Consider the following 72,089-nt stretch of genomic DNA (forward strand, 5'->3'; position numbering starts at 1 on the left):
CTGCATGTTCAGATTCTGCCAGTACAGTCTGCATCTTTGTCCGCAGAATGATGACGAGGGTGGACATGAAGTGAATACCCAGGTACAGAAGAATAAAGGAGAATCATAAAGCGGATGAGCAAGCCAGGGCCCTGAGAGAACCCAATTAGGGTTGAGACTTCTGAGTCATCAGAAGGATAGCCAGAGAGGAGACGAACACATTGTGTGAATGGACATAACCAATTCTAGAATCCATGTCCTGGTTATCAAAGGGCAATGCCTCACCTGTTACTTACTTTAGAGTGAGATGCCAGAGCCTGTCATTGGGAGTACAGTTTCTACAAAATTTACTTACAAGACACATTGAGTGCTTTCTCCAGCTCTTAAATATCCTGAGAACCTAAAACCCTGCTTCGGCATTCCTAGCAGTGTCACAGTTTCGTTGAGCAAGAAAAAGGCGAACAGTAGAATAATTCCCACAGTTTAAATACAGCAGAAAGAACAAATGAAACCAGGCAGGGCAATTAATAGGCAAATGGTTCAGACCATGCTAGAGCAGGCAGAGGGGGATGGGAGGAACTTTGTTTTGAATGAGATCTTCAAGGATGACCCTGGATGGGGAGGATTTTAGCAGCCTAGGAGGGATGACTCTACTTTTCCCCATATCTGACTTTGGATAGTCTCACTGGGCTTTAGTATCCTCCAAAAATTACTGACATCAGACTTGATAGCACCCAGGTTTCTTTTTAAATCTGATATCCTATGACTTTCACTTGTATCAAAACTACCAAAAATGTTTTATCAATGTTTAAAACTAGATTTGTCATTGAAATTCCCTGGATATCAGTGATAGAAATTATGTGGCTGATTTATGTTAAATATCCTACAGCGGGTTCTCCTATTCACAAATTTCACAGGACGATTACCCATATTTCAAGTTGTGCCACTGAGATTTTGGATCAAACCTGTATAATTTCTTTAAATATGTTTTCCCAAATATTTAGAGCTCAACGAGTCTAAACTTGGATATAATGTTTTTATAGATTAAAATAATAACAGCTTCATTTGGATTTGCTTTCCATCATGCCCACCTCTTTTCCAGTCAGCTTATTTATAATTGAGCAAAGTGTGTTATCAATTAAGTTTTCCTCCTTAATACGCTGTTAGGCTGCTTGGTTAAAAAAAAAAAAAAAAAAAGAATACCACCCATGGTGGTGTTTTACCCAAGTAACTTGAATCACGTTTGATTTCAAGTGGTGATGGTTTCGTTTGGCATTTCCATTGTGTGATATGTATCACTGTGACAACTTTCACTCTCAGAGTTGTATCTCCTTTATGTTACAAAAGCCAATTTCTTTAGAAAACAATGCCTCTGTTTTCTCAGGATTGTCTCTGTAGTGCCGAATTAATATCTACTTCCACTTGATTTCCTTTCTGGAAGACTGCAACATTCTTTTATCTCTTTAGAAATACTATTTGGGGTTCCCAAGACTTTCCTTTGACAGGTGTTTATTTTGATCTCAAAGATGTCTCATGTTTTCCAAAGAAGTATTTTCCAGGAAAAACAATGGCAATGTCTCTGAGATATTCATCAGTTTTGGCAATCCTGCTACATTTCATCATTGCATATGCATTTGAAGCGTTATATTTAAAGAATATTACATACATTTTGAGATATGATTTATAAAGGGAAAAATAACAAATAATATTGATATATTATGCATTGTTTGTTGTTAGTTCCTTTGATACAGTGTTATATTGAGCCAGCAAAAAAGACATTTACTGTCATATAGTGCTAATGTCAATGGGGTGAGATGGTGAAAATAAAATCCATTTTAATACACAGCATCTGTTTATGCTATGTGTTTGCTTTTAACATACAGATATATTTCACATAAATATGTAATTATTTGATTTTAATATTACGTATCAATTATTTTTGAAAATAGTAACATGTAGCTTGGATAAGGTCTTGTTGGAAGCCAATTGAAATTAGCACTCTTTTGTATTTGATTTCTATAGCTCAGATTTTGTCTGAATAAAGAGCGGAATCCGATGAGCCCAAACACCAAATTCTCCATGCTACATTGCAGTCTTTCTAAACCTACTTAAAGATTACCAATAAAATGTGACCTTGCTTCCATTTTGAAATCACAAATTTTTCACAGTACACTTGACTTCATTTTGCTCTGTTTCAAGTTCCACTTTAACTTTTAAAAGCTAAATTCAGTTCTCCCATGCATGATGTAGGTAATGAATGCCCTGGAGGATTTGTTGTTGTTGTTGCTAGCATTTCATTTTTAGTAGATCCAAAATAAAACAATTAAAATCTTTTTCTTGATGCTCCGAATTAGCAGGGATGACACTGAAATTAAAAGAATCTTTGACCTTTGTGGCAGCTATATTTGAAAACTTTGTTGGAAAATGCTTTTTTGAGCTCTTGGCTACTCTACACTAACTGGGAACCACTCTGGCAATTATCAAAATTGTGAATTAGAAGTTATGCAAAGCTCTCTCAGAAAATCCAGAACACCCATGCACTTTATTTTTAACAAATGCCACTTATGGGTAAAATATTTATGTTAATATTTCACATTATACTAGTGGATGTGTCATGTACATTTGTTGGGACATTTTAGTACGGTGAAATCTCTTTTTAGCTGGTAATATTTAAGTCTGCTGACAACTGAGTTGAGAATGTCTGCTTTTGTCATAATTATTAGGCATGAGATCAACTAACCAGAAAGAGTTTAGACAAGTGATGCGGTACATGTTTTAAGTGGTTTAGGGAGTTGGTAGGTTACTTCTAAAATGTTTTCTTAATAAAGTTGCTATAACTGAAAATAATTGTAAAATACTAAAAAATAATAAAAGCAGAGTTCATTTTGGAAAGTACACCAATTGATGGAGAATAATATAGTCTTCTTTAATAAATTATCTATCATCTCTTCATACTATATGATTATTTTTATAATGACTATCACTGCTGGGTCTGGCATTTTGACCACTTTCTATTTTGGCACAAAGCAATAATTGGGAAGGGTGAATATCTTACTTAAGAATCATTCTATTCTGGGATCTTACCTATTGGAATTCTAATGTTTCCATTTTTATTTGCTCTATAATAATGATGACATTTTATTTCACAATTGCTGACATATTGATCTTTCTTTTAAAGCTCTGACTATGCCCCTTTCTTGCTAAAGGACCTACTTTCAATGTCCCTCATTGCCTGCAGAATAAAGTACATTCTTGTCTGATATTCAAAATCCTCTAACGATTTGGTTCCTATTTCCTGCTCAGATTGTTCCTCCTGTTTGGAGTGCTTTTGCCCAACTCAGTATGTTCACATTTTATCTATCCCTTCAGGGCTCAATTTAAAAGTTAGACCTTCCATCATGTTTTCTTCAAACCTTAGCACTGGACCCAAGCGTCCACTTGCTATGAGCTGGATAGTGTTCTAGGCACCTTATATATATGACATAGATATTATGTTAGACATATTATACTGATAAATTTCCATTTTCCTCTTCAGTCATATCAGATTGTAGCCTTCTGTTTTAAGACTGAGCTCAGAGGCTCAGGGTCCTGGGAGTGAGGAATAGAGGTATTGGTCAACTTTGAGCCTTTGGGGTGGTCTCTTGATCTGTGTACTGAGACACTGATCTTTAAAAGCAAGATTTGTGGAGATTTCTCAATTCTGAATGTCTCTATCTAGTCACGAGCCATATCTGAGTCCCTAAGTCATGGAGCATTTTTATACACTGGGGTTGAGAGAACCCTTGATATGCTATAGAGGGACAGGAAAGCTCATCTTATCCGACTGGGATCACAGAGACAAAAAGTAGGAGAGACGTAGGGCCGAAGCAAGAGATAGGAGTCCAGGTTTTTCTGCCTTTCAGAGTAGAACCCGGATGGGATGTCCGATGGTAGAAATATCCAGATAATTATGGAGGAGCATGAAAACATTTGGGGAATTGTCTAATAGTATGCTTCCTTAATAAGCCTCTAGGAGAGTCTCCATGCTCACTCAGTACGTCCAACATTCCACAATTAAATTAAAATGGCATTGACGTAGAAAAAAGACTTCTTGAATGCAACAGTGGAAACCCTTCTGACTTACTGTGACCTGTGGAGAGTGCACATGAGATTCATACATTTACTGCACCCCAGCGGAGAGACTGGTCATAAAGAGACTGCTGTAGACAGGAACTTCATGAGCAGACAATAATGGCTGGGATAAGGATTTCAGTCAAAGGTAATGTCACAGTTTCCCAAAGCTTCAAATGGGGCCAGTGCATGGCAGTGTCATTCACAAGGGAGCAGAATCATTAAACTGCTTTACAAAAGAACCACTGAAGTTTTAGAGGCTCCCAACTCTACATCTTCTACAGAGACATAGTAAACACATCCTACCCAATATAAGCTGAGGCCATCTTGTTAAATGGTAAAAATATTAAAAATGGAAAAAATGGACATTGTTTGAATTTGAAGGATTGTTTTTCTTGTGTCAACAAAGAAAGCAAGGAAGACTCATTGTTCATTGGGATTTTTAAAAAAAGGTTTCTAGATTCTCCTTCTGCCTTTACCTAGCAAGTTAAAGGTTATGAGAAGATTAGAATAGTTATTGAATAGACTTAGTGTGGTGGCTCCTGTAATACCAGCATTTTGGGAGGCTGAGGTGGGAGTAATGCTTGAGTCCAAGAGTTCGAGTTCATCCTGGGCAACATAGTGAGGCCCAGTCTCTATTAAAAATTTTTTAAAAATAGTCAGGTGAGGTGGTACATGCCTGTGGTCCCAGCTACTTGGGAGGCTGAGGTGGGAGGATCAGTTGAGCCCAGAAGATGGAGGCTGCAGTGAGCCATGATCCCACTGCACTCTAGCCTGGATGTGAGACCATCAAAAAAAAAAAAAAAAAAAAAAAGTTATAAAATATACAGCAGTGACATTTTGTTTCATTTTACTTTGGCCAATCTGAGTTTACTTAGAGTGAAATTTTGATTTTGTTATACATTTAATTGTCACAATAACCCTATATCTCTCATAAGTAGATTCCAGGATAAGGATTTTAATGTAAGTTGTTTATCTGGGAGGTGATTCCAGGAACACCACGATGACAGTGAGACAGGGAAGGGCAATACACCAATTAAGACTGTGTAATTTAATAAGTTACCATTGTGGGTAGCTGTTAGGTTGATGGTTGCACACCTGTCAAACAGCCAGTGAATAAGCCTATAGCTGACTGCTGCTGTTTGCGAATAAGTCGGTTGCAACTACTTATCCACACCAACTATGGGCTTGCCATCATGTAAGAGACCTATTGTTTACCTTAAAAGCTTTTTCCTATTGTGAATAGTGCTGCAATAAACATACGTGTGCATGTGTCTTTATAGCAGCATAATTTATAATCCTTTGGGTATATACCCAGTAATGGGATGGCTGGGTCATATGGTACATCTAGTTCTAGATCCTTGAGGAATCGCCATACTGTTTTCCATAATGGTTGAACTAGTTTACAATCCCACCAACAGTGTAAAAGCGTTCCTATTTCTCCACATCCTCTCCAGCACCTGTTGTTTCCTGACTTTTTAATGATCGCCATTCTAACTGGTGTGAGATGGTATCTCATTGTGGTTTTGATTTGCATTTCTCTGATGGCCAGTGATGATGAGCATTTTTTCATGTGTCTGTTGGCTGTATGAATGTCTTCTTTTGAGAAATGTCTGTTCACTCATAGGTTGGAACTGAACAATGAGATCACTTGGACTCGGGAAGGGGAACATCACACACCGGGGCCTATCATGGGGAGGGGGGAGGGGGGAGGGGGGAGGGATTGCATTGGGAGTTATACCTGATGTAAATGACGAGTTGATGGGTGCAGCACACCAACATGGCACAAGTATACATATGTAACAAACCTGCACGTTATGCACATGTACCCTACAACTTAAAGTATAATAATAATAAATAAATTAAAAAAAAAAAAAAAAAGCTTTTTCCCTGTCAACCTGGAGATACAGTGTAGTAATCATTAGGGATTAGGTAGAAAATGTGGAGGTAATGTCGCTACTTGATTTAGGGGAAGGGGACAGGCAAGAGTTATTCTAGGTATTCTAAACTCCAGTTCTAAACCAGTTAGATGAGCAGAGCCTTCATATTTGCAACACATTTTCTCAGCTCTTCTTAGGAAGAAGACCTTCTTCTTTTCCTGACCTGTGTTTCTTTATTTATTGTACCTTTAAGATTATTGAAAAATATCTGTACAATTACAAAAGTGGTAGCACTTATAAAGATCTTATGTTTTAGGTACTTTGTTTAATATGTTAAATTGAATTCTACCAAATCTATCTCCATAAACTGTGGTCAATAAAACTAATTTTTTTGTATTACAAAGCTTAAAGAAACTCACGCATGCGAAGTGCTTAGCACTAAGAGGTCGAGTAAGCTGGGTGTGGTGGCCTCTCTGTGGTAATAGTGGTGGTTATTGCTATTATTATTTCTTATAGTCTCTGTTGATGTGACTAGTTAAAAACTGTAGTTGGAAGTCACAGCACTTCAAAAGACAAGACTATGAATTCTTCTTGCTAAACAAAATCAAATATTGCATGTCAATTTTCTTTTAAATAAACAGTTTTGGAGAGTAAAGACAAAAATATACTTAGCTAAATAAATGTGAAATTAACTTTATCTAGTCAAACCAGGTGTATTAGTTCATTCTCGCGCTGTAATGAAGTACCCAAGACTGGGTAATTTATAAAGAAAAGAGGTTTAATTGGCTCACAGTTATGCATGGCTGAGGAGGCCTCAGGAAACTTACTATCATGGAAGAAGGCACCTTTTCACATGGAGACAGGAGGCATGAGAGCCGAGTGAAGGGGGAAGTCTCTTATAAAACCATCAGATCTCATGAAAACTCACTCACTATGACGAGAACAGCATGGGGGAAACTGCCCCGATAATTCAATCATCTCTCCCTGGTCCTGCCCTTGACACGTGGGGATTACTACAATTCAAGATGAGATTTGTGTAGGAACACAGCCAAACCATATCACCAGGCTTGCAGAAAAATCAAGTATAAAAGAAACCCTACTTTTTATGACCTTCCCTGGAGATTCTTAAAGTGCCTAGTGTTTGTTGATAGGCCTTTTAATGGTGGTAATATATCTACATGTTTTACAGTGCTAAACTCATTGATTTATGGTAGTGCCTATAATGAGAAGGAGGAAATGGCCAGAGCAGTTATTTTTCTGGTTATTCATGGTGTTTAATCTTAGTGTCTCCTTTGGAGGTAAAGGAAGTAAAAAGAACTAATTGGATGTTTCCAATCAAAGAATTTCCCCTCCTTTCAGTGACTACATGTAGCTTTCTTCTTGAAAAACAGTGAGTGGAGTTAGCAAATTTGCTCCTGAATGTGAAATGATGAGAGTAAATACAGTGTTTAAAAATGGCAATTAGTGTTTTCGTTAAGAAATATAGGGACTTTGGTAAATTTGTAATTCAGGAGGTTAGAAGTAATCCTAGGTTTCTCTCATAAATGAAGATAATGAGGGATTTGTATATTCATAAGTAGCTAGGGATTTTCATTAATCTGTAATTATAAATAAAATATACTGATTTTATTTATAGGATTGAATATAGGTCAGGAACTCAGGGGAATTAGATTTTTTTTTAAAGTCTCACTTTGATTTCTCCTTCCCTGAAATACCACATTTAGCATTATAAGAAAGCCGTTAATAAGCCAAGCTCATCACTTTATGTCTATTTCTTCTCTTCTCTTCTCTTCCCTTTTTCATAAAGGTATCTCAGAGGTACTTATAGTAGAACACTATAAGTGGCCTTTGTTTTAAAAATAAATCTTATTTACATGATGGATCTAGGAATGTCATCCTTACTTCCATGTCTGAGGGTGATGACTCTGTGACCTCCACAGGGAAGGGGTTTAGATTTGGGGAAATAAAAATGGAGTCACTAAGCACACACATACAGATCTTTTGCTGACTCCATGGGAATCTTGTGGAAGAGTGGTAGTGGAGTAGGGAAAGCTCATCACATGATTCACCTCTTTAATTCCCTCTTTCATCTATTCATGTGCTTTAACAAATATTTGATCCAATCCCACTGGAAACAATAAAAGAAAACAAAAGTAATAATAAACAAATATTTTAGTACCTACTAAGTACCTGGCTCATAGGATTCTAAGTTTATGGTAGTGACCAAGAAAGGCACCATCTCTGCCATCAAAGATTCTTCTAGGATTGATTTTTATTTCTCTCGTAATAATTTATGTATTCATTTTTCGTTTAAATACACTTAATAAGTGCTTATTGTAAGAGTTAAAGAGGAAAGAAACATGAAATGCAGCTTAATAGTCAAAGACAGGTTTATTTTGGAAAAATAAATCTGAGAAGGACTTCTGGCCGATTTGGGTCCGGAGCGCTCTCTCTTACAGACTAAGAGTCTTTATTGGTGAGAGAGCTTGGAACTTTTCTGTGTTGGGGGGAAGTTTATGGCAGGGTTGGAATGTCTCTGGTCAGAGGGGAGGTTATATTGGGGCTGACATTTCTCTGGCCAGAGGGGAGGTTTTCTCCGGGCTGGCATGTCTCTGATCCGGGAGGAGTTTGGAAAGTTGCTGGTCAGAGATGTTATTTGTGGTTTATTGTCATGCTGACCTTAGCCATTAGACTGATGCCGTTTGGATTTCAGCAGCTTTTGATCAAGGCGAATTTTAGAATGACAATGCTTGTCCAAGATGGTGATACTCCTGCTCTGTCACTTATTACATGCCAGAATGGAGGTATTTGTAATTCTTGATGAGACAAAGGCAAATTATGTAACAACACTACCCTTGTGGAGATGAACAAGCAAATCAGTTATTTTGGCCAAAATGAGAAAAATGCAATGAAAGAGAAATTCAAAGTGCTATGAGACTGAAGACTGGAGAATTAATTCTGCTTTAGTAGATCCAAAATATTTTTAGAGTGGGGGTATCATTTCACTATTATCAAAATTGATGCTTCATAAGAAACTATCTCAAAATTCAGTGCTTAAACAGCCACTCTTTATTATTGCTCATGAATGTAAGGGTTGGCTGGGTGGTTCTGCTAGTTTCAGCTCAACTTAGTTATATGTCCACCATAGATGAGGGTTAGATATGTGGCTGGGTTTATCTTGGCTGTGGGATTGTTCATGTTTGAGGGACAGCTGGATGTTGGCTGCTCTGGATGGCTTTGACTCTTTGCCTTACTTCTGTCTCATCCTTCCATCTGGCTTCCTGTACATGATCTTATAGTGGAGGAAGAATAAGTGAGAGAACAGGTTCCAATGTGTAGGTGCGTTTCAAACCTTTGCCTGTATCACATTTGCCCACATTCCACAGAATATCACCTGGGTGAACCTACAGTCAAATTCAGTGTGAGTTGAGCATGTTTTCCACAATAAGAGTGAAGAATTGGGGCCATCAACATCATCAGTCTACTAAAGAAGGTAATGATTCAGCTGAGATTTGAAAGATGATATGGTTTGAATGTTTTGTCGCCTCCAAATCTCATGTTGAAATGTGACTTCCAATGTTGGAGGTGTGCCTAATGGAGGTAGGTCCCTTATGAATGGTTTGGTGCCCTCCTAGCAGTAATAAGCTCATGCAAGATCTGGCTGCTGAAAAGAGTCTGGGACTTCCTGTCTGCTGTCCCCACCTCTCTCTCTTGCCCCAGCTCTCACCATGTGATATTCAACAGCTCCCTCTTCACCTTCCACCATGAAAATAAGCTTCCTGAGGCTCTCAGCAGAAGCAGATGCTGGTACCACACTTCCTGTACAGCCTACAGAACTGTGGCCCAAAATAAACCTCCTTTCTTTATAAATTACCCAGTCTCAAGGTATTCCTTTATAGCAATACAAACAGACTAACACAAAAGATAAATAGGAATCCCAGGAACATTCCAAGGAGAGATCTGAGCACACATGATGACGCTGAATCCTGAAAGATTTCTAGCTCAAGAATTCCAAGGAGGTTGATATGATTGGAGAAAATCCCCATGGGAAATGATATTTTGGAAATACCAAGTTCTTTTGCCTTTCAAAGTCTGCTCCTCTGGCGCCTCTTTGTCTTGCTCTCCATGTAATACCTTACTGGACTCTTCACCTTACTAACTCACTCCTGGTCATCATTTAGGTCTTGACTCAAATGTCACTTCTGAAGACTGACAAACTCTGAACATTCTGTAATTGGCATATGTTTCCCCCCAACCAGGTTATTTCAGCTCATAGTACCCTGTCTTCACCATTTAATGCTTTTATTATAATTTGGAATAACGTAAATGTAGGCATCTATTTATTTAATATCTGTCTTCTCCACTAGATCAGAAGCTCCATCAGGGCACATATTTTTTGTTTATGATTGCCTTTTCAGTGTTCATTTTGACACACAGTAGGTATTTAATAAAAAACGAAAGAATGCAAGTAGAGTGTTAAGCAATTCATTAGTCATGAATGGACTTTGGTGCTCAGTAGAGAAATTTGAACTTTGTCCTGGAAGGTAAAGGGAGTCTTTAGAAGATTTTAAACAAGAGCCTAATTTGACAATTCAGACCTTTAAATAAACTACTTTGGCATTATTGAGAGAAAGGTTGGTAAAAGCCATAATTGTAGGCAGGGAGACCAGTTAAGAGGCACTACAAACTCCGTTGAGAAGTGAAGAGTCTGGATTAAAGATATAGGAATAGAAAGCAGATACCCTAGATAGAGAGAAGATGAAATCTACTGGACATGTTTTCCTGTTGTTTGTTGATCTAGTATTCTGAATTTCTCACTTTTCTTTCAGAAAACATCATAAAGCAACAAAGAATAAAAGCGTAAATATGCCACTATATATTTAATGGAAGTAAAAGTCTTGGTAACCACAAACTATGATATGTAAACAAAGGTTGCCAAACGATATAAAATTAAAGGAGAAAAAAGGTGTCAGAATGTACTAGAGAGGATGGCTGTGGCTGTAGACCTCAGACAACACCGACATATATCTGTTCTCTTAAGTAATGGGATAATCTGAGGCTTAAAACCAATAATCCCCTGTTGGTTAAATATGAAATAGATGGAAAGGATAATGCAAGACCTTCCCTGGATTCAGTTTTGCTTAAGTTGCAAGAGGCAGAGAAGGCAGGGTTAAGAGAAAATGCAAACCACAAGTCATATTTGCAGCAAACTATTAGTATGAATGACAGGAGGAGAAAGAGTCCACCTTGTGGTCACCTCTGTGGTGTTCATCTCTATTGGCTGCAAACATAAATATTAAAAGCACTCACATCTAAAGCTTCATCATAAGAAAAATTATTGCTAAGAAGGAATATTGACCCTAGCCCCTGTTTGACAAGAACCTCCGTCCAATGGTCCAGGAGGAATTCACCTCATCAAAGATGAATAATAACAACAACCGAAAAATAGCACCGAATGTATGCAATGATGCTACAAGGCAAAAGGAAGAAAAATAACAAATGAAATTATAAGAGCTTTTATCAGAAAATTGTTGCATCAGAGTAGATTGTGACTAAACATATCATCATGAATTAAAAAATAGTAAAGCAATCACCTTTATAGAATAAAGGATCAAAGTAGAGGTATAAAAGCTCAGAACACAAATGTATGTGAAAAAGGTCTTTGTTTACATTAATCTCTCCTTCTGTGGTCATTTTAAAGCATAATTATTTGTTCAGCTTAATATTTTATTTTAGTTTTTATTTTTACTTTTTGAGACAGAGTTTCGCTCTGTCACCCAGGCGGGAGTGCAATGGTGTGATCTCAGCTCACTGCAACCTCTGCCCCATGGGTTCAAGTGATTCTCCTGCCTCAGCCTCCCAAGTAGCTGGGATTACAGGCACTCGCCACCATGCCTAGCTAATTGTTCAGCTTAATTTTAAAGTTATGTCTGCACATGAAACTTTATTTGATTCCTCTAGACTAGGAGTTCTCAATGAGTCACAGAACCAGTTTCTGACTCAGTAGGTCTAGGATAGAAGCTGGGGATTTGCATTTCTAACACGTTCCCAAGTGGTAAATGGTCAGACTCTTGGTCTAGGGATTACACTTTGGAAATGACTGAACTAGCTTATCTTTCTGTCTGCTTCGTGCCTTGCTACTTTATATAAGCATTTCTTTTACTCTGGCTTGGTCTCCAGTCTTTAAACACTGTTATCAGTGACACCTCTGATCTCCCTGGAATGGTAGCCCACCTGGTCTTTCTGAAACTCATATAGATGGGTGGAGGGACAGGAATCAACAACAAATTATTCTGTAGGTACTGGCTATAATTTTCTTGTTTCTGAGCCACTTATAAAAGGATCTAACAATTGAAGCACATCAAGGCTTCTCTTCCTTTAATTTCTAAAAGGGTGAGAAATTATTATGGCTAGATGCTATCTGTTATGTAGTCTTGCTTTAAGAAAAGATATGATTCCAATTCTAAAATTGGCCAAGATATAATTTTTAGAATGATAGGTTTTCACTTTTAGGCAATGACTGTGTTATTATGCTAACTTTAAGTGGAAACAACACAGGTGATTTATTTTCGGAACCCTAGAAAGAGATAGGGGAAAAAAAAGGCATAGTGTTATACTTTTTGCTGCTGCTAGATTTATCTTTTTCTCTGCCTTCTTGTCCAATGTGTCTACCACATATCATTTGAAATGAAAATGGGTGCCAGAGAGAGAAAAGGATTGAAGGAAAGCAATGACAGGGAGGAAGAAATAGAGGATTAGTAGAAGAGGAAGCTAAAAGGCAGCTAAGTGGAGGCTTGAGGGAAGGAGAGAACAGCTGGTGGGAGAAGTAATGAGGGGAGAAGCCAGAGAGGCAGTGGACTGCAAATGAAGCAGTCAGCTCCTTTATGAGAGCTGGAGCTTACTGCTCAATCAGCTTCTCTCCTTCATTGCCTGTCACTGCTTTGGTCAAGATCATAGTTGGTTGATAGGCAAATATAGTCAGCATGGAGGACCAGGCTGTGAAAGAGGAGGGAAGCTGGTAATGCCAGGATGGAATGGGAAGGAATGGGGTAAATGAAAATACAAAGGACTAGAGTACTCAGTGATGGCAGAATTAGCATCCATGTCACATGATGAATTTCTACCATCACTGACTCTTCATTGTTTCCCTTTCCCCTCATCCCGATGGCATTCCAATGGGTGCTACAACTGTACCAGGAGCTTTTCCAGGGTCCCTGCCATTCACACCAGGAAGGTCTACCCCTACTTTGGTAACTTCATGAAAAACATCTGGCAAAGTCTAATCCCCAGGTAGACAGAAACAGATGTGTATCCACTGTGCTGTGCTGCAAGGGTGAAGAGGCTACCTGTCTTGATGTTAAACTGATCGCCTGCCACGATACCTCAATTCTGTCCAGTGAATTAAGGCTTTGTGTTTCCAAAAGGGAATATATCAATTTAAAATACATTATTGTAAAGGGAATAATAAATTTGACTTATGGTAGCCGCAAATACATGTGGGTACATGAATTAATGATATTTATTGAGCCATTGCTATTTGCTAGACAAAACTGCATAGCTATTTTGTACTAGGCCCTGCACTTGGAATATTTAAATATAAAATGAATTAAATATAAAATGAATTAATCTCTACAACAACTCTGTAGAGTTTATAGGTGAATGAATACAGTCTCCCTCTGGCATTTTTATCCAGTTAACATGTATTGACTACTTATTCTGGCATGGCACCAAGCCCTAGGGAACACAACTGTGAATAAGATGTTCATCTCTTTTGCCCCCTCGGAGTGGAGGGCTATGGAGGGAATGTGAATTTTAAAGAAGGTAATTATCATGTGTGGTAAGTGCCCTAATAAGGGACGTGGAGAATGCCAAGAGCGTACAAGGGCAGCCAACATAGACTTAGGGGTTAAGAGAAGAACTCCTTAGGGAGTGATCATCAAAAGTAAGAAAATCAGATAAGAGTAGAGCAGGCAAAAGGGACAATGGAACAATGTTACTGGCAGGAAAAACAACATGGGTTGGATTGTGCAGATTAGAATAAACCTCTAACTTCTAATCAACAATAAGTATGTACCTTTTGATACAGAGGATCATTTTTGTGCTACTTTGAATCCTTGCAATTTTTTCCCCCACTAGAATGAAGTTTCTGAGCTGTTAATAAAGGCCAAGGCCTAGACTCTTGTACCTTTTACACTTCACTTAGCGAGACTTTCATTTTTCATTTATCTTCTTTCTGTGACAAGAACAGGAGTATGAGTAACATCAGCCAGTAGACTAATAGGATGCCAGAGAATTAACACTGATGTGTGACTTACAATAGTGACATTTTAATTCTAGATTCAGGAATTATTTATATTTTATTTTATTTAAAGTAGGAGAAACAAAACTTTCAAATGATGTACCCTTGACTTGTGGCAGTTCTCTGGTTTCCCTGACAGTCCAACATTTGTAGCAGTAAATGGGTCAGATGTCACTTTAGACCAATTTTCCAAATTATCCTTGAGTTCTCTAACTCTGCTAGAAAAAATAAATAGAAAATGTCAAACTGAATTTGCTCTCTTAACAAATGCAAAATACTGCTGACCAAGAATTAATGACTTTCTTTGTTTCTGGAAAGCCTTCTAACCCCTTGAAAGGCGGGACAGGCGGACTTTTGTACACTCTGGGCCCCAGATGTAAACTGCTTTATTCTGACTCCTGCTCATTCTTGTTAAGGGGTAGGTTAAGTTCTTGTATTAACCTGAAGTTTTCCCATATAAGATAAAGCATAATAGATAGCATAACCATTCATTGGAGTAATTATTTTTCCATAAATCTATTATATATATTCTTTACTTTTATACCAATAATTCATATGAGATAGATGTAGAAAATAATCAGCATCATTGAAGAGATAAAACTAGTAAAAATATTTTGATGTTATTTGAAAATTTGGAAAGTACTTTCATGTGTATAACCTCACTTTATCCTTTCAATAAAGCTAAGAAAAGTCGGTGCTAACAATTTAGCTCAACAATTCAATTGAGCTAATAATTTAATTCCAGTTTGTTAAACCCCAAACCCATGCTTTTCTGATGTTGCCTCATTACTATAGTTTCAGAGAATTATGAAGTTCAATGGTGACCGAAGTGTTTTCATAAATATTTCTGGTATGGAGAAATATTTCTCAAACAGCCCATCTGATTATGGGACACTATTTCTTAGAAAGTAGAAGAGTTAAGGCACAGGTTAAATAAATGATTTGCTCACAGTTTCAGATGAGCATCTCTGCTTCTTTCCACATCTAGGCAGCACTAGCAGACATTGGTGAAGCATCTGCCAATTACCAGGTTTTTACAATTTTATGGTATGTGCTTTATACACATTAGCTTATTTCTATTCTTTCAACAACTGATCATACTCCCATGTTATAACCATAAATACTGAAGCTCTGTGAGAGTACATAATTTTCCTAAGGTCATGCAGATTCTTGGAACTCAGAGTTGATGTCCTTTGCCCTGTACTCCACATTGATAGCAGTACTTTTTCAATGCCTCTGTGCCCCAGCTTCCATTGCTAATACAATTTGTGAATTAACTGAGTTTGTGTCTAGCATTCCTATCACTTTATATCTATGAGTGACTGGTAGACTCAATAAGGACAACAGGCTGAGGTGATCTATTTTGGCAGAGGCAGTAAAAATGACCAGTTCATGAGAGATACTTAATGGGCAATTGTCTTTCTGATGTAATTCCTGTAATTGCCTGAATCCAGAGGGCTCATTGCTTATATTCAGTCATTTGGGTTATTGAGCTAGGATAGAGATCTAGTTTTGCAACTGCATTCCATAGGAGCTTCAGACTTTTGCTAGACTTGTTATCACTTTAGGGTAGTGCTGCACAATAGAACTCTATGTAATGATAGAAATGTTCTACACCAGCGCTGTTCAAAAGGGTAATCTCCAGCTGCATATGACTATTGAGCACTTGAAATGTGGCCAGTATGACTGAGGAGCTGATTTTTACATTTGAATTAATGAAAGTTTATATCGAAATAGCCATTTGGGTCTGGTTGTTATATAGGAAGGTGCAACTTTAGAAAAAACAACCATAAAACTAATGCCAAGTGTCTGGCTTTATACTTCATAATCATAGCAACCCAGAAAGAAAATATGATCTTTTCTCCTTATTCTTTGAAACATCATGGAATGAAGTAGGCTACCCTATATTCTCATCTCTCAGTGAAAGACTAGAATTCTTCACAGTTGTAGTATCAATGGACTCCAGAACGTGTAGATGAGGGAAATCCCGTTCCTTACAGAGGTAACAAAATTCAGGAGAACAATAAAATAAAAAATCTTTTGATGGCAGAGGCCATGTCTTTGTTCCCATTGTATCTTCCACAAATATTTCTGTGTCTGATGAGAATTAATATCAATGCAAAAAGTAGTACATCTTGAGTGCTTATTTTGTGCCAGGCATTGTTACAGGTGGTTACATATAATAACTCATTTAGTCCTCACACCACCCTGGAAGTAGTTAAACTTATTGTTACTTCCCAAAGTAGGCTCACAGATTATTAAATAATTTTTTTAACTTCTTTCCGTTTGTATTACAGCATCAGCCAGCAGTAGCAGTCAATAGTTGTCAAATAGCTAGTAAGTTCTAATTTCTGGCTTAAGGCAGAATCATCACATGATCCTTGTCAGTAATATCCCTTGGAGTAGTGCAGTGGACAAACTATGCTGTTCAAAAAGGTTTGCTAAAGAAAAGATAGTTCTCTTCCTTCTTCACAGAGTCTCTATACTCTATGGACACTGGAGCACACCCAAATGAAGAAGGGTGCCATTCCCTATAAGATTTGTTGTAAGCAACTACCTTTTAAGAAATAGTTTCCCATAACCAAATAGGCTGCTTGAGAGATATTTCTCCATTACCATAGATATTTATGAAAACATTTTGGTCATCATTCAACTCCGTAATTTTCTGACATCACAGTAATGAGGCAAAATCAGAAAAGCATGGGTTTTGGTTTGGACAAACTGGAGTTAAACTGTTAGCTCAACTATGTCACTAAGTGGTGCCTCTCTTGGGTCTTCTTTCTGATTATAAAAGGCAATGACTTTTTATAGGATTGTCATAGGTATCTAAAGAGTGAGTAAATGAAAGAAGCTAGTGCTTGGTGACTGGTGGTGATTTAATAGTTGATATTACTATTCTTACAAGTAATTTTTTCCAACAGGTATATGGGGCTATAGATGCTGTCTTCAATGATCTTAATAGAGGAAATAACATTAAAACACAAATAAATGCAATACAATAGGACAGTTATGTGTGATGGGTGTTCAGTAGTGAGAAGGAGATTACCTCTAGCAAATTATCAGAAAGAATTTCTCAGAAAACAATGATGGGCTGTACAACAGAAGGCTTTTAAAATGATCATTTTTGTCAAATAATTTGAAAAAGTGGATGCAAATAATGTTCTGGATTTGGGCTACTGGCAAATAATACTACACCTGCTCTTCTAAGCTTTCTGCCTGAAATTCCTGTAGTGCGGATAAGTATTTACGCTCTTTGCTCTACCACCTCTTCCAAAAGTTTCATAAGCAGTCTTATTGACCCCCTTCCTATCTGAGTGAATTTTGTTTTTCTGACAGAGATGCTGAGGTGTGGGAGAGTAGAGCCTTAGGGATCCCTACATCAATGTTCTATGGGTGAACCAGGAATTTTCTTGATTCTTCCCAAGGTCCAGAGTTTTATGTGTCAAGGATCTCTTTCTAACTTTCAGAATCTTCACACAGGATTTTGAAGTGCTGTGGGTCATGGCTCCTAAAGAGTCTCATGTTGTGCTAGTAAGATATTCTTATTAGTTTTTATTTTAAAGTCACTCAATGTTCTTGAATCAGTTTCCTACACTCAAACCCAAACCTGACTCATGCTTACTTGGGGCTGAGATATTTGCCATGTCATAAATGGTACATTTATGTTTATTGAGTACCACTAATGTATTCAATAGAGAGACCAAAAGATGTACCAAAAAACCCTCAATGTTTCCATCCAGGAAGCACAGGAACAGCTTTTCAGTTTTTCTGCTTAGATACGTCACAAAATACGGTCATAAGAAATGATGATGGATTCGCTGGATAACAATGGAGCTGGTATTGACGTTAGGTTATGCAGTCCTCTATGCTTACAGCAATGGCAATGAATTTAATGGTCTCTTCTTCTAAAAGCAGTTCAATACAATAACTGCTGAAATGCCTGCTACCTGTTTATTATAGCCTCTTTTATCTCTTAGGACATTTGCCAGCATATTTTTAAAGCCAAATTCGAGGTCACTATGTAATACTCACTACTAACAATATGTGTACCTTTTCAGGCAATGATTAATAAACATAAAGAATTGTTCACTGGGGAAAAGTTGTATATCCTTTATAGATTTTTAGAAAGCATTGTCCCAAGCCTAGTAGATCAGCCATAAATGTAATTTCTGGGAAAAGCCAAATCTGGAAATAAATCACTACATCAATCTACCAAATACTTTATAAAGAGACTGTAGGTATCAAGGCAAACAAATAACAAAGGCAAACAAATAACAAAGGCAAGTGGTAATCTCTCTTGCTTTTTAAAATGAATACAACAAAAGTTATTTATCTACTGTAATAACATGAAGATCTAGATCTTTCAGTCTAGAATTTTTTCTCCATTACTTAGATCACACTCACTTATCACAAAATGACTTTGAGGAGTCAGTGCAGAGTTACTACGTTATTGCTACAAAAGATTAATCCTAATTTAAAATAATTAAGACAAATTAAACTCCACCCCACAATAAAACACACACGTCTCTATAGCTCTTGAATGTTTTTTAAAAAAATTGATACTCTCCTTATATATCTGGTTTATTTCACTTAGAATAATGTCCTCCAAGTTCATTCATGTTGTCACAAATAACAACAATAACAATAAAGAAAGAAAGTGGGAGGAAACTTTTGGATGGATAGGTTTTTGACATAGATCGTGGTCATGGTTTCACAGGTGTATACTTATCTCCAAACTCATCAAGTTGTATACATTAAATATGTACCTTAAAAATGTCAATCATAACTTAATAAAATGGTTAAAAATGTGTATGCTCTTCAGGTTGTCACAGATGTTAAACTATTTTCAAAATGAGCAGGTCCCTTAGGAGGGTGCTGACAACTCCAGATGAAGGTGATTGTCAAACCTGGGAAGGTTGCCAACCTAGGAGCCTTATAGTAGAAGAGGTCTCCAGACACAACTCTGGGATGTTCAGACCTAGATTTGTGGGTCTCTCGGTCTGTGAACAGCCAACAAAATGGACAACTCTTGAAAACTGTACAGAATTGAGGCTCATTCAATCACCAGATATTCATTAATGCCCTCCCAGTGGGTCTATCATAATTGTACTAGGTTATAAAGCCCGGAACGTTCCATGACCTATATACCCCATACCTCTGCAATAAAAATAAGCCTGGAACAAGTCCATAAGTTTTCTTTCAATAAATACTAGAAAATGTTCTTTCTGTTAATTATTTTACAAAGATGAATTTTAGAACCTGTCATATAAAGCATCTTAATTCCATTTTATCACAGGATGGTGAAAAACCCAAGCCAGAATATACAGAGACACATGCATAGATATGTATGCTACTGAATACAGAGGACCCACTATTGAGTGTTCTCTAGTTGACTCCAGATATTCCCTTTTATTTTTGTTCTTTCTTTCAAGGACTCAGACTTTCCTTCCAAGTTATAATTTAAAAGTATTTTTCTTCCCTAAAGTCTGAGTTTAGAATGAGACACAATAAGTTTGTGTACATTCACCGTCTCTTTGCAGCTTCCAATAGTGTGCACTGTTTTTCTGCTGATTGCTTTTGAGAGGTGGCCTTGATTTTACTACTAGATTACAAAGTCACAAGAAAAAGACTTACCCATGAATATTCTACTCAGGCAAGCTGATATTCTCATATAAAGGAAATAGGCAGACATTTCTCAAAAAAAAAAAGACATTTCCAAACATACATGCACTCAGGTAATAAATCTCCCATGAACCTTTCTTCAAACACATGCACATGTGCACACACACACACACTTGATAATGGAGTAACTCCAAAACAGGCATAAATTGAGAAGGTAAAATAAAGTATCTGGTATTGAGAACTGAACTCATATAAAAATTTAAGTCTGTCTGTTTTATTTCACTCTTTATAGTTGGCATGATTTTTACTCCACAAACTTAGCTGTGCAAAACCTATCACCTTACTTTTTTTAAGTAATTAAATCTAACTACAAGAAGTTATGTTACCTAGACATAGCTGGGAAATTCATTGCCCATAATTTTATTTTAATTTTGTGTATTGGACCCAGGCATACCAGAAGATTACAAGGTGCTCAGGGAAATGCTTCTTGATGTAAATCCCTGTCTTGTCCAAGCCCACTTAGTTTTTTGAACAAGGATTCCTGCTAAGCTCAGCAATAGGAATCTCTGTGAGGGCTGTGAGCTCATTCCCACATTGCTTCTAAGAGCCTACCAATTACCTTCAATTCTAAACTCTATGAGGGTGTGGATTTCTATCTGTTTTGTTCATTGGTGTATTGTCAGCACGTAGACCAGTGTTTGGCACACAGTAAACCAGAATCCTTCATGTATGAATGAATGCTACCAGGGAAAAAGAGGAGCATTTTTGCTACTCAGTTCCCAGAAGCTGGAAAAAATTTCCTATGGATGGCATTCTTTTTCCCCCTTCCAACTCACCTCTTCTCTCCTAGCACTCCTTCAGACTTTCATCCCTCTGTATTTTCAAAAATGTTTTCAAAGAATATATATTACTTTTATAATTGGAAATAGCTAGATAGATGTGGAAATATCTACATAATAATAAAGGTAATCTTTGGCTTGTTTTTTTCTTTTCTTAAGGAAGAGGGACAAAGAACTATATTTCTATTTCCTGTTACTATCAACTAGTCAAGGGCAGATAATTTAGATGTGTCTCATGAAGACTATGATCAACACCATAGATTATAGATGAGTATAATCCACTTAAGCTTTGTTGATCTTGAGATCTCACTTTTACCCATCCTCATTCTCCTGGCTTGTTGATCTATTCAAAGAGTATATTGATTTTTAACTTTTTGTAAATCTAGTGATATCTTCCATTTTAACAACTAGAAGACAGCTAAGAAAAAAATCATTTTTCAAAGACAACATTTTGTATTACTTGTTTTTCAAATTGCAGGTCATAATTTAATATTGGATTGTATAATCCATTTAATGAGTTTTGACTAGCATGAAAAAGTGATAGAGACAAAAATAAGGGACATTCATGGTACATGGCACATATAAGGCTAAGTACTGTTTTGTAAATTTTTTGTTTCAGGTGTACATATAGTTTATATATATTCATATGCATGTATAGACTAGGTCATTTAAAAATTTTCATTTACATGGATTGTGATCAAGCAAATTTGAAAGCCAGTGTTTTACATAATTATCTGTTGCTTTATAAAAATACTAGTTAATAAATTCTTAACTCTTCCTTACTATCACTGATATTGTTGGTAATTTGGAATTGCATCTATGTCTATATATTTAAGTTATGTCATGGTAATCAAACAAGTATCTGAAATATAATTTTCATAATTTTCATAAACAGCGTTTAGAAAGAAACAAAACTCTTGAATTCTTTTGTTTTAGTAGGTGGCTAGCTGCCAAAAATCTACATACCTCCCATTAACTTTGTTTTACTTTGTATAACTATTTAGAAAATAATTTGATAATTTAAAAAATTTTTCTCATCTTCATTGATACTAATTTCAGGCACTCATCTAATTTTAATTTTAGGCCCAAATTAACATTGTAGAACTAAAAAGTGTTTCTGGTATTGTCTTCTTAGTTTGGAGACCAAAAGCCATGTTGCTGCTGATTTATTTAATATGAAAAAAATGTCTTCCTATGTCTTGGAAATTTGAATACTCCTGTGTGTATAGATTTTAATTTTTAATTAATGTTCTTAATTTTATTTTTCAAATAGAAATTTCCAAGAATTCCTATTGTAGTGGCTTCAGATACATTAACTATGTGGATAGAGAAAATATGACCTAGAGGAGACTCTGCTCTGTGCATCTTTGTCTCACTAAGCTGTAGAAGGAGACTCTGCCCTGTATACAAAGAAACTCTATATATTGATCCGTCTATGATTGATAGACTTATCTGTATATCCATATATTTATGTATATATCTATAAGCTGTAGAAGGAAGCTGGAATCTGGGATAATTCAAAATTCTCATTCGAAGAGTGGGCTATGGAGAGTAAGGCAATGAAGTCATAACTTCTCCTAGGTCACAGATTATACAAATTGGAGTATTTATGCTAGTTGTGTTAAAAAACAAACACAAAACCCAAGGATCCTGACAAAGTAAAGCTTGTTCCCACTCAAATTATATTCCAATAACCTTGATGGCATGCTCTTCTCTACTCAATTACTTAGGCTCCTAATTTTACCCTCTTCAAGGACCAGATGAAGCTGGATGAGTTATAAGGAAGGAGGAGGTATCAAAGATGACCATCATGGCTGAATAGTACATCTGAAGAGATGTCATTTGTTGAAATGGGTACATTTGAGGATCCAAGTGGAATTGTCAAGGAACAGCTAGTAGGATCTTCAGCTATAGCTGTGTTCCCAGAAAACTGATGTCTGGAACCAGCTTGCCCAGCTTACTCCAGTCCAACACTGAGGGTGGCTCCAGGAGTCATACAGTAGGCTTGCCAGTTTCTCAGCTTTTTCTCCTGTTTTTGGTGTGAAAATAAAGAACGAGGGGCATATTTTATATTTTATTATATATTTTATATCTGGGGGCATATTACATATTTTATATCTGGGGGCCTGGGAAGTCAAGCTTGTGATATAAATCTAGCTTTAGAGTAGTGGTTCACAAAGTGCACTCATGAAGCCAGCAGAAGCAGCATCTCCTGGGACCTTGTTAGGAATGCAAATTCATGGGCTCTACCCCAGACCTGCTCAATTAGAAACTCTGGGAGAGGGGCCCAGGAACCTGTGTTCTAACGAGACTCCAGGTGTTTCTCAGGAAGTTAGAGTTTAAAACCACTGCCCTAGATAATCCAAGAGGAGGCTATTTTGAACCCCTTTGTGGTTTCTCTTGTGTTCATTCATTTCAGCATAGTTGCTGAGTGCCTACTGAGTACCAGCTACTGCTGGATTCTTCACGGACAGGAGAAGCACTGTTTACTCATAGTCTCCTCGGTATCCTCCAGGCACAATTTTCATAATCATCCAAGGAGATGCCCCTGTAGAATGTAAATCAGGTTTAATGCTTGCTGAAACTTAATAGGTTTAGGAAAATAAATCTGCTATAAAATGTGGATGTAATGCAGTCTGAATAAAATATAATGAATTTTGCATAACTCACTATTTATTTTTCTTATTATCTTCACTAAAGCTCTCCCACATTTGCACAAGTAACTAATGCTGCCTAAAAATCAAATGTTTAGATTTCAAGTTCTGTGAAAGCAGATAATGTCTCCTCTAATTTTTTCAAATTTAGAACAGTTATGTATGTTAAATGGATATTACCTACAAAACAAAAATAAATGGAAAAAAATTGACTATAGTGGTCTCCCCTCATCCATGGGGATAAATTACAAGACCCCCAGTGGATGCCTGAAACCATGGATAGACCTGAACCCTGCATATACAATGTCTTTTTCCTATACATATATATTTATGATAAAGTTTAATTTATAAATTAGGCACAGTAAGAGATTCACTACAACAATAATGAAATAAAACAATTAAAACAATATTCCAGCATCACTACTCTTGTGCTGTGGGGCCATTATTATGTAAAATAAGGGTTACTGGAACACAAGCACTGTTATTCTGCAATAGTCACTTAGTGGCTGTCTCAGTGATGAGATGAAGTGATGTATGGCAGGTAGTGTAGACATCATGGATACTCTGGACAAAGGAATAATTCATATTCCTGGCAGGAGGAAGTAGTGGGGAGTGAGATTTCATCACACTACTCAGAATGACATGCAACTTAAAACTTGCGAATTGTTTATTTCTGAAATTTCCCATTTTATATGTTCAGACCTCACAAAGCAAAGCCACAGATAAGAGGGGACTACTGTATTCTTGTAAGTTTTTCCATCTTCTCCTCTAGCTATATAGTTAACAAAACAATAAATACGTAACAGAATGAGTTCCTGAGAAACATATAGGTGCCTTGCTTTGTAATGGAATTTTGCTTTCCCTTCCTCACAGAAAAGGCAGCTAGAATGTTGTCTTGATTTCTGGCCTATTTGGTACAAAGGTAGTTAGAAGTTTTTAGTGTTTCAGAAGATAAAAGAAGTTACTGTGCTTTGGAGACATCCCCAAACTATATATTTTTTGTTAACTATTTTTGCAAAATGTGCTCTGTGAGACCCCTGTTTCCCAAACACCTGAAGAACCTACATTAACACAGCTCTTGGAAGTTACATCTCCACACCCATCAGTCACTGGAGGTGGACCACCCTGAAAATGGGGCATGAACTTGGATGAGGCAGCTCTCTTAGCTGAGCCCATCTCTCAAAGAGGCTGGTAGCTGAAGGTAGTCTTTGGGCAGCACTCCTAGAAACTGGGAGAGAAAGAACCATTTCTGAAAAGGGGAAGGAAGTGTGTATCACTCAGTGATATCAACTGCAGAATGAGTGGACACAGCTGTTTGATATAAGGAAATTCATTACTGATATTCACTGTGATTTGAAGATTGGAGTTGTCTTCAGATTCCAAGCTCTTCAATATGGCCTTACACCATTTGGTATTTCTGGAGCAACATCTGGGGCCAGACCTGTAATATGTATCAACTGCTTATACCTGCTTTCTCCTCTACTAGCCCTGTTTAGAAACAACATATTGCCATCTGGCTCCATTTTGGGGTTAGTGGGAGTAAAAATTGAGAATCTGACATATGGAATTTTTAAAAATTATGTTTTAGACATGATGTCCTTGCCCACGCCTATGTTCTGAATGGTATTGCCTAAGTTTTCTTCCAGGGTTTTTATGGTTTTAGGCCTAACATTTAAGTCTCTAAACCATCTTGAATTAATTTTTGTATAAGGTGTAAGGAAGGGATCCAGTTTCAGCCTTCTACTTATGGCTAGCTAATTTTCCCAGCACCATTTATTAAATAGGGAATCCTTTCCCCATTTCTTGTTTCTCTCAGGTTTGTCAAAGATCAGATGGTTGTAGATGTGTGGTATTATTTCTGAGGACTCTGTTCTGTTCCATTGGTCTATATCTCTGTTTTGGTACCAGTATCATGCTGTTTTGGTTACTGTAGCCTTGTAGTATAGTTTGAAGTCAGGTAGCATGGTGCCTCCAGCTTTGTTCTTTTTGCTTAGGATTGTCTTGGCAATGCGGGGTCTTTTTTGGTTCCATATAAACTTTAAAGCAGTTTTTTCTAATTCTGTGAAGAAACTCATTGGTAGCTTAATGGGGATAGCATTGAATCTGTAAATTACCTTGGGCAGTATGGCCATTTTCATGATATTGATTCTTCCTATCCATGAGCATGGAATGTTCTTCCATTTGTTTGTGTCCTCTTTTATTTCATTGAGCAGAGGTTTGTAGTTTTCCTTGAAGAGGTACTTCACTTTCTTTGTAAGTTGGATTCCTAGGTATTTTATTCTGTTTGAAGCCATTGTGAATAGGAGTTCATTCATGATTTGGCTCTCTGTTTGTCTGTTATTGGTGTATAAGAATGCTTGTGACTTTTGCACATTGATTTTATATCCTGAGGCTTTGCCGAAGTTCCTTATCAGCTTAAGGAGATTTTGGGATGAGATGATGGGGTTTTCTAAATATACAATCATGCCATCTGCAAATAGGGACAATTTGACTTCCTCTTTTCCTAGCTGAATACCCTTGGTTTCTTTCTCCTGCCTGATTGCCCTAGCCAGAACTTCTAACACTATGTTGAATAGGATTGGTGAGAGAGGGCATCCCTGTCTTGTGCCAGTTTTCAAGGGGAATGCTTCCAGTTTTTGCCCATTCAGTATGATATTGGCTGTGGGTTTGTCATAAATAGCTCTTATTATTTTGAGATACGTTCCATCAATACCGAATTTATTGAGCGTTTTTAGCATGAAGGGCTGTTGAGTTTTGTCAAAGGCCTTTTCTGCATCTATTGAAATAATCAAGTGGTTTTCATCTTTTGTTCTGTTTATATGCTGGATTATGTTTATTGATTTGCATATATTGAACCAGCCTTGCATCCCAGGGATGAAGCCCACTTGATCATGGTGGATAATCTTTTTGATGTGCTGCTGGATTCGGTTTGCCAGTATTTTATTGAGGATTTTTGCATCGATGTTCATCAGGGATATTTCTCTGAAATTCTCTTGTTTTTTTGTCGTGTCTCTGCCAGGCTTTCATATCAGGATGATGATGGCCTCATAAAATGAGTTAGGGATGATTCCCTCTTTTTCTATTGATTGGAGTAGTTTCAGAAGGAATGGTACCAGCTCCTCCTTGTACCTCTAGTAGAATTCGACTGTGAATTCATCTGGTCCTGGACTTTTTTTGTTTGGTAGGCTATTAATTATTGCCTCAATTTCAGAGCCTGTTATTGGTCTATTCAGGGATTCAATTTCTTCCTGGTTTAGTCTTGGGAGAGTGTATGCATCCAGGAATTTATCCATTTCTTCTAGGTTTTCTAGTTTATTTGCATAGAGGTGTTTATAGTATTCTGTGATGGTAGTTTGTATTTCTGTGGGATCAGTGGTGATATCCCCTTTGTGATATCCCCATTATCATTTTTATTGTGTCTATTTGATTCTTCTCTCTTTTCTTCTGTATTAGTCTTGCTAGCAGTCTATCCATTTTGTTGATCTTCATCAAAAAACCAGCTCCTGGATTCATTGATTTTTTGAAGGGATTTTTGTGTCTCTATCTCCTTCAGTTCTGCTCTGATCTTAGTTATTTCTTGCCTTCTGCTAGCTTTTGAATGTGTTTGCTCTTGCTTCTCTAGTTCTTTTAATTGTGATGTTAGAGTGTCAATTTTAGATCTTTCCTGCTTTCTCTTGTGGACATTTAGTGCTATAAATTTCCCTCTACACACTGCTTTAAATGTGTCCCAGAGATTCTGGTATGTTGTATCGTTGTTCTCATTGGTTTCAAAGAACATCTTTATTTCTGCCTTCATTTCGTTATGTACCCAGTAGTCATTCAGGAGCAGGTTGTTCAGTTTCCACGTAGTTGTTTGGTTTTGAGTGAGTTTCTTAGTCCTGAGTTCTAGTTTGATTGCACTGTGGTCTGAGAAACAGTTTGTTATAATTTCTGTTCTTTTACATTTGGTGAGGAGTGCTTTACTTCCAACTATGTGGTCAATTTTGAAATAAGTGTGATGTGGTGCTGAGAAGAATGTATATTCTGTTGATTTGGGGTAGAGAGTTCTGCAGATGTTTATTAGGTCCGCTTGGTGCAGAGTTGAGTTCAATTCCTGGATATCCTTGTTAACTTTCTGTCTTGTTGATCTGTCTAATGTTGGCAGTGGGGTGTTAAAATCTCCCATTATTATTGTGTGGGAGTCTAAGTGTCTTTGTAAGTCTCTAAGGACTTGCTTTATGAATCTGGGTGCTCCTGTATTGGGTGCATATATATTTAGGATAGTTCGTTCTTCTTGTTGAATTGATCCCTTTACCATTACATAATGGCCTTGTTTGTCTCTTTTGATCTTTGTTGGTTTGAAGTCTGTTTTTATCAGAGATTAGGATTGCAACCCTTCCTTCTTTTTGCTTTCCATTTGCTTGGTAGATCTTCTTCCATCCCTTTGTTTTGAGCCTATGTGTGTCTCTGCTCGTGAGATGGGTCTCCTGAATACTGCACACTGATGGGTCTTGACTCTTATCCAATTTGCCAGTCTGTGTCTTTTAATTGGGGCATTTAGCCCATTTACATTTAAGGTTAATATTGTTTTGTGTGAATTTGATCCTGTCATTATGATGTTACCTGGTTATTTTGCCCGTTAGTTGATGCAATTTCTTCGTAGTATTGATGGACTTTAAAATTTGGCATGTTTTTGCAGTGGCTAGTACCGGCTGTTCCTTTCCATGTTTAGTGCTTCCTTCAGGAACTCTTTTTAAGACAGGCCTGGTGGTGACAGAATCTCTCAGGATTTGCTTGTCTATAAAGGATTTTATTTCTTCTTCACTTATGAAGCTTAGTTTGGTTGGATATGGAATTCTAGCTTGAGTATTCTTTTCTTTAAGAATGTTGAATATTGGCTCCCACTCTCTTTTGGCTTGTAGAGTGTCTGCCAAGAGATCCGCTTTTAGTCCGATGGGCTTCCCTTTGTGAGTAACCCGACCTTTCTCTCTGGCTGCCCTTAACATTTTTTCCTTCATTTCAGCCCATGGAGGGCAAGCCAGTTATGTTTCTTGGGGTTGCTTTTCTTGAGAAGTATCTTTGTGGTGTTCTCTGTATTTCCCGAATTTGAATATTGGCCTGCCTTGCTAGGTTGGGGAAGTTCCCCTGGATAATATCCTGAAGAGTGTTTTCCAGCTTGGTTCCTTTCTCTCCGTCACTTTCAGGTACACAAGTCAAACGTAGATTTGTTTTTTTCACATAGTCCCGTATTTCTTGGAGGTTTTGTTCATGTCTTTTTACTCTTTTTTCTCTAAACTTCTCTTCTCACTTCATTTCATTAATTTGACCTTCAGTCACTGATCCCCTTTCTTCCACTTGATTGAATTGGCTACTGAAGCTTGTGTATGCGTCATGTAGTTCTTGTGCCATGGTTTTCAGCTCCATCAGGTCATTTAAGGTCTTCTCTACACTGGTTATTCTAGTTAGCCATTTGTCTAATCTTTTTTCAAGGTTTTGAGCTTCCTTGTGATGGGTTCGAACATTCTCCTTTAGCTTGGAGAAATTTGTTATTACCAACTTTCTGAAGCCTACTTCTGTCAACTCATCAAAGGCATTCTCCATCCAGCTTTGTTCCCTTGCTGGTGAAGAGCTGCGATCCTTTGGAGGACAAGGGGCACTGTGGTTTTTAGAATGTTCAACTTTTCTGCTCTGGTTTCTCCCCATCTTTGTGGTTTTATCTAACTTTGTTCTTTGATGATGGTGACCTACAGATGGGATTTTGGTGTGGATGTCCCTTTTGTTGTTGTTGATGCTATTCCTTCTGTTTGTTAGTTTTCCTTCTAACAGGGCTTTTTGGGCTGCGGGTGACTCGCTGGGCAGAGCCCTGGGTGTGTGGTGCTGCCACCTCCAGGTCTCTGCTCCATGTGTGTGCCCTGCACTTAGGGATCCATCCCTCACTGCCCCAGTACCCCCACACCTTTCAGCCCCTGACCTTCACCCTGGGAGGTTCTGGCCAGGTGCTGGGAGGGGTGCTGTGTCAAGGGCGACACCCGCGAAGTAGCATCCTGTGCTATAGTCAGAGTTTCCAAGAATCTTTTGATGACATTAGATATCAGAAAACTCAGACTGGCTTAAGCAATTAAGAAATATAGGTCCGTTCCAAGATGGCCGAATGGGAACAGCTCTAGTCTGCAGCTCCCAGTGTGATAGATGCAGAAGACAAGTGATTCCTTCATTTCCAACTGAGGTACCTGGTTCATCTCATTGGGACAGGTCGGACAGTGGGCACAGCCCACGGAGGGCAAACCAAAGCAGGGAGGGGCATCGCCTCACCCAGGAAGCACAAATGATCAGGGGATTTCCCTTTCCTAGCCGAGGGAAGCTGTGACTGACTGTACCAGGAAAATTGGGACACTGCCACCTAAACACTGCACTTTTCCAATGGTCTTAGCAAATGGCACACCAGGAGATTATATCCCATGCCTGGCTTAGCGGGTCCCATGCCCATGGAGCCTTGCTCACTGCTATTCTGAGATTGAACTGTGAGGAGGCAAGCCTGGCTAGGGAAGGGGCGTCCACCATTCCTGAGGCTTGAGTAGGTAAACCAAGAGGCAGGGAAGCTCAAACTGGGTGGAGTCCACTGCAGCTCAGTGAGACCCGCCTGCGTATGTAGACTCCACCTCTGGTGGCAGGGCATAGCTGAAAAAAAGGCAGCAGAAACTTCTGCAGACTTAAACATCCCTGTATGACAGCTCTGAAGAGAGCAGTGGTTCTCCCAGCATGTTGAGCTCCGAGAACAGACAGACTGCCTCCTCAAGTGGTTCTCTCACCCACCGTGTGGCCTAACTTGGAGACACCTCCCAGTAGGGGCTAACTGACACCTCATACAGCTGGGTGCCCCTCTGAGACGAAGCTTCCAGAGTAAGGATCAGGCAGTAATATTTGTTGTTCTGCAATATTTGCTGTTCTGCAGCCTCTGCTGGTGATACCCAGGCAAAGAGGGACTGGAGTAGACCTCCAGCAAACTCCAATCAGTGTCATTTCTGATCACACCCACCAAGCCCTCTCTACCACCACCCGTCACTACCCTTAAGATTAACCTAGCACTGCCCCTCCGGAGTCATGGTTTATCTTACCTCTTCCTTTCTTCTCCCATTCTCTGCAGGTTGGAGAGTAAGATGAGACAATTTCTTGAGCGCATTTTCTAGAGATAAATTCAATTTTTGGGAGAGATATATTCTTATCTGAGGAGGTAGCATCCTAGTTATGTACAAATGGCACTTTAATCCTAAGAAGGTATATTAAATTACAGAGTCCTATAGGAAGAATAGTTGTAAAATAACTAATCTTAATGTTCATTTTAAAATTTATTACTTTGTAATTAAACAGAGAAGAAGTTCTCAAATACACAACATTGAGTACCTGCTGAATACACATAGTAGTACTAGACCGCATGGAAGCTGTAGAAACTTTGACTTAGATGCTCATGAGAAACCCATCAGGAAAAAGGATGTTGCTTCAGGTAATATGGATTTTCAGGACTATGGAATTCTCAGGACTGTGGAATCCTTGTGTAGGCACAGGGGAATAATCTGTGAGGTCTGGTTTTAGTCTTAGAAGGATATAGGAACAGATCAATAGTTCAGGAAATGAGACAAAAAAGCAGTAACAGTGGAGAAATGTAAAGATCATGAGCAAATTTTGTGTTTACTAATGTCAGTTTAAGGAACTGAAATTGATATGAAAAATACTTTTCTTTAAAAAAAGTGTACAATTTTTATGTATAGCCGGATCAGAAAGCAAGTGCCATTCAAACCTTTAAAATCCGGCAGCAAGTAAATTAGCACTGTTTAATTTCTTTGTACTATCTTTAAAACAATGTCAACATATTCAAATGGGATTAGTGCTAACAATGGGTAACAGAACACAGCCCCATATAATGGTTGATTCAGAACTCTAAGCACCCATCATTTTTTCTCTAGAAGAGAACAATTGAGATGGTGCATTATAGAGTAAGCAGAACAAATATCTTCCCCTTCTTTGTTTTACTAAGCTAATCCTCTTTGTGAAGAACGAGGCACACCCTAAGTTGTTATTAGGATGCAGCACATTTCTCCTCACTGTTTCTGGCTGAAAGCAAGTCTGCTCAACAGTGAAAAAAGTCACTGATTAATTTTATTCATTGAAGAACTTATCTGCTTTTCTGGATGCTTGGGGCTGAAGGATAAACTATTAATTTGTGTTCTAATCACAAAAATAGTTTGTAGTTAAAGTAGAATGGCACCTTTTCATCTTTTTTCTTTACCCTTTCCAATCCTTACCATTTTTCTAGGCAACACTGAATTGGTTTTAGTCAAGACATGAATCCTTTATGCAAATGGAAACAAACTAATTGAGACTGTATTCTGTGGGGACTCAGGATTTTGAAATTAGCACTGACATATTTGGCTCCTTGACTTGGAAGTGAAAAAAATCTAGTCTTTTATTTTTGGATTTGTCACAGGTTTATTGTGAAATGTCTTGAGAGAGTCACTTATCTGCTCCCCGCCGCTGCCCCCAAGCCTGATTCCTGTTTACCAAATTCATATATTAGGACTATTAAAAAGCTAAATGCATCCAAGATCTAATCTTGTTGTTTGTAATTTAATATAACTTCTTAGGATTAAATTGCTATTTAGGATGCTACTTCCTTAGATAAGAATAGATCTTGTTTCCAAAGCCTCCTAGAAAATTAAACTCATCCCTAGAAAAAGGAAATCTTTGTTTAACCACCACTGTGCTCAAGAAATTGTCTCATCTTACTCTCCAACCTGCAGAGAGTGGGAGAAGAAAGGAAGAGGTAAGATAAACCGTGACTCCAGAGGCCAGTGCTAGGTTAACCCTAAGGATAGTGATGGATGGTGGTAGAGACGGCTTGGTGGGTGTGATTAGAAGTGACACTGATTATTGAAACTGCTGCTGTCACCTACCAAAATTCAGATTTAAAATTTTCCACATGTCAAATTCTCAATTTTGACTACCATCAACCCCCAAATGGAGCCAGATGGTAATATACCAGTTCTAGGGCAGGGCTAGGAGAGGAGAAAGCAGGTATAAGCAGTTGATACATATTACAGGTCTGGCCCCAGATTTCGCTCCAGAAATACCAAATGGTGAGAGGCCATATTGAAGAGCTTGGAATCTCAAGACAACTTCAATCTTCAAACCACAGTGAATATGAGTAATGAATTTCCTTATATCTAATAGCTATGACCACTGACTCTACAGTGGACACTGAGTGATTCACCCTTCCTTCCCCTTTTCAGAAATAGTTCTTTCTCTCCCAGTTTCTAGGAGTGCTGCCCAAAGACTACCTTCAGCTACCAGCTTCTTTGAGAGATGGACTCTGCTGAAGAGAGCTGCCTCATCCAAGTTCATGCTCCATTTTCAGGGTGGTCCACCTCCAGTGACTGATGGTGTGGAGATGTAAACATTTTTATGGTTAGCCCTTGTTCAATAAACACTTCACCTTACATTATTATAAGGATCACTTTCATTTTGTTATATCACTTGAAAGTTTTATTTTTCATTTTTAATCTGTCTCAAATTGACTTTTTACAGTAAGGTGAGGATTAATTTTCTTTTGTCTCCTGTGAATAATCAGTTGTTCCAGCACTATTCACTGTCTCACTAAAAGGCAGTGCCACCTTCATTATACATTCTATCCATACATGTGCGTATTTGGGGGTTTTGTGCATTTTTTTCCCTTGACTTGTTATGTATATTTCCATTCCAGTACCACATTGTCTTAATTAGTACAGATTTGTCAGAAACCTTGACATATGGTAGGTAAATTGTCCTCTCTTTTTCCTTCTTCAGTGGTTTCTTGACTGTCTTAAATCTTTGCACTTCTAAATAAAATTTAGAATAAGCTTGTCAAATTCAACTACAAATCCTATTGGATTTCGGGTAGAATTAACTTAGATCTTGAATTACAGCTGGAGAGAATCAAGAACTCTGCAATGTTTTCTTATTTATCGACATAACATGTCTCTTCAATCATTTAGGTCTTCTGTAATGCCTTTAATCAGCTTTATAATTTTCTCCTTAAAGATCTTGTATATTTGTTATATTTATTATTATATTAATTATACTTTTTGAGCTATTATAAATGGTTATATTTATTATTCATATTCTCCTCATTTATTACTGTTGACTAGATATAAAACTGACTATTGATCTTATATTTATTCACCTGACTGAGCTTACTAATGAATTCTCATATCTGTAGATTCTTTTGGCTTTTTAAAGTGCACATGAATATTATCAATAATTATACTCAGTTTTTCTTTTTCAATTCTTGTACCTTTTGTTTCTTTTTTTCCCCCTGTGAGAGATAACAATTCCAGTACAATGTTTACTAGCAGTGGAGATAGTGTGTACTATTGTTTTGTTCCTGATTTTAAACAGGATACTTTAAATATTTTTCTAAGTATGTATTTTTAAGGATTGCTTTGTATATATATTTAGCACTTTAATTTTTTTCCTCTATTTCTAAATCAATAAAAAATATATCTTGAATTAAGGTTGTATTTTATCAAATGTTTTTAGTAGCTATTTAAATAATTATTTGCTTTCCTTCTCTTATTGGTTAAGGCAATACATTAATAAATTTGTCTGATGACCAATTTTGAATTCCTGGAATAAGCCAAACTTGGTCATGATAAATTGTCTTTTTATAATTATTGTTAAAATTTAGATTAGGTTTTTTCGTACATTTGTTTTAAAGCCACTCTGCAGAAATGGCTTGGACATGTACCAAAATTTGGTTTAGAAATAAAGACTGATGATGACATGTCTCAGACATGAGTCAATCAGGACTGAGTTGTGAAAAAGAATCTGACTTCATTTTTGGATGTTTGACTTGTGATAGCGTTGAGTCTTATTCTTCTCCTTGCCCCTTCTGTTCCATGTTTGTTCGATCAAGCTGCTAGTAAAGCCTGGGTGTTCCTTCCTTTGGAGCAGACAGGAAATTCAAACTACGCAAGCTCCAGCTTGTGCAAAAGAACAGTCACTTCTGCACCACCTCCTACCACAAGAAAACCCCGAAATCAGTCTCCTTCCCTTTCTCTCTTCAGCCATTTTTGTACCAGCTTGGAAAGCCAGTCCTGACCTCCCCACAAAGCCTCATTATGTGAATGTAAACCCTTTCATAACTTGATGATGTGTGGCATCATCAATGTTGACATCCAAAAAAAAATTTTGGGTGGTAATCCATCCTGAATCTGTAGTTGGACCACAAAACAAGGTGCTAATTAATGAGACTGAACTGTAATTTTACTTTTGCTGTCGTTGTCTAGTTTGAGTATCAAGGTTATACTAGACTCTGAATAAGCTGAAAAATGTTTGGTCTTTCTAGGGAAGAGTTTATGTAGGATTAGTCTTATTTGTTCCTTATGTTTTGGTAGAACTCACCTATAAAACCTGGGTAAGAATATTTTATAATGTTTTTTAAACTATGGATTAACTTTCTTCAAGCATTTTAAGGTTATTCAAGTTTCCTTTTTTTTTTTTCCAATCTAGGAAAATTAGAAAATATCCCATTTCCCTGGGTTATAAAGTGGGATGATGGTGGTAGGGAGTAGAGGAGATAGGGTTGGAGTTGATAACAAGGAAGACCTTGTAAAATGTTGATGCAGGGGGAGTGGATTTTTTAAAAGCTATAGTTTGCATACCATAATAGTCACCTTTTTGAAGTGTACAATTAAATGGTTTTTAATATACTCACAAAATTGTGTGACAATCACCAATACCCAACTTGTTAAAGATCTTTGAGAAAATTTTTACTTTTCCACCAGCTTTATTGAGGCCTAATTACCAAATAGAAATTAGATATATTTATGGTATATAAGGTGATATTTTGAGATATGCATACATTATGAAATGATTGCCATAATCAAGTTAATTAACATAGCAGCTTTCTCACATAGTTATCATTTTTTTTTTTTTTGGTGGCAAAAAATGTACTTTCTTGACATATTTTAAATACGCAATGCATTATTGTTACCTATAGATTTTACTACTGCCAAAATAAACCTTATACACATTAGTAGTCAATCCCCATTACTCTCTCTTCCTAGCCCTTGGCAACAACTAATCTTCTATCCCTTTCTGTGAATTTGCCTAGTTTTCACATCTCATAATGTGGTCTTTTGTGACTGTTTTTTTTTTTTCACTTAGCATAATGCTTTCAAGGTTAATCTATGTTGTAGCATGTGTTCCTTGATTTTTATGAATCAATAATATTTCATTGTATGGATATAGCACATTGTGCTTATATATCAATTGATAGGCATTTGAGTTCTTTCTGCTTTTTGGCTATTATCAATAATGCTGCTATGAACATCCATGTTTGGGTTTTTGTGTGGACATATATTCTGAATTCTTTTGGGTTATACCTAGGAGTGGATTTGCTGGGTTATGTGGTAACTCTGTTTAACTTTTTGTGGAAATGCCAAATTGCTTCCAATGTGGATAAATCATAATTTGTTCCTTCAGGCAATGCATGTAGGCTCCAGTTTCTCTATGTGTTGGTCAAGACTTTTAATTATCTTTCTTTTTTTATTATAGCTATCCTAGTGGTTGTAAAGAGGTGTCTTATTTTGGTTTAATTTGTATTTCTCTAATGACTAATGATTTTGAGAACCTTTTCATGTACTAATTGTTCATTTATATATATTATTTGTAGAAACTTCTATTCAAATCCTTTTCCCATTTAAAAATTGGATTATTTGTGTTTTTAATGTTGAATTGTAAGAATTCTTTATTCTAGAGGCAGGTTATTCATCAGACATATGATTTAAAAATATTTTATTTTATTCTGTGGACATTTCATACTTGATCTTTGTATGTCCTTGATGATATCTTTTGGAGCATGAATGTTTTAAATTTTGATGAAGTTCAACTTGTCTTTTTTTCCTTTCGTTGCTTGTGCTTTTGGTGTGACACCTGAGAAAAACTATTGCCTAGTTTAAGTGGTTCAAATTTTTTCTTTTGCTTGCGACTATCCAGTCGTCCCAGCACCACTGGTTTAAAAGACTAATCTTTTTCCATTATAATATCTAGGAACCGTAGCGAAAAACCGATTGGTCCTCATTGTAAGGATTTATTTCCAGGCTCTCCATTGTATTCTGTTGATCTATGTGACTAGTCTTATGCTAATACCACAAAGTCTTGAATATTGTAGCTTTGTAGTAGTAAATTTTCAAGTTGGGAAACATGAATCCTCCAGATTGGTTCCTTGTCAAAATTGATTTGGCTATATGGTTTCCTTGCACTTAGATATGAATCTTAGGATCAGCTGTTTACTTTTTGCAAAAAGGCTGCTGAAAACTTGATAGAAATTGCATCTAATGTGTATATTGTTTGAAAAGTATTCCCATCTTAACAAGAATGTCTTCTACTGCATGAACATGAATATTTTTCAATTTACTTAGGTATTTTTAAATTTCTTTCCAAGAAATTTGGCAGCTTTTGGTATACAACTCATGCATTTTGTGGTAGATTTATTCATAAATATATTATTTAATGCTATTGTAAATAGAATTGTTTCCTTAAATTTATTTTTGGACTGTTCATTGGTGGCATGTATATAGTTGATTTGTGTATAGTGATGTTATATCCTGCAACTTTGCTTTTTAGCTGGTTCCTTAAGATTTTCTATATACAAGACCATGTTTCTGCAAATAAGGATGTATTACTGCTTTTTCAATCAGGATTCCTTCTCTGTCTTTTTGAAAGTTATGAATTTTTGATTCAATTCCTTTGCTAGATATAGGCCTATTCAGATTATTTCTACTTTTGTTGTGGTTGTGTGTCTTTCAAGGAATTGGTACATTTCATTTGAGTTAACAGATTCATTGGCATAGAGTATTCTTTTATTATCTTTTTAATGTCTATGAGATCTGTAGTGATGATCTCACTTTGTGTCTTTTCTCTTTATTTCTAAGTTAGCCTGGCTAGAATTTCTCAATTTTATTGACCTTTTAAAATAACCAGCTCTTGGTTTTATTGATTTTTATCTATTGTTTTCTTGTTTCCAATTTCACTTGTGTCTGCTCTAATTTAATTTATAGTCCTTTTTGTGTTTTAGGCCTAATTGAGCGTTTTATATAATTTAATTTTGTTTCTTTCTTAGCATAGGAATGATATTTAAACTTATTTTTTAGTTTTTGCTATATAGTTTTCAGAATACATTTATAACTAAGATGAATCCTCCTTCAAATAATACCATACTGCTTCATATGTAGCACAAGTACCATATGACAAAGTATTCCCAATTTGTCCTTCCTATTCCTTACAACATTACTGTCATTCATAGAAACTTTCCAATATGAAATTCAAAGAAAAAATAAAAATAATCAAACAAAATATCCAAGATGTAGGGGACAAGGTAAAAAGGTGCATGCCATGATCACTCAATATATTGTTGTTTTTATTTATTTAAACAGTTATCTTTTAGATCAGTTAAGAATTTTAAAACATTTGTTTTAATTGTATTGATTTTTTTTTCCCTGATGTTCTTCCTTTCTGTATGCATATCCAAGTTTTTGACATATATCCTTTTCTTTCTGTGGGAAGACTTTCTTTTAACATTTTAAGAGACTGTGTCTTGTAGCTCTTTCATCTGTAATCTCTTGCAGGGCAGGTCTGCTAGTAATAAATTCTCTCATTTCTTGTTTATCTGAAACAGTATTTTTCTTTCATTTTTAAAGGATAATTTCAGTGGATATGCAATTCTAGGTTGATGGTTGTTTTCTTTAATATTTAAAGAAATATTAAAGGCTTTAAATATACTTTAGATATTTCACTGTACTCTCTCCTTACTTTCATGGTTTCTGATGAGAATTTTGTTTTAAGTGTCCTCGTTCTTCTATAGGTAAAGTGCTTTTCTCTCTTTAGAGTCTTACTTTTTTTTATTTTTTTCTTCTTATTTTATTTAATTTATTTATTTTTTTAAATTTATTTATTATTATTATACTTTAAGTTCTAGGGTACATGTGCATAACGTGCATGTTTGTTACATATGTATACTTGTGCCATGTGGCTGTGCTGCACCCCTCAACTCGTCAGCACCCATCAACTCATCATTTACATCAGGTATAACTCCCAGTGCAATCCCTCCCGATTCCCCCTCCCCATGATAGGCCCTGGTGTGTGATGTTCCCCTTCCCGAGTCCAAGTGATCTCATTGTTCATCTCCCACCTATGAGTGAGAACATGCGGTGTTTGGTTTTCTGTTCTTGTGATAGTTTGCTAAGAATGATGGTTTCCAGCTGCATCCATGTCCCTACAAAGGACACAAACTCATCCTTTTTTATGGCTGCATAGTCTTCCATGGTGTATATGTGCCACATTTTCTTAATCCAATCTGTCACTGATGGACATTTGGGTTGATTCCAAGTCTTTGCTATTGTGAATAGTGCCGCAATAAACATACGTGTGCATGTGTCTTTATAGCAGCATGATTTATAAACCTTTGGGTATATCCCCAGTAATGGGATGGCTGGGTCATATGGTACATCTAGTTCTAGATCCTTGAGGAATCGCCATACTGTTTTCCATAATGGTTGAACTAGTTTACAATCCCACCAACAGTGTAAAAGTGTTCCTATTTCTCCACATCCTCTCCAGCACCTGTTGTTTCCTGACTTTTTAATGATTGCCATTCTAACTGGTGTGAGATGGTATCTCATTGTGGTTTTGATTTGCATTTCTCTGATGGCCAGTGATGATGAGCATTTTTTCATGTGTCTGTTGGCTGTCTGAATGTCTTCTTTTGAGAAATGTCTGTTCATATCCTTTGCCCACTTTTTGATGGGGCTGTTTGTTTTTTTCTTGTAAATTTGTTTGAGTTCTTTGTAGGTTCTGGATATTAGCCCTTTGTCAGATGAGTAGATTGCAAAAATTTTCTCCCATTCTGTAGGTTGCCTGTTCACTCTGATGGTAGTTTCTTTTGCTGTGCAGAAGCTCTTTAGTTTAATTAGATCCCATTTGTCAATTTTGGCTTCTGCTGCCGTTGCTTTTGGTGTTTTAGACATGAAGTCTTTGCCCATGCCTATGTCCTGAATGGTACTACCTAGGTTTTCCTCTAGGATTTTTATGGTATTAGGTCTAACATTTAAGTCTCTAATCCATCTTGAATTAATTTTTGTATAAGGAGTAAGGAAAGGATCCAGTTTCAGCTTTCCACTTATGGCTAGCCAATTTTCCCAGCACCATTTATTAAATAGGGAATCCTTTCCCCATTTCTTGTTTCTCTCAGGTTTGTCAAAATCAGATGGCTGTAGATGTGTGGTATTATTTCTGAGGACTCTGTTCTGTTCCATTGGTCTATATCTCTGTTTTGGTACCAGTACCATGCTGTTTTGGTTACTGTAGCCTTGTAGTATAGTTTGAAGTCAGGTAGCATGATGCCTCCAGCTTTGTTCTTTTGACTTAGGATTGTCTTGGAGATGCGGGCTCTTTTTTGGTTCCATATGAACTTTAAAGCAGTTTTTTCCAATTCTGTGAAGAAACTCATTGGTAGCTTGATGGGGATGGCATTGAATCTATAAATAACCTTGGGCAGTATGGACATTTTCACGATATTGATTCTTCCTATCCATGAGCATGGTATGTTCTTCCATTTGTTTGTGTCCTCTTTGATTTCACTGAGCAGTGGTTTGTAGTTCTCCTTGAAGAGGTCCTTTACATCCCTTGTAAGTTGGATTCCTAGGTATTTTATTCTCTTGGAAGCAATTGTGAATGGAAGTTCATTCCTGATTTGGCTCTCTGTTTGTCTGTTACTGGTGTATAAGAATGCTTGTGATTTTTGCACATTAATTTTGTATCCTGAGACTTTGCTGAAGTTGCTTATCAGCTTAAGGAGATTTTAGGCTGAGACAATGGGGTTTTCTAAATATACAATCATGTCATCTGCAAAGAGGGATAATTTGACTTCTTCTTTTCCTAACTGAATACCCTTGATTTCTTTCTCTTGCCTGATTGCCCTAGCCAGAACTTCCAACACTATGTTGAATAGGAGTGGTGAGAGAGGGCATCCCTGTCTTGTGCCAGTTTTCAAAGGGAATTTTTCCAGTTTTTGCCCATTCAGTATGATATTGGCTGTGGGTTTGTCATAAATAGCTCTTATTATTTTGAGGTACATTCCATCAATACCGAATTTATTGAGCGTTTTTAGCATGAAGGGCTGTTGAATTTTGTCAAAAGCCTTTTCTGCATCTATTGAGATAATCATGTGGTTCTTGTCTTTGGTTCTGTTTATATGCTGGATTATGTTTATTGATTTGTGATGTTGAACCAGCCTTGCATCCCAGGGATGAAGCCCACTTAATCATGGTGGATAAGCTTTTTGATGTGTTGCTGAATCTGGTTTGCCAGTATTTTATTGAGAATTTTTGCATTGATATTCATCAGGGATATTGATCTAAAATTCTCTTTTTTTGTTGTGTCTCTGCCAGGCTTTGGTATCGCGATGATGTTGGCCTCATAAAATGAGTTAGGGAGGATTCCCTCTTTTTCTATTGATTTGAATAGTTTCAGAAGGAATGGTACCAACTCCTCCTTGTACCTCTGGTAGAATTCAGCTGTGAATCCATCTGGTCCTGGACTTTTTTTGGTTGGTAGGCTATTAATTGTTGCCTCAATTTCAGAGCCTGCTATTGGTCTATTCAGGGATTCAACTTCTTCCTGGTTTAGTCTTGGAAGAGTGTAACTGTCCAGGAAATTTTCCATTTCTTCTAGATTTTCCAGTTTATTTGCGTAGAGGTGTTTATAGTATTCTCTGATGGTAGTTTGTATTTCTGTGGGGTCGGTGGTGATATCCCCTTTATCATTTTTAATTGCGTCAATTTGATTCTTCTCTCTTTTCTTCTTTATTAGTCTGGCTAGTGGTCTGTCAATTTTGTTGGTCTTTTCAAAAAACCAACTCCTGGATTCATTGATTTTTTGGAGGGTTTTTTGTGTCTCTATCTCCTTCAGTTCTGCTCTGATCTTAGTTATTTCTTGCCTTCTGCTAGCTTTCGAATGTGTTTGCTCTTGCTTCTCTAGTTCTTTTAATTGCGATGTTAGAGTGTCAATTTTAGATCTTTCCTGCTTTCTCTGTGGGCATTTAGTGCTATAAATTTCCCTCTACACACTGCTTTAAATGTGTCCCAGAGATTCTGGTATGTTGTATCTTTGTTCTCATTGGTTTCAAAGAACATCTTTATTTCTGCCTTCATTTCGTTATGTACCCAGTAGTCATTCAGGAGCAGGTTGTTCAGTTTCCATGTAGTTGAGCGGTTTTGATTGAGTTTCTTAGTCCTGAGTTCTAGTTTGATTGCACTGTGGTCTGAGAGACAGTTTGTTATAATTTCTGTTCTTGTACATTTGCTGAGGAGTGCTTTACTTCCAATTACGTGGTCAATTTTGGAGTAAGTATGATGTGGTGCTGAGAAGAATGTATATTCTGTTGATTTGGGGTGGAGAGTTCTATAGATGTCTATTAGGTCTGCTTGCTGCAGAGATGAGTTCAATTCCTGGATATCCTTGTTAACTTTCTTTCTCGTTGATCTGTCTAATATTGACAGTGGAGTGGTGAAGTCTCCCACTATTATTGTATGGGAGTCTAAGTCTCTTTGTAAGTCTCTAAGGACTTGCTTTATGAATCTGGGTGCTCCTGTATTGGGTGCATATATATTTAGGATAGTTAGCTCTTCCTGTTGAATTGATCCCTTTACCATTATGTAATGGCCGTCTTTGTCTCTTTTGATCTTTGATGGTTTAAAGTCTGTTTTATCAGAGACTAGTATTGCAACCCCTGCTTTTTTTTGTTCTCCATTTCCTTGGCAAATCTTCCTCCATCCCTTTATTTTGAGCCTATGTATGTCTCTGCGTGTGAGATGGGTCTCCTGAATACAGCAGACTGATGGGTCTTGACTCTTTATGCAGTTTGCCAGTCTGTATCTTTTAATTGGAGCATTTAGTCCATTGACATTTAAGGTTAATATTGTTATGTGTGAACTTGATCCTGCCATTATGATATTAACTGGTTATTTTGCTTGTTAGTTGATGCAGTTTCTTCCTAGCCTTGATGGTGTTTACATTTTGGCATGTTTTTGCAATGGCTGGTACCGGTTGTTCTTTTCCATGTTGAGTGCTTCCTTCACGGTCTCTTGTAAGGCAGGCCTAGTGGTGACAAAATCTCTAAGCATTTGCTTATCTGTAAAGGATTTTATTTCTCCTTCACTTATGAAACTTAGTTTGGCTGGATATGAAATTCTGGGTTTAAAATTCTTTTCTTTAAGAATGTTGAATATTGGCCCCCACTCTCTTCTGGCTTGTAGAGTTTCTGCCAGGAGATATGCTGTTAGTCTGATGGGCTTCCCTTTGTGGGTAACCTGATCTTTCTCTCTGGCTGCCCTTAAGATTTTTTCCTTCATTTCAACTTTGGTGAATCTGGCAATTATGTGTCTTGGAGTTGCTCTTCTCGAGGAGTATCTTTGTGGCGTTCTCTGTATTTCCTGGATTTGAATGTTGGCCTGCCTACTAGGTTGGGGAAGTTCTCCTGGATGATATCCTGAAGAGTGTTTTCCAACTTGGTTCCATTTTCCCCCTCACTTTCAGGAACCCCAATCAGACATAGATTTGTTCTTTTTACATAATCCCATACTTCTTGCAGGCTTTGTTCATTTCTTTTTCTTCTTTTTTCTTTTGGTTTCTCTTCTTGCTTCATTTCATTCATTTGATCCTCAATCGCTGATACTCTTTCTTCCAGTTGATCGAGTCGGTTACTGAAGCTTGTGCATTTGTCACGTATTTCTCGTGTCATGGTTTTCATCTCTTTCATTTCGTTTATGACCTTCTCTGCATTAATTACTCTAGCCATCAATTCTCCCACTTTTTTTTCAAGATTTTTAGTTTCTTTGCACTGGGTGCATAATTCCTCCTTTAGCTCTGAGAAGTTTGATGGACTGAAGCCTTCTTCTCTCATCTCGTCAAAGTCATTCTCCGTCCAGCTTTGATCCATTGCTGGCGATGAGCTGCGCTCCTTTGCCGGGGGAGATGCGCTCTTATTTTTTGAATTTCCAGCTTTTCTGCCCTGCTTTTTCCCCATCTTTGTGGTTTTATCTGCCTCTGGTCTTTGATGATGGTGATGTACTGATGGGGTTTTGGTGTAGGTGTCCTTCTTGTTTGATAGTTTTCCTTCTAACAGTCAGGACCCTCAGCTGTAGGTCTGTTGGAGATTGCTTGAGGTCCACTCCAGACCCTGTTTGCCTGGGTATCAGCAGCAGAGGTTGCAGAAGATAGAATATTTCTGAACAGTGAGTGTACCTGTCTGATTCTTGCTTTGGAAGCTTCCTCTCAGCGGTGTACTCCACCCTGTGAGGTGTGGGTTGTCAGACTGCCCCTAATGGGGGATGTCTCCCAGTTAGGCTACTCAGGGGTCAGGGACCCACTTGAGCAGGCAGTCTGTCCCTTCTCAGATCTCAACCTCCATGTTGGGAGATCCACTGCTCTCTTCAAAGCTGTCAGACAGAGTCATTTGCGTCTGCAGAGGTTTCTGCTGCTTTTGTTAGTGTTTACTGTGCCCTGTCCCCAGAGGTGGAGTCTACAGAGACAGGCAGGTTTCCTTGAGCTGCTGTGAGCTCCACCCAGTTCGAGCTTCCCAGCAGCTTTGTTTACCTACTTAAGCCTCAGCAATGGCGGGTGCCCCTCCCCCAGCCTTGCTGCTGCCTGTAGATCACAGACTGCTGTGCTAGCAATGAGGGAGGCTCCATGGGCATGGGACCCTCCTGGCCAGGTGTGGGATATAATCACCTGGTGTGCCTATTTGCTTAAAGCGCAGTATTGGGGTGGGAGTTACCCGATTTTCCAGGTGTTGTGTGTCTCAGTTCCCCTGGCTAGAAAAAGGGATTCCCTTCCCCCTTGCGCTTCCCAGGTGAGGCGATGCCTCGCCCTGCTTCAGCTGTCGCTGGTCGGGCTGCAGCAGCTGACCAGCACCAATTGTCCGGCACTCCCCAGTGAGATGAACCCAGTACCTCAGTTGAAAATGCAGAAATCACCGGTCTTCTGTGTCGCTCGCTGGGAGTTGTAGACTGGAGCTGTTCCTATTCGGCCATCTTCCTCTTTAGAGTCTTTCAAGATTTTCTCTTTATCTTTGGTTTTCTGCAGTTTGAACATGATGTGCCTATGTTTAGTTTTTGATATTTATTCCACTTCGTGTTCTTTGAGCTTTCTGTATGTTTTGTTTAATGTCTATTATTAAATTTGGAACATTCTTTGCCATTATTACTTCAAATATTCCTACTGTTCCATTATCCCTTTTTTTCTTTCTGGTATGCTAATTATGCACATTACACCTTTTGACCTTGTCCTTCACTTATTGGATATTTGGTTTGGTTATTTTCATTTTTTTCTCTGAATTTCATACTGGAAAGTTTTTATTGCCCTATTAAAGCCTTCGGCTATCTTTGTTGAATTGTCTGTTTCTCCCTCCAGTTGTTTCAGTTTTTGCCTGATGTATTTTGGGGCTTCTTGGTAGGAGTATATACATTTATGGTTGTTATATTTTTGTAAAGGGTAGACCCTTTTATCATTATAAAATATTTTTATTTGTCTTTAGTATGTAGTACATTTCTTCTCTCTTGCTGCTTTCAAGATTCCCTCTTTTCTTAAGCTTTCAACACTTTGTGTCTAGGTGGGAATCTCTTTGAGTTTACCCTACTTGAAGGTGATTATGTTCTTTAAATAATTGTAATGTTTTTAAGCATATTTGGAAAGTTTTCAGCCATTGTTTCTCTTAGTATTCCCTCCTCCTCTTTATTTCTCTCTTTTTTGAATTCTTATTTTGCTTAAGTTGATAAACTTGGTATTATATGTCATGTCTCTGAGGCTATACACATTTTTCCTCATTTTTTCTCTCTGTTTCTCAGAATATATAATCAGAATTGACCTGTCTTTACAATTATGTGTTTGTTCTTCTACCAGCTCAAACTTTGTTGAGCCCTTCCAGCCAACTTTTCAATTATTGTACTTTTTAATTCCAGAATATCTGATTATTCTTTTTTATATTTCTCTACCTTTTTATTGATGTTGGTGATACATCATTCTCATAATTTCTTTTAGTTATTTAGACATTATCCTTTCTTTTTCTTTTTTTTTTTTTTTTAGAGAGTCTCGCTCTGTCACCCAGGCGGGAGTACAGTGGCATGATCTTAGCTCACTGCAACCTCTGCCTCCTGGATTCAAGAGATCCTCATGCCTCAGCTTCCTGAGTAGCTGAGATTACAGGCCCACGACAGCCACACCTGGCTGATTTTATTATTTTTAGTAGAGATGGGATTTTGCCCTGTTGGCTAGGCTGGTCTCAAATGCCTGGCTTCAAGTGGTCTGTCCACCTCAGCCTCTCAAAGTGCTGGAATTACGGGTGTAAGTTACCATGCCCAGCCTAATTCTTTATAAATATTTAAAAATAGGCCTGGTATGGTGGCTCATGCCTGTAATCCCAGCGCTTTGGGAGGCCAAGTCGGGCAGATTGCCTGAGGTCAGGAGTTGTTGCCTCGGAGGCTGAGGCAGGAGAATGGCTTGAACCTGGAAGGCGGAGGTTGCAGTGAGCCAAGATCACGCAATTGCACTCCAGCCTGGGCAACAGATATATATATATATATATATCCGATTTAAAGTCTTTATATAGTAAACCTAGTGTCTGGGTTTTCTCAGTGGCACTAGAAATTTGTTTAAGAGAAAAGTTTAGAGAGAGGAAAAATGATACCAGAAGAAAATATGCATGTAGACAAAACATTGAGGAATACTGACTGTCTAACATTGAAGATCTATGAAAGCCAGAAGTAAAAGCTAAGGCGTAACTATAACCTGCCTGCTGGAACACTGTACACATACTTCAATACATATACAGAGTCCCTTGTAAAAGTTGGAAGACTTTACTGGTTTAAGACGTGTAAGGAAATTTCTGTCCAATTATTAGGTGACCAATGAGCTAACCAAGTAGAGACTGCTTGGCTGCATGTGACCAAAAACACACTTTTTGCAGATTTACTTAGGGAATGTTACTAAATAACAGAAATAATAACATGAAAACAAGTAGCAACAATAACACACCTGATTAGTTGAGAGGAAATCTAATTTCAAGAGTTGCCACTATATTTTTATTTTAGTTATTTCATTTTATTTTTCAAAAGACAGGGTCTCACTCTGTCATCCAGGTTGGAGTAAAGTGGCATGATTATAGCTCACTGCAGCCTCAAAATCCTGGGCTCAAGTGATCCTCCTGCCTCAGCTTCGTGAGTAGCTAGAACTTCATGAGCATGCTACCACACCTGGTTAATTTTTGTATTTTTGGTAGAGAGAGAGTCTCACTATGTTGCCCAGGCTGGTCTCGAACTCCTAGTCTCAAGTGATCCTTCTGCCTAGGCCTCCCAAAGCACTGGGATTATAGGCATAAGCCACTGTGGTTGGACATGTGTCAGTTTTGATGATTTCTGCTTCTTTTCCTACCTAGTAGTGTTTGTTTGGATGACAGATTTTGTAAATTTTACTTTTTGGGGTGCTGGATATATTTTTCTTCTTCTAAATCTTCTTGAGCTTTATTTATGGATGCAGTTATTTGGAAACATTTTGATCTTTTTTGATCTTGCATTTATTAGTTGTTAGGCAGCTCCAAAGCAGTGATCAGTCTAGGGATAAATATCGTCCACTGTTGCTTTAGATCCTTTTCTATAATCTGCCCAATGGCACATAAAGTATCAGTTTTCCAGCTTAGCTGGTGGGAACACATATTGTTTCTGGCCCCATGTAAATGCTTGGCACTTTTGCCTTTAATCCTCTTAGATGATTCTTTCCCCAGCCTTGGGTAGTTTCCAAATACTACATGCTGATCAGTACTCTAGAATATTTGTGGCAGGCTCTCTGAAGACGTCCATAGTTCTCTCTCTGTGAAACTCTCTTCTGGTAGTATGTTCTGCAAACTATAGCCAATACAATGTCTCTAGACTCTAAGCCAAGTCTCCTCAACTCTGAAATTCTTTGGGACTCTTCCTGGGCTGTCCTCTTTTCACTAAAGAGTATGAAGTTTCTTTCCAGGCAGTAAGCAGAGGCAATTTTAGGGCCAAAATTGTTTGTGTTCCATCTTCAGAGATCAGTGTCTTTTACTGCATGGTGCCCAGTGTCTTGGAAATGATTGCTTTATATATTTTTCTGCTGTGTTTAAAACATTGTTTCAGAAAGGAAAGTAAATCCAATATCTGCTACTTCATTTTGTACAGAAGTGTAAGTTCACTAAGACTCCACGTAAGTTTCAAATTAGCACATTTGTATTACTTGTGCTTTAGTAAACTTTGTCCTTTTTATGGAAATTAATTCAAGAAACTTCCAGTTATATGGCCAGCCTCTGACACTCATGGACTCAACTCCATGTGTTTTTCCTTCAAGAGTTAGTTCACAATGGTTAGGAATCATTCAAGCTTGCTTTAGGTAAAGCTTATGTCTCTAAATCCTGTGATAGTACATATTCCTGCATTTAAACTATAGATTAAAAATAAACAGTAATGGCACAGAGATTGTAAAGATCAAGGAAAAAAACTTGAGTTATTTCAATTCTATCATTTTACAGGATAGCTTAGAGTTTTTATTTGTATTTAAAATTTAAATGAGTAAAACATAGTATGAACTGTAATGGATAATGTTTTTGTTTGGTAAGTGTAAAGTTTAGTTCATATATGAATATTTTACTGATTTTGACTAGTATGCTTAACATTACAATTTATTATTTTAAAACTATTTTTTCAAAATATAAGACATATGATATTTCATAATTGGTTGTGAAATAATTGTCATTTAGAAGAGGGGGATGCTGTTCTGCACAGTAAAAGAAATAATTATTAAACAGACAACCCACAGAATAGGAGAAAATGTTTACAAACTATGCATCTGATAAATAACTAATATACAGAATCTACAAAAAACTCAAACAAATCAGCAAGAAAAATCAAATAGTCCTATCAAAAAGCGGAAAAAATGGCATGAATAGATAGATATTTCCCAGAAGAAGATATGCAAATGGCTAACAAACATGAAAAAATGCTCAAAATCACTACATCAGGGAAAAGCAAATGAAAACCACAAGGAGATATCACCTTACCCCAGTCAGGATGGCCATTATTAAAAAGTCAAAAAACAGTAGATATTGGTATGGATGTTGTGAAAAAGGAACACATACATTGCTGATTGGTATTGAAATTAGTACAACCTCTCTGGAAAATTATGGAGATTTCTTAAAGAACTAAAAGTAGATCTATCATTCAATTTAGCAATCCCAATACTGGGTATCTAACCAAAAGAAAAGAAGTCAGTATATAAAAAAGATATATGCACATGTTTATCACAGCACAATTCACAATTGCAAAAATATGGAACCATCAGTTCCCATCGACTGATGAGTAGATAAAGAAAATATAATATATATACAACATGGTATACTACTTAGCCATCAGAAAGAATGAAATAATGTATTTTGCAGCAACTTGGATGGAGTTGGAGGCCATTATTCTAAGTGAAGTAACTCAGAAATTGAAAACTCCTCTATGTTCTCACTTATAAGTGGGAGCTGACCTATGAGTATGCAGTTATACAGAGTGATATAGTGAAATTTGGAGACTCAGAAAGGGGATGGTGGGAGTCAGGTAAGGGATAAAAAACTACATACTCGTTACAAAGTACACTGGTTGGTGATGACTGCATTAAAATCTCAGACTTCACTAAACAATTCATCAATGTAACAAAAAAATCACCCCCAAAGCTATTGAAATTTATAAGATTTTTTTTTTTAAAGAAGGGGGAAATACTTAAAAAATAATACAGCATGCTTTTCAAATACATGAGGTATGCCTCTATGCAAAAGATGTTTCCAGTTATAAGTCACATACTCAGGCAAGTCCAAAGCCATGGCTTCCTATTAAGTATTGATAGTTTATTTACAACCTTCTAAATTAATAAAATATTTTATCAACCAGGTGTCATTTCTCTCATAGCCAATATTAAATTCTATCCTTATTAGGTTTCCAATGGATCAGAACTAGAAAGTTAACTCAAAATCAAACTTATCCATAGAATAAAATAATGTATTTCATTTACTTTTTACCCAGAAATGTGTACATAGACAATATATTTATAATTTTGTAAAAATATAAATTATATATAAATATAAATACCCAAAATGAGGTATAAAATTGTTATAGAAATGTGTAGAATGATGATTTATTCCAGTTGGAGGAATGGGAGAAGTTTCCCTATGAGGTATAAATTTCAGTTAAGCCTTGAAACATGATCAAGAAGACTTCTATGGATAAAAAACAGTTTTTTACAGGAAAGCATATTCTAGGCTGAGGAAGAAGCCTGCTTGGTTGCTACTAATAAATGGATTTCTTTTGAAAGCTGAATTGACTCTTAAAATCTACTTGGGCTTTCCTAGAGAGATGGATTAGCAGGAATAAAGGTTATTAGATGATCTTTTAAGGTCCTAAGTCAACCAACTATTAATCTACCTCTGGGCTTACTCTCATAAATTTAAAATCTAATGCTGTATTCTATAAGATATAAAGAGACATACAAAAATAGACTATCCTTCATCCTGAGATTTCTTTTTTCCAACTTGAATTGACATTAAGAAAGAAATTATAAGGCATTCTTCCATCAGAAATTAGACCCACTTCTTTTGAATGATTTCTGCATTTCTAAGTACCACGAAATCACCACAGCTGTATTTCCTAGTAAATATTTAATAGAATGGCACCGTAAATTCTGTTTGTGTTCCCAAAAAAAGAGTAAAAGTTTCACACATTTTTTTCTTCCCCTCCTTAATGGAAGTCTTCAATCACACCAAAGAATATGATGGCTTTTAGGAATCTGAAACCATGAAATTAAATGTAATTATTTTGTTCCTTTTTCTTTTTCAAGCCATTTGTGTTAAAATGTTAGAAATTAAATTAAATTACTCTAAATTAAAGGCATGCTTATGGCATTTTGCAAGATGAGCAGAAATTCTTATAAGAAATAAATACTAGTCACGTGGACAGTGTGGGATAGGAAAGTTCTCAGTACTCTCTGTTTCCACTTCTATTTCCTTTGCTTTTCAAATCACTACTTCAAAGTTTTAGACAGCTATAAAATGCAGTGCTGATACTAAACAGGCTACCTACTAATGTTTAATGACTGGAACATAATTATTTAGACATAACTGCAGACGAACACACTTTTCTACTTTGAAGTGGACCTACTTAATAAAGATACAATTCAAAAGATTTTCAAAAATTAAGAAAGTCTCATATTTTTAGAAGCATAGCAAATGTCTCTACTCAGTAGATACAAACATGAGAAATGCAAGAAGGAGAAGCTAGATGGATGAACCATGAAAGTGGTACTTTTTAAATCGAATTCTTAGGTCTTAGAGGAAAAAGAAAGCTGTATTAGGCTGCTCTAATAAAAGCTTTAATTGCCTTGCTTAATCAACAATCTGCTTCCTGTTATTAAAGATAAAGGAGAAATTCTCCTGTGGAAGCTCTTTCTCCAGAAGAGTTATTGTGAATGCCAAAGTAATTGTGGTGTCACAGAAGAGAAATGTGTGTGTGGTATTTGGATATTAACTGAAGAAGGGCTCAGGCTTAATTTAATTAACTGATGTGTAAATCACAACAAGAACATCAGAAGCATTTTTAAACAAATTGTAAACAATTTTATTGATGTGAAAGCCTGTATGTTTATAGGTTACATTCCAGTTTTAAAAAATATTTTCATAATTCAAAGTTCTGTTGGATTTCATCACAACCTTGTTTCTATTAGAAAATGTTTTGTGTAAAGGAGTTATTTTCACTGCTTTTTGCAATGGTTCATTGTATATATCAACTTGACTGGGTGATGGTGCACCCAAATACTTGGTTAAACGTTAATTCTTGGTGTGCCTGTCTGGGTGTTTCCAGAATAGATGAGCATATGAATTGGTGTACTGAGTAAAGCAGATGGCCCTCCCCAGTGTGAATGGGCCTCATCCCATCTATTGTGGGCCTGAAGAGAACAAAAAGCTGAGGAAAGGAGAATTCTCTCTCTCTACCTGACTGCTGTGCTAGGACATCTGTGTTCTCCTGCCCTGGACTGGGATTTACATCATCAGCACTCTTGGTTCTCAGGCCTTTGGACTTGGACTAGAACTTGCACCATTGCTTCTTCTGGTACTCAGAGCATCAGATTTGGACTGGAACTATACTACTGACTTTCTTAAGTCTCCAGCTGGCAGATGCCAGATCATAGCACTTAGCCTCTATAATGGCACAAGCCAATTTCTTATCCCTTATAATAGGTAGAGATATGAATATATATTTAAATGTAAATATATGCTTATTTAAATAAAATCAATAGGGTAGATACATATATGCATATATAGCCTATTGATTCTATTTCTCTAGAAAACCCTAATAAATCTTTATAGTTTATTTAGGAAACTTCTAACAACTTAGAAAAAGTTCTTAACTACTTCCTGGCTTCAGATTTACTCAAGAATAGGTGCTTGTATTCAATAAATTGAACACACTTTTCCTTTTGTTACATTATTCTTAAAATATGAACAAATAATGGACACTGCTAGAATATTACCTTCCAGATACATGCACATGAAGAATGATACATATTCTATTAAACAGTCTATTATATCTGTGCAAAAGTAAGAGACAGTAATATATTGTACATATCTCATAGAATGTTAAATATAGATTTTGTTTTTACTTATTATGTGACCTTGGCAAAGTTAATTAATAAGTTAATCCAACTATTTCACCACCAAGTATCTGTGAGACATAGTATAATATACTTCATGGACTTCATAGTTCAAGTGTTACCTAGCAAACAAAACAGAACTCAAAACAAATTTTAAAAACCCAAATGACAAAGAAAAACCCACCTCAGACAAACAACAACCCACAATTAGGACTGTATTTGTACTCCAAGTGAATTAGGATTCTGAACACTTTGAAGGAAGTATATACAGTAATGTGAGGGTATATCGCAGGGGAACTTGTGGTTTTTGAAGAGTCAGGACAAACTTTTCTGAAGAAATAGTAAAGAATGATAGGGATTTAATAATAGGGATGAAGGTAGAAAATTTCTTTTAATTTTTAATTTTTGTTGGTACATAGTAGGTGTATGTATTTATGGGGTACAAAAGATATTTTGATATAGGCATGCAATGTATAATAATAACTTCAAGGTAAATGGGGTATCCATCACCTCAAACATTTATCCTTTGTGTTACAAATAATTTAATTGTATACTTTCAGTTATTTTTAAATGTGCAATTAAATTAGTATTGACTATAATTACCCTGTTGCCCTATCAAATGATAATTTTTATTAATTCTTTCTATTTTTTGTACCGATTAACCATCCCTACTCCCTCCCCCCATGCTGGTGATTGTCTTTCTCCTCTCTATCTCCATCAGTTCAATTCTTTTAATTTTAAGCTCCCACAAGTAAGTGAGAACATGTGGTGTTTGTCTTTCTGTGCCTGGCTTATCTCACCTAACTTAATGTCCTCCAGTTCCATTCATGTTGTTGCAAATGGCAGGATCTCATTCTCTCTCTTTTTTTTTTTAATGGCTGAATAGTACTCTGTTGTGTATATGTACCTCATTTTCTTTACCCATTCATCTGTTGATGGACGTTTAGGTTGCTTCCAAATCTTAGCTATTGTATACAGTGCTACAACAAACACTGGAGGGCAGATATCTCTTCAATATACTGATTCTGGTTTTTTTGAGAATATACCTTAAAGGTAGGATTGCTGGATCATATGGTAGCTCTATTTTTAGTTTTTTGAAGAATCTTCAAACTGTTCTCCATAGTGATCGTACTAATTTACATTTGGGGATGAGAAATTTCTATGCAGAGTGAAAAACATGTAAAACCACTGAGGAAGAAGAAATATGGCACATAAGAGGCACGCAGAAGATAGCATCATATAAAGTCCAATTTATCTGGAAAGTCAAAAGGGAAGGGAAAATAATGTGAGATGAATTTTGAGAGGCAGGCAGGGCCGGAGCAACAAAGGACTTATCGACAGGGTATGCAAGTAGCCTGGGACAGTCCCTGTTTATATTTGCCCTGGAATAATTTTTAATATTTCCCCACGACACACACAGCACACATACACACACACGCACACATGCACGCACACACTCCTCTTAAAAGTGTTCTGGTTTTGACAATACATTTTATGGACATTTTACTTTTAGGTAACATTAAGGATTTCAGTCTTTAACAACAATGGAGAATGGTTTTTGTTTGTTTGTTTGTTTGTTTTGAATCAGTGAAGAGTCATGTTTCTATTTGTATTTTATAAAGAGAATGCTCAATAATTTTGAGAGTAATCATTTGATTGCTAATTGGCAAAGTGAATGACATCATTCCAAGGGAGAGACAAATGACAACTTAGAGGAGAAAAGATACTCTCAGTGGAAATGAAAGAAATGGATGCACCAAAGATATATTTAGAAAGTAAATTAGGTCATGGTGATGAACTGCATAGGTTAGAGGAAAGGGGGTTGGTTATTGGCTCCTGAGTTTCTGGATGAATACCATTTGCTAAGCTGAAATACCAAGTGAGAGAACCAATATCTGGAGGGAAAACCATAAGTTTATTTTGGGATAATTTGAGTTTGAAGTGCTTTTGAACTATCCAAGTAAGAGAGGTTAAATATGATAAGTGTGTTTGAAACTCAGATATCAGGGCTGGAGGTGTGAATCTGTTGCCAATGGCATGGAGCCTACAATTTTGATGTAAGTGCCCAGAAGAGGGTTTCTTAATCTAAGCACCATTGACATTTTGGGCTGGTTAATTCTTTGTCATAGGGGAGCTATTTATTCCATGCATTGTGCGTCTTATAGCAGGATCCTGGCTGTCTCCCCTAGATGTCAGTAGCACACCTTCCCCAGTTGTGATCATCAAAAACGTCTCCAGATATTGCCAAACATCTCTGGGTAGGGTGGGGGGACAAAACCTCCTCCTGTTGAATATCTGGCCTGGAATTACAGTATAGTGTGAAAGGGGGGCCTAAGATAGAGTCTTGAAGTCGTTTACATTTAATAGCTAAGTAGAGGAAATAAAAGGTCAGAGAAGTAGGAAGAAGCCAGATGATTGTCATGTATCAGTCAGTTATTGTCATAATAATGCCATGTAACATAATGTTATGTGCTGACTTGTGTCCTTCCAAAATTCATATGTTGAAGCCCTAAATGACAGTACCTCAGAATGTGACTGTGTTTGGAGATAAATCCTTTAAAGAGGATATTAAGTTAAAATTAGACAGTTGACTGGTATCCTTATAAGAGGATAAGACAATAAAATTTGGACACACAAAGAGACACCAGGAATGCATATACACAAAGAAAAAACCACGTGAGGATGCAGAAGGCAGTCATCTGCAATTTTCAGATAAACCTGTTAACACCTTAATCTTGAACTTTTAGCCTTCAGAATTGGGGAAATATAAATTTGTATTGTTTAAATCACCCAGTCTGTGGTATTTTATGTCAATCTTTGGAAATACATACATCAGCCCCAAAATCCATGATTAAAAGAACAGTCATTTATGCTCATAATTTGGCTGGGGTACAGGGCCAATCTGTGGCTAAATAGCTCTGCTTCAGGCTTTCATGACTGGGATGGCTCTGCTTTGAATGAGAATCTTGGAGTTGGCTGGTGAGGTTCTGCTTTATGTATCTCTCCAATTCCCTAAGGCAGGGCCAGCTGGAGTGTGTTTCCTTGACAGAAGTATGAGTACAAGAGAATAAGTTGCTAGATTGGAACTGATGCACTATCATTTCCAAATCATTCATTCCATGGCCAAAGTAGACACTTAGAGAAACCCAAAGTCTAGGAGGTATGGAAATATACTCTGACCATGTTGAGACTGTGGGGAAGGTATAGATGCAGGGCAGTGTGAAGCATTGAAGACAATAATTCAACTGTTCACATTTGGCAGAGAGGCCAAGGATGGTATTTTCCAGACAGAAGGGAGTAGTCATCAAGGTTGAGTGAAATGGAGAGGTGATGGGTCATGTAAGTTGACTGTGAATGCCCAGTAGTTTTGACAGCAAGATGGTAACTGGTAAATTAACTTTAATGAGGAATTTTGTGTAAATGTATGGAATGATAGAGGTGGGAGCCTTAGCTAAAACCAGGATTGAATTGTCAAATTAGATTCATACATATCTGATATCATACTCCATGTCCAGATTTCCAAATGATTCAGGGATATAGGCAATCAAGAAGCAGAGACAAATAAGAGAGGTGTCTGAGACATCCCACATGGTTACACTGGCACTTCCTTCCTTTGTTGCTTTTGTAGTCTCTGGTTCTGGGTAAAAAATGGGACCTCCAAGAGAGGAGATAATTACCTCACATAGCAGAGTGTATTTATGTGGCTAGTTCTATAATGCTGACAATTATACAAGTTGCCTGACATTCTCCAGGCAGCCATGACTCACATAACTGATATTAGATTTCTTTATTATCAGTAATCCTTAACCAAAGACATCTTGCTAACGTCATTGCATATTTAAAGACTACTCGCAAATATTAATCTATTTACCCAGAGGTCCAGTTGAAGAGGAAATTAGACCAGGTTATCTACCTTATTTTCCTTCCCCAGAGGGAAGAAAACTTATCCTGTAAACAAATACGAGGTTGGAGAGCAGGACTGTAAGCTAGATGTCAAAATCTTGCTTGAGTGATACACCATGATCTAGAAGTTTATAATGGCTGCAGCTAGGAGGGAAAGTGGATAATCAAGTCACGTAATGTCTTTCATACCCCTAGAGCTTAAAAAAAAAAAAAAAAAAACTATTGACACTCAACCCTAGCTTTATAAGTATCTATTGAATGAGTTAAGGCATAAATGAATGAATGAGTCTCAGAGGGACAGAATTTTCCACAAGAGTGTGAGTCGTGATGTGCAGCAGCATTTGGGAGGCAGGAGGATAACAATCCCTCTACTGAACACTGACATACATGCTGTACACAGAATAAAGATCCATTATTTTGAGAGCTATAGAAGGAATCACATATGAGGAGAGAGCTGAGCTTTTAAGGCAAGAAAGAAAATCAGAGAAGAGGTTCAGCATAGTTGGTGGTACTCTAGAGGGCAGAGTGAAGGTCTCGGAAGGTGGGAGAAAGCAGGGTACTCAAGTGTAAGAACATACAGCATCTGTATGGATGATGTGCTCAAGAATCAACTTTCTGGGGCAAGAGAGCATTGGGGCTTTTATCTTGGAGTCTGACTAATAAAAACAGGGATGGCTGCCTTGATAAACTTAATCTTATTTTGTGGAGAGATTCTGGTTATCTCTTCCTTAGTCTCTAATTCTAAACTTTTATTTACCTAAACTGGGAGAAAGAATACTGGTCATGGTGCAATAGAATATAATGATTTAGTATTTTGACAATGTCCTTTTACTCAAAGCAAAATGTGTCTCTTGAATTAAAGCAAGTACATTTTCTCTCATCTATGATGACATAACATTCCATAGTGTTATGCTCAGCTTAATTTTAAAAAATCCTTTCTCGCACTCATGGACATGTAATTCAAAGTTTTCTCATTTATGTATCAAAGCTACCACTCTTCTGTCTTAGTAGCTGTATGTTACTGGATGATCATTTAATCCCTGTGAGCTTCAGCTTCCTTATTTTTAGAATAGTACCTATTACATTTAACTTGCAAAGTTTGGGGAGGAATATAATGAAATTCTAGACATAAAAGTAAATAGTGCAGAACATAGTATATAATTAGTACTCTTCTACCTTTTGGTAGGTTGATGTTTAGTAACTATATCTTCAAAGCCTGTTCCTTATATATATTTTTCTGGAGATAATAGGGATATGGGACCTAAGTATCCTTATGATTAAAGAGTTTATCCCTGAATTCAGTTTTGTAGAATAATTAGAAGAAAGAAAAAAAGACAGTCATGACAGAAAATCATCAATTTGAGCAATACTCCCTCTTCTTAGGAGTTTAATGGATGGTTTTTCTCTACCAACCTAATAACTCTTTGAAGGGGCTCAAATTTTCAGAGAGCATAAGGAGCCTGCTGTTCTTTTCTGTAAGCCACAAAGAATATGGTTATTTAATAGGAAGCAGTAATGACTTCTTTCACATTCTTAATGAAATAACATATTTTATATCTGTAGGTATTCCTATTTTACTCTCCATGGCACTTTAAGAGTTGATAAATGAAATTTGACATTTGGAGACTTTTAAAGGGAAAAATATCTATATGTCAATGCATCATTGCTTCACACATTGTACTGAGTCTATACACTTTTTGAGGATAATATGCTTTCATTGGTTTCAAGTTACCAAAGAGAACATCACGTAGTAATTTCCTCCTACTGTTACCTAAGATACATGTGGAATAAAATTGGTTGCTACTTTTAGCAAAGAATCAGGTTATAGGTAATTTCATTAAAGTAAGTGGTAGTTATAGACTGCCCTCTCTTTTTGCATCTAATGCAGTTGCAGGAAGTATTAAATTTAATTTAAGTCCTTAAAGGGTATGAAATATTCATGGCACTGACTGTAGTTATTCCGCAGCTCTGCATTTCACCCAGTGTTAAGTCCTATAAAATCATCCTGTTCCATGGATGGCGTGTTAAGTCCACCTTTTCTCAGACACAGCTTTGGAACACTTAATGAATGCAGGACATTTCAAGGAGGTTGTGCAGAACAAAGCTGTAATTACAATAAAGTTGTAACTAGTCCTCAAAGTGTTGCCTATTTTTTTTTCTCTTTTCAACTAAAGTCAAATAGGTATTAGTCTCTATCACCTCTTTTAAGCATCTCTGATAAAAATCCCTAATGACTATGGCATTGATGAGTGCAAGGGTCAATTCTTGGTCATTATCTTACTTGACTTGTCAACACCATTGGATCTCACTGATTATGTCCTTTTTCTTGCATGTTCTCTGTTTGGCTTCTGGGTCACCAGGTCAGCAATTCTCTTCTAGTTTCCCTTCTATCTCACTGTTTGCTCGTTCCAGTCTCTTTTGCTGGTTCTCTTCCTGCCTCTCTCTTACATTTCTTTGTTTTCTTAATGTTGGATTACTCAAGGGCTCATTCTTTGGACCTCTTTTCTTTTCAGTCAACACCAGTTAATCTCACCTAATTCTTTTGGCTTTTCATATAATCTATACGATGATAGCACCCAATTCACATTTTCACCCAAAATCTCTCTGAAATCCAGGCTGTAAACCCAATTGTTCATGAAAATTTCTATTTGTATGTCTAATGTTATCTCAAGTTTAATATATCCACACTGAATTATTTTCTTATACTCAATTCTGCTTCTCCTCCAGACTTGTCAATTACATAAAAGGCAACTCTAGCATGTCAATTGCATAAGTCACTATTTGGAGCCATTTTGACATTTTTCTTTTCTTGTACTGCACATTTAATCCATTGGTAAATCCAGCCAGATTTATCTTGAAAATATATCAGAATTTTACCACTTTCACCACCACTGCTGCCAGCACTCAAGCCACCATTGTCTCTTTCCTGGATTTTTGCCATACTATCCTAATTAGTCTTTGCTTCCATTTTTGCTTACCTTCAGTCTGTATCCTACTCTCCCACGAGAGTACTCCCATTTAAATATGTCCCATTATATCATCTACTGGTCAAAATGATGGCTTTCAGTATTTCCTATCCCACTCAGAATAAAATCCAAAGTGCTTACAATGACTGACAGGGTTCTGTATGATCTGGCCCCTGCTATCTCTCTGACCCTGTCTCCTTCTCATCTCTCCTTTGCTTACTTCACTCCTGTCGTATTGGCCTCCTTTGCTGTTCCTCAGTCACCAAATACGCTCTTGCCTCAGGACTTTTGCATTTGTTCTTTCCTCTGTCTGGAAAACTCTTTCCTCTGGTATCCTCATGGCTTGCTCCCCCACTTCCTTGTGTTTTTGCTGATAGACCACCGTGCCACTGAGCCATGTCTAACCATCCTATGTGGAATTCAACCCTTTTCTTTATCCCCACCCTTTCCCTTGTCACTCTGTATAGCCTATACTATGATAGATGATGCTATGAAGGAAAGACTAAATATTTATTCTTTTATTATTATCTGTCCTTCTCACTAGAATACAAACTTGTCGAGGACAGGGAACTTTATATCTTTTGCTCATTCCTTTGTCCTTGTGTCTAGTGTAGTGTATCCTTTAGACAAAATACTCAATCTATATTTGTCAAATGAATGAAGTGAGACTGAGCTTCTTTTTTTTTTTTAACTTGTAATGGTTAATCATAACTTCACCAATTTTACTTCCTAAGATCTTTCTCTGATTGTTAATTCTGCTGATCACTAAGATCAGCTGTATTGCTGGGCTGTCGAGCTTGTAAAACTGGAATGGGAAGTTTTCCTAAAATTATTATTATCATTATTAAAGGGCCAGGCTGGGTATGATTTGGCCCCAGAGAGAGATTGGATGGCCTGAATGGACAGGGCAGGGGTTGGGATAGGCCACAGAAATAGTTGTGAGAAGAAGCCCATTGTTCATCTCAGGAGAAGTCCAAAAGTAGACAATCAGAGATAACTCTGATTATAGGGAGAACACAATATCAAAAAGGGGAAAGCGGCAATTCAGGCAGATAGTCTGGGTCAGAAGGATCGTGCTACAGGTGAGCTGAAGTTCAGGAGCAGTACTTGATTCCACAGCATTAAAGAAATGGAGGAAAGACACAAAGCTCACAGGTAGAATTTTACAGAATTGAGGAAATATGAGGGGGGTCTTTGGATTGAAAGAGCATATGGATTTCTGGGTGAGATAAATAAGTAGTAAGGAAAGAAGACAGATGGGCAGTACTAGAGGACTAGAAATGGAAGGAATATATATCTGCATTTGTCAAAATATATAGGTGGACCACTTGCTTCAGAACCACACGGGTCGTTTATTAAAAATGCAGAGTCCCATGCTCCACTTCAGTTTATTGAGTCAGGATGAATAGGGTGAAATCCTGGGCTGGTGTGGTGGTTCTATGATAAGTATCACCTGATACAGCCTTTTGATGAGAAAAGGGACAAAAAGGGAAGGAACAATTGATGAAACTAAAGATTAAAAGATTGTGATCAGAAATTTTAGAATATGATACACCCTACGAACCCTCTGGAACATGAAGAGGTTTTGGAAGGCTTATTGATTGTGTGGTAAGAATCAGATTTATTTTTGTTGGTGGCACCATTTTATTTTCCTAGTTCTGGCTATGGCTAAGGAAGGATTGCATACACATCCCTATATACACACGTGTATATGCATGTATGCATACTTGTATGTATATCTTATTCTTCATGTCAAATATATTCTTTATAATGACATTGTCTGTGTGCCTGTGGAGGCAGGTATTGTTGCAAAATGTGTGTTCACACTATGCATTGGAAAAGATACTTAGGATTGCCCCATAGTTTATAATTATGAGTCAAAAACCAGTGGTCTGATTGGCATATCTGATCTATAGATCATTTATTCATTGAAAAAGTTATGAAGAACATGAGTGAGACAATATTTCTTTATCAGTCTACTTAATCACCCATCCTTATTGTGTGGATGAATTAGTTGGTCAAACCATTAATCAATTCACTGAATTAAATTATTTCATCACATGGATGGACCAGGCAAGTCATTTAAGTAAGCGAACTAAGGGTAGGGAAATGGAGAAACTATGGCAAATTACAGAAGGAAGGTTTCATAGAAAGGAAACCTTCCTTGAAAAGTGTCATAATTTATAGATTATAAATTTATTGCGGGGCTGGGCGTGTTGGCTCACGCCTATAATCCCAGCACTTTGGGAGGCTGAGGCGGGCGGATCACGAGGTCAGGAGATAGACACCATCCTGGCTGCCACAGAGAAACCCCGTCTCTACTAAAAAAATACAAAAAATTAGCCGGGCATGGTGGCGGGCGCCTGTAGTTCCAGCTACTCGAGTGGCTGAGGCAGGAGAATGGCGTGAACCCGGGAGGCGGAGCTTGCAGTGAGCCGAGATGGTGCCACTCCAGCCTGGGCGACAGAGCGGGGGGGAAAAAAAATTGAAATTGCCTAATTAAAATTCGGATATTTTGCTTAAAAATCAGATTTCTGACTTTCAACAAGTCTAAATGTATGACAAAGCCTAGTTTCCAAGTTTCTCAGGAGGAATAAAGAGGTGCTGCCCCCTTTCTATGAAACCTTCCTTCTGTAATTTGCCATAGTTTCTCCATTTCCCTACCCTTAGTTCGCTTACTTAAATGACTTACCTGGTCCATCCATGTGATGAAATAATTTAATTCAGTGAATTGATTAATGGTTTGACCAACTAATTGGTCCACTCAATAAGGATGGGTGATTAAGTAGACTGATAAAGAAATATTGTCTCACTCATGTTCTTGACAACTTTTTCAATTGAACTTTGTATTGATTATTCTGCCCTCGGGGCTTTAAATAAATTAAATCCAACTTCTAGTGAAAAGATGTTTAGCAATAAGAGTTGATGTATCAACTTCCACCTAGATAACAAGAGAGATGTTCAAAAAGAATAAAGTATAGTGCCTGATAACTTCTGTGCATTTTTTTCAGATGTGATATAGACATGCCAATATGAAAGATGACACAGGGAGGTAATATAAAATTTACCTTTTTAAGAGAATAGACATTTACTTCATTTTAAAAACCATTATGCATTCTGTACATTTTTTATGATGAACATTTATTGCATTATGTTTTTTAAATGCCACAAACTATGAAGGGTGGAAAAGAGATTGTAAATAGCTGGGTTATCAACATAGCGGAAGAACTTTTTCATGGACATGATTCAAATGAACTGATTACATGCAGGAAAGGTATCCCAAAAGTTTAAGTGAGTGGTAGTTACGTTACTAGTTGGAACGATGTCATTATTCAGCTTGGACTTAACATGTGTAAAAGAACCTCCTCAAGTAGTGCAAAAAAAAAAAAAAAAAAAAAAAAAACAAAAAACAAAACAAAAAACTGAATATAAATGAGCCAAAGCACTAATAGAGGTTATCTGATTCTCCTTTGTTAGTGGGGAGGACTCACAGAATATATGGGCTCCAATGCCTTGCCTCCAAGGACTGCTAGAATTTTCACATTCATCTGTGATTGTCTGGTGACAGGGACTGATTTCAAAATTCTAACAGAGACTGCGCTAAACTTCAGATTCAGAAAATCTGGGGTTAGTATTAGGAAAACCCAAGGCTAGTGTTAGGAACGAAAGATAAGAATTTTTAAAAGATAGGATAAGACGGGGGGAATAAGGAAATTTACAAGATCACAACAGATAGATGGGTCTGGCCACGTACTGGGTAGACAAAGAAAGTTGTTGAAGATGAATGTATTTATTTCCTCCACAAATATGGACTGTAAACACATAAATGTGATAATCAACATGTGGACATTGTATTTTATTGGAGTTGTGTTTTATCTTTGTATAACACTGTCAGTCACTGGCATGAAGCCAATTATCAGAATATTTAGCATCATTTAGAAATGAAACAGTCATCAAATTAAGTATTTTTGTTAAACCAATTGATACTTTTTTTTTTCCAAAACAATGGCAAAACACTCTCTTAATAGTAGGAAATTAATGAACTTGGTCACTTGATATGCAGAAAATGCCAAACTACAGTAGCATAAATCAGAGTATTATTCTTCATAGAAAATCAGTTTAAAAAGTGCATTAATTTTAGACTGGCAAAGCAAGATGGTCAACTAGAAGCCTCCAGCAATTATCTTGCAGAGGGGAATACCAAACTGAACAAGTAGTTACACAAAAATGCACCTTTATAATAACCAAAAATCGAGTGAATGATTACAGTACCTGGTTTTAACATCATATTAAAGAAAGAGGCACTGAAGAGGGTAGAAAAGATGGCCTTGAATTGCTGACACCACCCCTCCCCTATACCTCATCAGCAGCCACATGGCATGGAGAGATAATCTGTGTGCTTGGGGCAGGGAGAGCACAGTGATTGTGGGACTTTGCATGGGAACTCAGTGCTGCCCTGTCACAGTAGAAAGCATCATGGGGCAGAACTCAGCCAGTGTCCACAGTGGAAGCATTTAGACCAGTCCTAGCCAGAGGCAAATTTTCCATCCCAGCAGTCAGAAGCTGAGTTCTGGTAGCTCCACCACCATGGGCTGAAGTACTCTGGAATACTAAGTAAACTTGAAAGGCAGTTTAGGCCACAAGGACTGCAATTCTTGGGCAAGTCCTGTTGTGGTGCAGGGCTCAGAGCCAGAACACTTGGGGTGCACATGACCTAGTGAGACACCAGCTGGAGTGACTAAGGGAGTGCTGGCATCACTTCTCCCCCAACCCCAGGCAGGGCAGATCATGGCTCCAAAAGAGACTCCTTTCTACTGCTTGAGGAGACAAGAGAAGAAAGTAAACTTTGTAACTTGGATACCAGCCCAGTTACAGCAGAAGAGGAAGCCAGCCAGTGTCCTGAGGACCCCATGCCAGGCCCTATCTTCCAGATCACATTTCTAAACACACCGTGGGTCAGAGGGAACCCACAGCCTTGAAGGGAAGGACCCAGTCCTGGCAAGATTTATCACATGCTGACTATAAGAGCCGTTGGGCCCTGAATAATCAGCAGTAGTAGCCAGGCAGTACTCACCATGGGCCTTGGGTAAGACTCAGAGCAATACAGGCTTCAGGTGTGATCCACCATATTTCAGCTTGTGGTGGTTATGGGGAGAGGCTCCTTCTGCTTGAGGAAAGGAAAGGGAAGAGTAAACGGGACTTTGTCCTGCAACTTTAATAGCAGGTTGACCACAGTGGGGTAGAGCACCAAGTGGGCTCCTGGAGTCCCTGATTCCAGGCCTTGACGACTGAATGGCATTTACAGACCTGCCCTGAGCCAGAAGGGAGCCCACTGCACTGAGGGAGAGATACAGGCCTGGAAGCATTCACCACAAGCTGACTGAAGAGCCCTCAGGCCTTGAGTGAACATCAATAGTAGCCAGGCAGTATTCACTGTGGGCTTAGGGCAGTGGTGGCCATGGGAAGAGACTTCTCTGCTTAAGGAGAGGGGAAGGACTTTGTCTTGCAGCCTGGATGCCAGCTCAGCCACAATAGAATAGAGCACCAGATATATTCCTAAGGTTCCTGACCCTGGACCCTGGTTCTGAGATGGCATCTCCAGACCTGTCTGGGCCAAGGGAGACCTTGCCACCTTGAAGAGAAGCATACAAGCCCAGAGGGTTTTGCCACCTGCTGACTGTAGAGCCTTTTATCCTGGGTGAACACAGGCAGCAGTCAGGTGGTGGTCACTGTGGGCCTTGGGTAAGATCCAGTGCTATGCTGGCTTTAGGCCTGACCCAGCACAGTTCTAGTAGTGGCGGACAGGACTACTCATGTCACCCCTTACCAGCTCCAGGCAGGTCATCATAGAGAAAGAGACTCTTTGTTTGGGGGAAAGTAAGGGAAGAGAACAAATGTCTCCACCTGGTAATTCAGGGAATTCTCTCAGATCTTACCCAAGACCAAGAAAACAGTACCTCTACAAGTCTGCAAGAGCCACACCATTATTGAACTTGGTGTGCCGCTAATGCAGATAAAGCTGAAGTGATCAACAATTTAGATCACAACACCCAAATCCCTTTAAATACTTGGAAAACCTTCTTAAGAAGGCCAGGTAAACACAAGTCCAGACTGAGAAGCTTGTAATAAATACCTAACTGTTCAATGCCCAGACACAGAAGAACATCCACAAGCATCAAGACCATCCAGGAAAACATGACCTCACCAAATGAGCTAAATAAAGCATCAGTGACCCATCCCAGAGATATGTGACCTTTCAGACAGAGAATTCAAAATAACTGTTTTGAGGTAGCTCAATGAAATTCAAGATTACATAGAGAAGGAATTCAGAGTTCTATCAGACAAGTTTAATAAAAAGATTGAAATAATTAAAAATAATTAAGCAGAAATTCTAGAGCTGAAAAATGCAGTTGATATACTGAAGAATGCATTAGAGTCTCTTAACAGCAGAATTCATCAAGCAGAAAAAAAGAATGAGTGAGCTTGAAGACAGGCTATTTGCAAATTCACAGCCAGAGGGCACAAAATAAAAAAGTATTAAGAATATGAAGTATGCATACAGGGTCTAGAAAATAGCCTTAAAAGGACAAATCTGAGAGTTATTAGCCTTAAAGAGGATGTGTAGAGAGAGATAGGGGTAGAAAGTTTATCCAAAGGGAAAATAACAGAGAACTTCCCAAACCTACAGAAAGATCTCAATAGCCTATAAGAACATTGTAGAATACCAACCAAATTTAACCAAATTAAAACTACCTTAAAACATTTAATAATCAAACTCCAAAAGGTTAAGGATAAAGAAAGAGTTCTACAGGCAGCGAGACAGAGAGAGAGAGAGAATAAAATTAAAAAAAAAAAAAAAAAAAAAACGTATGAAGGAGCTCCAATACATCTGGCAGCAGACTTTTCAGTGGAAACCTTACAGGTCAGCAGAGAGATGCATAGCATATTACAAGCGCTGAAGAAAAACAAAAACAACCACACTTTAATCCTAGAATAGTATATTCATTGAGAATATCCTTCAGACATGAAAGGAGAAATAAAGACTTTCCCAGAAAAACAAAAACCAGGGAATTTCATCAATATCAGAACTGTCCTACAAGAAATGGTAAAGGGAGTTCTTCCATATGAAAGAAAAAGATGTTAATGAGAAAAAAGAAATAATGTGAAGGTACAAAACTCACTAGTAATAGTAAGTACACAGAAAAACACAGAATATTATAACACTGTAATTGTGATGTGTAAACTACTCATATCTTGAGTACAAAGACTAAAAGATGACCTGATTAAAAATAATAACTACAACTTTTCAAGCCAGAGATAGTATAAGAAGATATAAATAGAAACCAAGAAAAGTTAAAAGGGGGAGGGTGAAGTTAAAGTGTAAAGTTCTTATTAGTTTCTTCTTTGGTTGTTTATTTGTTTATGCAATCAGTGTTAAGTTGTCATTAATTTAAATGGTGGGTTATAAGATGCTATTTGCAAGCTTTATGGTAACCTTAAGTAAAAAAACCAGCAGATATACAGAAAATAAAAAGAAATAAAACATACCACCAGAGAAAATCACCTTCAGAAAAAGAAAGACAGGAAAAAAAGAAAGGAAGGAAGAGAAGACTACAAAATAACTGAAAAACAAATAACAAAATGTCAGGAGGACATTCTTACTAATCAATAATAACATTAAATGTAGATAGAGTAAACTCTCCAATCAAAAGACACAGTGGCTGAATGGATTAAAAAAAAAAAAGACCCAATAATCTCTTTTGCCTACAAGAAATATACTTCATCTCTAAAGACATACATAGACTGAAAATAAAGGGATGGAAAAAAATATTCTATGCAAATGGAAACCAAAAAAGAGAAAAAAAGAGCAGGAGTAGCTATACTTTTTTTCAGACAAAATGGATAACAAGATAAAAACTCTAAAAAGAGACAAAGAAGGTCATTATGTGATAAAGTGTTCAATTCAGCAGGAGGATATAACAATTTTAAATATATGTGAACCCAATACTGGAGTACCCAGATTAATAAAGGAAATATTGTTAGAGCTAAATTTAGACAGAGATAGACTTTAATAAAACAATGTGTGGAGACTTCAATACTGCACTTTCAGCATTGGACAAATCATCCTGACTGGTATTTAACAAAGAAATGTAAGACTTAATTTGCACTGTAGGCCAAATGAACCTAATTGATATTTACAGAACATTTCTTTTTTTTAAAGATGTTTATTTATTTATTTATTAGAGATGAGGAGTCTCACCATGTATCCTAGGCTGGTCTCAAACACTTGGGCTCAAGTGTTCTTACGTGACCAGAGCAAAAGGAAGAGAGAGGGGAGGTGCCACACACTTTTAAACAACCAGATCTCATGAGAACCCTATCACAAGACAGAATTAGGGTGATGATCCTCAACCACTAGAAACCACTTCCATGATCCAATCACATTCCACCAGGCCCACCTCCAACATTGGAGATCACAATTCAACATGAGATTTGGGTGGGGACACAGAGTCAAACCATATCAGAGAGGAAAATAGCACACATGAATTTTTGTTTGTTTGTTTTAAATAGACTTTATATTTTTTATAGCAGTTTTAGGTTCACACCAAAATTGAGTAGAAAATTCAGAGTTCCCATATACCTGCTCCTTCACAACCCCACAGCCTCCCCAACTATCAACAGCCCACACTACAGTGGTAATTTGTTCCAATCAATGAATCTACATTGACACATCACTATCACCCAAATTCCTTAGTTTAAATTAGGGTTCACTGTTGGTGTTGCACATTCTGTGGGGTTTGGTAAAATGTATAGTGATGTATATTCATTACAGTATCATATAGACAGTTTCACTGCTATAAAATCCCTCTGTGCTCTGTCTATTAATTCCTCCCTTCCCTCTAATTCTTGACAACCACTGATTTTTTTTTTTTTTTTACTGTCTCCATAGTTTTGCCTTTTCCAGAATGTCACATAGTTGAAATCATACAGTATGTAGCTTTTTCCCATTGGCTTCTTTTATTTAGTAATATGCATTTAAGTTTCCTACATGTCTTTTCATGGCATGATGGCTAATTTCTCTTTAGTACTGAATGATATTCCATTGTCCGGATATACCACAGTTTATTTATTCATTCACCTACTGAAGGACATCTTGACAATTATGTGTCCAAGTTTTGGCAATTATGAATAAGGCTGCTATAAACATTCGGGTGCAGCTTTCTGTGTAGGCATAAATTTTCAAAAACATTACTTCTTTAAATTATTTAAAATTTTTTTCATAAGAATGGTAATGTTTTAAACTATGTTACTTTTATGTAATGTCACTATTTAGAAGACCTAAAAAAATGCTAGAATTTGTAATAATCACATTGTGATACCAAAAACTAAAATGATTTGATAGTTAAGAGTTGACGCTCCCTTGTGTTTTTTTGATTTTCAGTTCTCATTGGATAAACAAAACAATAATATATTAGTCACATTTACAAACAATATCTAAAGCTTGTTATAGATTACAACTTAGAAAAACCTTCTAAAGCTGTATGCAACCAAAACCGAAACTAGAAATCAGTCTACATTATTTTACAAGTTGAAATAGGCAATTTTTTTATTTGGGGGTATGCTATATTCATTAACTTAGCACATGATGGCACTCTTAAAGTAGTGTGTTATGGAGAGATCTTTCCATAATTTCTAAGCCTATGTTTGGGCCAATGTTGCCATTGATGATAATGTATGTAAATTTGAAGTTTCATATTTAGCAAATATAAAGAGTAAGAAAATAAATTGAAACTGTCTGGATATAAAATCTGATCTATACTCCAAGCTATTCAGGATTACATCACACACAGTTGCTTTGGAAAATTTGCTGAAAAAAAACTTACTCTTCATCACATTAAACTATTATTAGTGATAGTATTAGCTCACAATATTGCTTTATTGTTTCTAAAAGGGTTTTAAAAATAATCTAAAATTGATTTTCTATGTCTGTGCCAATTGCCCAATAAGTGCCTTGCAGATGCTGGAATCATCAAAAACACCGAGCTGAATAACAAGTCAGATTTAAGAAGTAGATGTACAGCCAAAGAGAAATAGACCTAGAAGGTAAGAAATAACCAGGGTAAAAGAGAGTGTGAGATTAACAGCAATGTGGAAAGGAATTTTGAGGATCCAGAACATTTAAAGACACTAAGTTGGGGTTTACTAGTGGAATTCTCTTTGACTTTTACTTTCATAATAGGATATTATTTTAATTATCTTTAAATCTTTCTTTCTCAGTGCCCTTCACTTAATCATTTAATCCTGAGTGACACGCTCCCCAACCCCCACCAACAAATGTCCATATCTTCCAAATTAAGGCTTGGGCAATTTAGCCCTCTTCTTTTTTATCTTTATATTTTTTCCATGGGTTATTTTATACACTTTTAATTTTATCTAGTAATTCAAAGCAAATGGCTTTTAAATCAATATTTCCGCCTCATCAATCTCTTCATTCATTGTCCATTGTTCAGTTACCAGGTACTTTTTGTCCTCAGAGACAAATTTCTCCCCAAAGGTGGATTTCCTTAAACCTACAAACAAAGGTGACTTCCTCCTATTTTGAACTCCAATAGCATATTATTCCTTTGAAATTACCAGTCACGTGCTTGTAATTAGTCATTTATCAGGTATATGTTGAATCCTTCACACTAGATTTTATGTCTCTTGAGGTCTAGGACTATGCATTGTTTTATTTATTAACCTGCTCATCCTTATTGCTCCCTACAGTGTACACTTCATCTGCCATAGTGGATGGTGCATAGAAGACACCCAAAAATATTGGTTAAATTAGGCCATAACCTGGACCAGGCTGTCCTCATGAGTCCTAGGCCCTTAACTTTCTCCTCTCCCATGACTCAGGACCCAATCAAGCTAAGGAAAGGGCAATTCCAAGTTCTGGACCTCTCTGCTGAGGCTCACACAGGTTATTTTTCCTTGGAGACCCCAGGCAACAGAGATGGCCTTATTGCCGTAAGAGCCACGGAGGGGCTGCTCAGCATTCCTCTTCTGGCTGTGGCCCTGCTGTTTCACTGCTGGTACTGGTGGAAATCAAAGACTTTTCTGGGTCTGAGATGGATCCTGCCATCTTGTGCTCACTCCATTGGCCCTATTTTCTTCAGGAGATGGTTTCTGGGGAGATGAAACCAGGACCCCTCCCACTGGTGGTCCAGGAAGTCCTCTCATTCCATCTGTGCTGCCCTGCCCTGGTGGAGCTGTAGGTGTTTTATGGCACAGTGCATTCTGAAGGGTGCAGGGGATGACTTGGTATATTCTGAGATCCAGACTGTTCAGCTGGGTGAAAAAGGAGAAGCCAATACCTCCAGGATATTTCTTGAGGATAAGTTCTTCTGTCTTCTTTCCATCCCAGAATGCCTCAGTTGTTTACTCTGACATGAAGACACATTTCCCAGATAACTCAGGTGGAAAGTTTAGCTCTAAGGATGAAGACACTTTGGAAAGTTACAACAATGTCCTACTCATGTGAATTGTCCCTTATCCAAAGCCCTAGCCCAGTGCAGTCCTCAAGGCCCCTGGAGTAACAAACTCATTCCAGCTTTCCAATTCTTCTAGCCCATGTGCATTCACTCCAAGAATTCTCTTCATCCCCTCAGAGTTGGGGATGGAATGGTCTCTGAACGGCTTCACTAAAATGACCAGGATCCACATTTAAGAGAAGACCCTGTATTACTTGCCGAGGGCCTGACCTAATATATCCCCTAGGGTCTGATTTAGGGAAAAGGGATAAAGAGAGAAGTACTGTTTTTGAAAAACAGACGCACAAATTTTGGTGAATTTGGATTTTCAGAGAGATGACAAAGACTGAGTGATCATGATCTCTGTTTAATACATTAACAACAATTCTCTCACTAGACAATCACTTGTGTCAGTTGGTTTATCCTTGAGTGGCCGCACAGATACTGCACTGACAACGCAAAGCCCCTTCATTACTGCCTGCACAGGTTATACTGTCAGAATTCAGTTTATGACAAAAGAGACCACCCCAAATAGTTTACAGAGAGGAATTTAAAAGAGGATGTTAAGAACTTTACAAAATGACCAGAAGAGCTGGAGATGTAGGCTCTAGGCTCAGCCTGCAGAAGCAAACGGTAATTATGTCAATGTCATTAGAAACAAAGTCTTGCAACATTAGAGAAAAGAGATACAAATATAAAATTAAAAAGTGAAGTAACTCTGCAAACCTAAATATGAATTGAAAATATCAGTATAAACTTATAATAAACTCTGCCTTTTAAAAAAAATACATGTATTTCCTAAGTCTGTCCACTGAAAAGGCCTAGAAATAGTTACTAACCCATTAGCAATAAGCACTCCTTGCAGGGGTTGTATTCCATAAATACCATTCCCTATGAGAAGAAATAGGGTTACTTGTTCTTGTAGAAACTGTGTCTTTGCATTACCAAATAGTTAATGTGAGATTAATTCTTCTAATAAATGAAGATGGAATGAAAGAAATAGGAAACCACTATTTTGTATGGATGTTTCATGATACACCTACTGGTTAAATTAACATAAAAAACTGGCCAACATTATAGGTCTGATGGAAGTATACAATACCACCTACAAAGTATCCATGCCCCAAATATTAAAACTGAATCAAATCAAGCCTTTAGATTTAAATACCTGTTTATAGCAAATGCATGGAAGAAAGGAGCTTGTGAAATAACACCAAGGGATTGCATCCACCAAAATCCAAACTGAGAAAAACTGTTATAGGACAAATGACCTGATTTCTTTAACAAATAAATGGTAAAATAAAAAAGAAATAGAAAAAAAAGGAGAGAGGGAGAAAAGGAGAGAGAAGAAGAAAAAGTAATAAGAATGTTTCTAACATAAAGAAAAGACACATATTTCAGTTGATAGATATCCCAGTTACACTGATTTGATCTTCACAAATTATATAAATGTATTAATTTGTCACTTGTACCTCCCCCCAAAAAAGAAAGAGAAGATTTACAAATTAAATGAGACTTGAGTTATATCAGCCAAAAGCAATGGGTGGGCCTTGTTTGGATCCT

Source organism: Macaca thibetana, chromosome 2, assembly GCF_024542745.1.
Source record: "Macaca thibetana thibetana isolate TM-01 chromosome 2, ASM2454274v1, whole genome shotgun sequence".
Classification (NCBI taxonomy): Eukaryota; Metazoa; Chordata; class Mammalia; order Primates; family Cercopithecidae; genus Macaca; species Macaca thibetana.